The following is a 72089-nucleotide window of genomic DNA, read 5'->3' on the forward strand; positions in this document are numbered from 1 at the left end:
TGCATGCATATAACCTGTGTTGCAGACAACTTAAGTCTGAAACGTTCTAGCAAAACTTCAAACTTTTGTAGCTATTACACGTACTAAGATATTTAAATTTTCAATATTTAAGTCACAATTAAAATTAGCTTTATTAAAATGCATCTCAACTAAAGCTCATTTAGTACTAATAACATTTTTATTTAAGCAATGTTTACTTTGAAAATAAACTACAAGAAAAAAGAAAGCCGCATACAGATTTTTTATTATTATTGTTTTTGTTGTTTTTACATTTTTAAACTTGACTAAAATTCAATTTTACCATAAATTCATACTTAATATTAATATTATCTGTAAGTTAATTATTAAATTATTATTGTTTTGTCTTTAACTAAAAATTTGTTTTCAACTAAAAGTTTTTATAAAAAGGATCTAGCGGGATTTCAAATATTCCTTGCTACTAAAAATATAAGATTGTTTAACATTTTAATAGTTACGTCACGATTAAAATACGCTACGTTAAAATACACCTCAACTCTAAGCTTACTTAGTACTATTAGTTATATTTTTACTTAAGCGATGTTTACTTTGAAAATTAGCTATAAGAAAAAAAGAAAGCTACATACAGCTGTTATTATTATTATTGGTGTTATATTGATTTTAAAACTTAACTAAAATTAAAACTTTACCATAAATTCAATCTTGATATTTTAATTTAATCTGTTTAGATGTTAAGTAAAGATGTTGCGTAGAAATAAGTTTTTTTAATTGTTTAAATGATATTTTCTATGACTGTTACACATTTTTTAGATTTATTTAAGCACTGACGAGGTCTTTGACCGAAACTTAGTTTGTAAAATAAGTTTTTGAAATAAAAATCTCACAAATATACATAAAACAAAATTAGTATAGTTTAACTGATAAATTTTTATTGTGAAATGATATATAAAAGTAATAGGTGTTTTGTCTTAATAACATGACCCAGCAACAAAAATAAAAGTAAAATACTTAATAAAAAAAGTTATTATAGCTTAATATACTTTTCGTGGACATCAGACTAATTGTTATAATTGACAAATTGTTTTTTTCTACTTTTCATTCATTTGTTTAATTAGTTGAACAATGAAAGTAAAAAAGACCAAAAATATAACTGTTATTGTAATGTTTAAAACATACTAAAACATACAAAAAAAAATTTTATGCTTTACCCATGAAAACTTATTAGTTGATTTAACTGTTCAAAATATTTTAAGATTAAGAATTTAAAGGACTTGATACTTACAATGTCTTTAATCTGTAGCAGGGGCTTGCATAGATTTTTTCAACTAGTTTATTATTTATTCAAAATTTAACATTTTTAAGTAACTTTTATTTTTTAACACAAAATTATTTTATGGCATTATTTACTTTATACAATTATGTAGGTTCGTTTAAAAAAAAAGCTTTTAAAAGTTATTAATTTGTTAAGATACCACATATTTGTTTTTAGTCAGTTTTAGCCGATAATAGAATTCTGAAATTCCATCTCATAAAATAAATATTCAACATTTAACAATTTTTTTTAAAACACACAATCGTTTATATTAAAACGTATAAGTTTGTGTTGAATAAAGTTCTAGAGAAAAATCAAGGCTTTTTGTCTTTTTCCTTTCTATTTGTCAGGGTCGCACATGTTCTACAAATCCAGTTAGAGTACTTCTCTGATCTGTAGAAGTAGTGCTAGTTAAATAAAAACTTGAACCTATACTTAATATCAAAAATGGTCCTGATAAAGGATCAAAAGTAATTACAAAAGTCGTTTAAGTAACCCTATGTTTTTTGATTGGTTCTTTCCTTTTTTACTGGTATAATTTGAATTATTTTTTTTACTCTGTATAACAAACGATTATATAGATCATCCTGTGAGCATACTATTTATATTGATAAGAAAATCACCTCAGTTCCGATAGCTAGATCGTTAGGCAAACATGTTGTAATAATTAATATTTAGTAAGAAATACGATGAAATATTGAAATGTTATGAAAAAATTTAAAATTTGTTTATTCATTCAATTTTTTTTTATAAACATAGTTTTCGATTTTACTAACTAAAGTAAAATAAAATAAATTTTTAATCTAGTTTTTTTTTTATTCTCTTTTTAACATTATCATTTCCTTTACATTGATTTCATTCTTAATACTTTGAAGACTATTTATTTAACACCCCAACTTAGATGTAAAAAATTGTAAATAAGTATTAGTTAGTTTTATTTGTTTAAAATCGTAAAACACTTAAAAGTTCTTGGTTTTAAAACTCAAAACAACACTACTAAAACGTAACATGTATTTTTCTACAAAAATGAATTACATACATGTTTGCTACCAAAACTATTGATTTTAATGAAATTGTCCTTATGTGCTAACTAATTTAAAGTTTAATATAAACCTATCAGGTGGAAAAGTAAAAATTACCGAAGATGGTCATACAGGAGCAAAAGCAATCGTTGTTGTGAGTGCTAAACAAGGATACAGTTACCAGTATCTAATAGAAGATAAAAAGTGGGTTAGAATAAACAAATATCCACAGTTAGTTGGTAAAATTTTTGGGATTTATGAAATCAACGACAAAGTCTACGTAGTTGACAAAAAAGGAATTTCAACACTGGACAACGAGTTTTACAAACTACCATCTGTTGAAAAGTACTATTTTCGCACATCATGTCTAGCTGGAAACAACATTCTAGTTTATCGAGATGTTTATTTCAATCCGGTTTGTGATATGTTAGATACAAAAAACAAAAAAGTGATTGATTTTAGCTTTCAGATCATAAGACAACAGGAAACTTATCGTTTTGCTGTTGTTCAATACTTAAATCAGTTTTGGATTGTCGGGGGAATGAATCCTTATTGCCCTGAAAAATACCTAAAGGAAGTAAACACATTACAAGTATACGATCCAGTTTTGAAAACTACGTCTTTATCACCAGTAAAAATGCTTCAAGCAAGAAGAGGTCACAGAGTCATTGTTTATAAAGATAAGTTGTTTGTGTTTGGAGGAAATGATGAAGAAAGTGTTCTAAACACTGTAGAAATGTACTCACTAACTGCAAACAAGTTTATCATGATGGCGCCAATGAAACACGCTAGAAGCAATTTTGCTTGTTGCAGGGCTGGAAACCTCGTTTATGTTATTGGTGGATCATACGACTTCCCAAAATCTATGGAAATCTACAATCTAGACACTAATGTTTGGACAGATGGAGTTGACTCACCTGGATTTAAATCAAATTTTTATGCTTGTGCTGTTAACAAATTTATCTGCTGATAATTTTTTTAGTATGGATATTGAAAGCTTTTGATAAAATATGAAGTGTATATTAGTTAAGTATTAAATGTAGATGTTTTTTTTTCTTTCTTTAACAAACAGTTTTAAACTTCAAAAACTTCATGATATTTTATTCTAATACAATTTTGATCTAACTTACTTCACTTTATTACTACTTCTTATAAGTACTTCCTAGCCATACGCTTTTGTCAATAGGTATGGTATTTTACTTTCAGAATGTTAATTTTTTTTAAACTAAAAAATCGTTGGTTAAAATAAACGTTTGCTCTAAAATTGGTGTGATTCATGTTTAAGAAAAAATTATTTGTTAATCTATTTTGTTCATAAATAATCTTGACTTAAAATTTTATAAAACAAACATTGTATAAGTTTTTTCAAAAATATGTAACTAAAACATTAATTAAGCTATTTTTTTTAACATGTCTGTATAAGTTTTTTTACACAAGTTGTAAAAATCTAAGCAAATGTTTAAAAAATAAAATGTCTTCAAAAATAGCCACATCTAGTATTTGCCAACACTTAATAAGTATAGAAACTTTCTTCAGCGACTTCTTAAAATATGTACAAATTATTTTATCTTTAAAGAAAACATAAACGAAAGTCTAAAAAGCCTAAGTCTGGACTTTCATATGCCGTGACACAAACGTCAGTTAGCTTAAGGTTCGATCATCAGCCCACAAGCTTTTGCTTGACTAAAAACCGACTTACCAAAATCTTTTGGTATTATACATATTTTCTATACATACTATATTACGCTATGCGACCATCACAGAAATATGTAACAAGATATAACTTATCAATATTATTTACTATTTTTATTATAGTATTACTTACTATTATTAGAATCATATATAATTCTATTTTTTTCAGAGGTTGTTTTTAACTTCAACTACTCACAAGCTATAATATTTAGTAAACGACAATGAACAAAAGTACAATGTAAAAAAGTACAATGAGGAAAGACAATATAAAAATTAATCAAATTATAAAGTCAAGTTAAACAAAGCCAGGGTACAAGTAAGTACAAAATAAAAAAGATTTTATTAAAATTCAAATAAGTTTACAGAAAAAGTTATATAACAAACCGTGTGTCATAAGGTTAGTTTTACAATAGAGTTTCGCAACACGTTTGCATTTTCTAACGAATTAAGAACTTAACTTAGTATTGTTTTATTCTCCATATATGCAATTTACACTGTTCCTAAATTCTAGAAGAGCAAATATACCTGGTTTTCTTAGGTTATTTTTTACAATAACTCAAGAATTATTAGTCGTTTACAGCATATATTATAAGTTATGACTTTGTAAACATTTCTGCTTAATATTGTACATTATTTTTAAGATTTGATTCTGAAATACTGTTTGTGTTCAAAATACTTATCATATACTAGAAATCTAATTAGAGTCAGATAATTGCATTTTACAAAAACTCGTTGCTTTAAAAGTGAAAACAGAATTATCGTATTTAAACATCATAAAATTTATTAGAAACATAATTTTTAGAGACTACGTTTAAAAAATAAAACTTAAGCATTTTCTAAAAAAAAAACTATTAAATATTGTATTAACATTACTTACAAAATTATGAAAATTTTTAAGTAGTATGCAAAGTCTAAACAGGTCTATGTAAAACGTTGTTACTAAATTTAATTAAGAATGCAAAAGTTTTAAATACTATAAAGCACTTTACTGTGGATTTTAAGTCCACTGAAAAAAAAAACGATGTAACTAAACTATATTTAAAGATCTAAATTTTAAAAATTTTGAGAAGGTTCGATAACTGAATAATTAAAGTTTTGTTTTTTTACTTATGTTTTCAATTTAAAAAACTTCAATATATTAAACAAGATAGCTTCTTAAGATTAAGTTAAATAAATATCCACACAAACTGTTGCTCTAAAGTGCTGCCTAAAACATATAAATACAACTTATTTTCCAAACCATTAGTTTTTTCAATATCAATAAATTTACATGAAAATTAAAGGTTTATCAAACAAAGTAGAAAACTTACGGCGTCTAAACAATTTACTGCCAACAAAGGTAAAGTCAATACATTACATGTAAATATAATTATATATCAAGAAATTTGACAAAAAATCAAACTGTGTTTGTTGGTGTACGACTTGATAACCAAAAGACTTTTTGATACACCAAAATTCGAATTAAACTTTTTGAGCCACTTTTTAATGTCTTTCAAGCACTTTTAAAAAACCATAAATAACATAAGGAACTTATAAAAAATGTTCAACAATTTTAACTTTTCCTAAAAACACAAATTGTTTAACAGTTTGTATAAACCAATAAGTTTAAATTTAAAACAAGACTTTTAAAAGTAAACATTTCTCTTACTTATAAAGTTAAAAGAGAAACGCCAAGAAAAAGCTGAAAAGATGTTTAGCTGTTAAAAAGTAAGTTAATTCTTTCAATGTTAGAAACAAATTGCTAAACTATGACTTAGAGAATAACTGTAACGTGAGAAAAATGTAAAAAAAACGTACAAAACGTGAACAAATTATATTGTTACATCTCATAAATACCTTAACAAATGAGTAAAGTAATAGTATAAAGAGTTATAGTAAAAAAAAACGTTTTTTTGTTACAAAACTGTTTTTCTTTATTTGCGACTTACTTCTTATACAAGTTTCTTTAAAAGTATTTTTTGTAAAAAATAAACTTTTTTATAACATGACAACGAGTTTTATGAATATTAATGTTTTTCATAAAACTAAGTTTTTCCAAAATGACCGTTGTCGTAGTTGCTGATAATCAAAAATTTTTTCAAAAATGAAGTAGATTATTTGAAGTACAATATATGATTTTTGTCAAGAAAAACTGAAATAAATTGATAATAATAAAGTTGATCAAAATAAAATTTATGTTTTGCAGCAAAACAACATCTGTAATTGTAAGGTTTTGGAGAAATAAAATATTTTACGTTATAATTTTATTTTAAAGTTAAAAGAGGGTAAGTAATACTAAATACATATATCGAAACTTTTTGAAACAATAAAAAAACTTGGTTTAGCATTTAAATTAGATTTACTTAAAAAATGCTTAAAGAAAATTAAGCATTTGCTTGACACTTAAATAACTTTTTTCAAAAATGTACACAAGACTTAAATTTCGTAGCGATATATATTTCATGCTTATTTTATCACTTGTTTAGTAAGCAATAAAAATGAAGTTTCATATTTGGCTTTTATAGTGAAAATATAATCAACGTAAAAGTAATGATAATAAAGTATAAAGTAATTAATAATTAATAAGTACATCTAATTACAATGCAACTAAAAAATAAATGAAACATAGGTAACAAATTATAAAACAATTTAAGAAAACAACAAAACAGTGTAATCAAAGTCTTTGTGTTTACACAACTAAGTTTTTTTTAAACAAAATAAATATAGCCTCAAGTTTAATTAAAGCAAAAATGTTAAAAATTTTTTGAATAATTTAAAAGAATCAAACTTTAAAACAAGCAAACTAAATGAAGAAATGAGCAACTTAAAAACTTGCATGAAGACTTTTTCTGAAGAAAAGGAAATTGTTGAATTAAAACTCAAATTTTAAGTTAAGGAAAAATGTGTTTTTTATTAAATGTCAAGATAATTTTCTTCTTTTTTTGTCGTGAAAAATATTAAGTTTTATTTTAAAATAACATAAACCATTTAATATCGCGAAACTGACTTGTATAAATTACTATTTTTTTATTATAAGGAATACTTTTAATAGATGAAGTAAACCAAATAACTAAATTGTAGTGTCTAACAAAGAAAAAGAAAAATTAAAAGAGGAAAACAAAGTTGCAAAAGAAGAACAGGTTTTAGAAAAGGTTTGCAGAAAAATACTCTTTGATGAAACTATCATTGGAATATCACGAATATTAAACTAATAATAATCAGTTTCTTTTTAAGTTAAAATATAGTATTTTGGTTAAATAAAAAGAACACAGTAGATAGCTTGGTAAATACGTATGAAAAACCTCCATAACACAAATCATGAGGATTTATTATTAAAAATAACTTCACTAAACAAACTTATAAGAACGATTTTAAAATTAGTTTTTAGACAACTTTAATTAGTAAAAGTAAAATAAAAAAAATGTTTCTATTTATACACTCTGATGTAGTGTACTTTAGAACGGGTATTAAAAGTTTTGTAGAATTTTTTTGTTTCATTTAAAATAAAACTTAATCAGACAATTTTGTAAAAGATTCTACTGTTTTAAAATTAAACTGAAGTCCAAAAAAATAAAAACAAAAGTTTAAGTGGTACTTTATAAAAATATTTTCACCATAATAAATTAGTTCCTGCTTTTGAAAGTAAAATCTTATCAAAAGTTTATGAATAACTGTTTCCAAGAAAAAATAAAGACTAAAACTATTTCAAGCAAAAGTGTTTTGTATAGGACTACAAAGAAACTTATACTTCAACAATTTTGCCTTTTTTATAAAAATGATATCAAATAAAGTAATGATAAGTCAAATTAAGATCATTATGAACTTTTTGTAGCCTACAAAAAAATCCATATAAATTATTAAAAAAGTAGTAATTAAAGTATAATTAAGTAAACTCATTACTGCACAAGGAAAGCAATGAAAATGCCGAAAAAAAGTAAAAATATGTTCGGTTTGAAAAAAATAAAGACTTAATTTTCTTTTAGAGAACTAGAAGCTGCTAAAAACTAAATTCGCTGATGCTTGATAGAAATAAGCTAAAGAGTTGATGAAAAATTCAAATATGAATACTTTTGTTCAGATTTCAAAGAATGGAAAATTAAGTCCTATCTAACAAAATAGAAAATTTAGAGCGACTGAACAACTTGCTGCTTACATCGTATGAAGAAACATTCAGACAATTAAAATCAGTTGAAAGCTTATTTATAAAGTGCTCCTTTTAAGAACAATAAAATAAGTATTACAAAGTAATAATTTTTCTGTAAAAAGAAAAACACAATTCAACAGAAAAATGTTTGAAAGAATCAAATGTTTTTATAGAGTCAGAAAATTAAACAAAAAGCTAGAATTTGATATAGAAGTTGTTAAAAGCAGTATACAACTTTGCTTAGAACAGTAGAACTTGTCCATAGCTTTAACAATCAAATGCTTTTAAAGCAAGTAAATTAGAACATAAAGTTTTTCAAAGTGCGAACTAAACGAAGTTGTTTACTAAATGAACGATAACTGAAATGAACTTTAAACTTTGCTTTATTACGTCATTAGATAAAGGTAGAAATTTAAATTATTTTTGTAACTTCCTGCTAAAACATTAATTTCAAATAGCATTATAAAATTATTAATGCTTAACTTTATACAAAACGGTTGGCTAATTATAAGGTTGAGTGGCTTTTTTTAATACGGCTGTTTGATTTATCAGAAAGAGTTTTTCGCGGCCCAATTTCTTAAAACAATTTCGCCGGCAGCGTTTCTCAAAAAATTAATACAATCAAAACTAAATGTATAATAAAATAAATTAGTTCTAAGTACTAGTTGCAATAAAGCTCAGTATTACTTGTTTATACAAATTTAATTTTTTTCTTGCTAAAAGTACGTTGCTAATTAGCTCCGGTCTGATTACCGAAAGTTGCTAATTTCTAATTAGTTATAACTGAAAAAGTTGACTTATTTGAAAGTAAAACAGCATCGTACAACTATTTACACTTTAAACAGCTTTTTTCCGGTGCATAACTTACTAAAACTTCTCGGCGATTGGGCAACATTTGTTGGACAATCCTGAGTGTGTTAAAAATTATAAAAAGGACAATTTTTGTAGTCTTACTGAGAGCGAAGAACTCTTTTCAATTGCATATTCTGGAAGCCTTATGTATTCAATCTTTAAGGCCCAGTTTATGTAAGCAGAAAAAGTTCGTTTACCAAACTAGACTTTTTAAATCCTTATATTAGTAATTTTAAAGTAATTAGTTTCTTGTTAAACTTTATTTTTAAGCATAGTTTTAATTTAAAATTTTTATCGCTTCTTTATTTAGATTGTTTTAATTCTACCGAGTTTTATTAGTATACCAAATTTGTTTAGCATTAGCACTTATTTAATTTTAACATTTAATTATTACGTCATTTTATATCTTAAAACTTTAAACTGCAGTATAATTTTATTTCAACTTGTATTCATTACAATCCAGTAGGAAACAATTTCTGACGAGTCCTACTTGAAAGTACTTAAATAAATTTAAAGAAAATGAAATGCATTCTGTTATATATTTTTAGTATTTATACTTTGTTATAAAGTGTTTCTTTACATTTTTACTGAATTTTACTATTTTTTTTTACTTTTAAGTGTGTTAAGTCTAAATAATAAAAAATAAGATATCAATTATATAAAAGAAGGTATACGGAACTAATTAAGAGGCGCACGATATTTTTAGATTACAGAAATAAACTTTTTAGTCTTATTATTATATTTAGTTTAAGGGACATAGTTCAATGTTAAAGTTAAACATATTCTTGATGTTTACATTAGCTTTAAATTTATTGGCCATTTTACTCTCATGACCTAATTTGGTATTAGATCTCACATATCATTCTTTATATAAACTATTTCATTGAAGAAACAGCCTGCATCTGATATAATAGAGACAATGCACAAAGCTCTTGTGAAGTCCATTGACTGATTTGGAGGAAGCTGTCATCCAGCTACTATCATCATTAAAGGACAAATTTATAAAAGTCAATATTTTACCTTTTTAAAATTATTATAAGTCAATTAAAACATCTCAGCTAATAAAGAAATATCCCTTTTGTTTTACTAAAGCTATTAAAATTACCTACTTTTTAAACTAAAAAAATATTCCTTTAAGGATGTTCACATGATAATATTAGTTTAGTATAATTAAAATTTAAGGCTAATCTTTATATTTACAGGAAAGTTTAAGAATGTAAGTTCGATAAAAAATGCTTAAATTAAGGTATAATTGATTAAAGTATATTAATAATTGTCCTTAAATAGATACAAGTTAGTAGTAAAGAATAAATTTAAGTAACAATTATAATTTAGTAACAATGTTCTATGATTACTAGTATGTTAGATAAAATTTAGTGTTCAATGGTACAACTTTTTAAAGTTTTTACATTTTAGTAATATGTTTAGATATTAAAATAAATAATTAAATTACAAACTATATAAAACAAACTAATTATTTTTCTATATTCAAGTTATAAAAAATAGAACCAGAAGTAACAAAAACAATTTTATTATCAATATTTTATTACTTTACTAATTATTATTTTAACATTAAAGTTTTTAACCAGCTACTTTTTTCTCTAATTAGAGTGGTATATAAGATAATATTGTTTTGTGTTGACCATTTTTAGAATTTAAATTTTAGGTAAAAATGAGCTGACTTAAGCTTTTTTAGAGTTTCTTCAAACTTAAAATTATCTTAATTTTCTTTTTGAAATCTTAGGCTTTTTTTGTGAACAAAATGTTTTTGTTATTCCACATTTATGTTTTATATTATTTTTATAGTAAATTGTAATAACTATCAAAGCTTAAGTTAATCTAACAATAAGTTTCCTAAAGTGTTGAAAGTGACTCCTTTGAAACCCTGATAAAAATTTAGGGGGCTATGAGCAGTAAAGGGGCAACATGGGGTTATGAGGTCAAAACATAAAGCTTAAACTAGATATTCTGGAGTTGATGATGAAGGGCAAAAATGAAAAAAAAAGACCTTTAGTATTTTAACAGGAGTTTTTGAGTAAAGTTGTTGCAGAGGCATAGCCTTTTTTATTTCTTTAAAGAGTGCATTCTGAAAAAAAAAAGAGAAACCTTGATCTAACAAGACGCTTTGTCTCAACTCTTGTTACTACTTTCAGTTTTATCATAAATCTATTGAAATCAAACTTTAGCCTTCAATATTGTTCTTTTTTGTTAGTGCCTAACAAGAATTTAGTAGATTTGAAACACTTTTAATCTTATGTTTGCTTAAGTTAGAGCTAATGAAAAAGAGACTATTTTAGTTGGATAGTTTTTATCACATTTTCCTAGAACAAGCGACTAAGGTTATTTGGGGTGTTAATATTGAGTAGGCTATTAAAAAAAGGTAAATTGATAGTAAATAATGGCAAGAATGTTATTAAACTACAAAAAAAAAAAATTATACGTTGATGTTGCCTATTTAAATGTTTATTAATAGTATGTTTGTATACAAAAACTGTCATAAAATATTCAATTAAATATGACTTAATCGGTCATTATATGTTAATTTTTTTGTATCTCATATCTTTATTCTCTTTATAAAAAAAACTTTTCTTCTACATAAAACTTAACAAACTAAACATCATGGATTTAAGTTAAAGAAATAACAAAACATCATTTTGTTATAGAACTTTTTAAGATATTACCAAAAGGGTTGACCATGCCAATTCGATCCTCAGACCACAATTTTCGGTAGACTGAGATCGGTTTCGTCCTTATTAGGACTCATCAGTCAGTCACAACCGAAATACTTGCAGTCGTCAATCTACAAATGGTTTATCATGCTTTCACATGAAGCAACCATTTGCTGGCAATTATTAGTGACGTCAGCATTGTCGTTTGCCGTGCAACGTTTAAATATTGTCCACAAGGCAAGATAATTCGATCATCAGACCACAAGGCAAACGACAATGCTGACATCACTGATCATTGCCAGCAAATGGTTGCTTCATGTCAAAGCATGTTCAACCATTTGTAGATTGACGACTGCAAGTTTTTCGGTTGTGACTGATTGATGAGTCCTAATAAGGACGAAACCCTCCCAGTCTACCTAAACTTGTGGTCTGATGATCGAATTGGCTTGATCAACCCTTTTGTTAAACTTGAGCTTGTCTCACGGAAAACGAAAGTCCAGGCTTCTGCTTTGCAGACTTTCGCCGATGTTTTTTGTTGATTTTAAAATATTGTTTAGAACTTTTTATAATAGATATATTACTCATTTTTTTTATCTGGCTCATATAAAGTAGTCTCAAATAGAGTTTAGTATTTAAAAGATATTAAGTAAGGACTTACTTATGGTGAGTATTACCATTAATTTGAGTGTAACACAATCCATATCCTATAATGCATTTTTATGAGTTAAATCACGGAATATCATCGTTCATACTATATTTTTATTAGTCATAATTATTTAACGTACTACATAAAAAACTAAAACGTTATTTCTAAACAATACTTAATTATAAACACTTTATGGACTTTAATTTAAAAGGTAAACAAGTTGTAATTTTGTAACAGAATTTTTGAAAATGTCAGTAGCTTGTGTAATTTGTCAAGAAGATATAAATTTTTGTACTGAAGATATTTCAGTGTTGAACTGCGGAGATCTGTATTACAATAGGTGTCTTCAGCAATGGTTGGATACCAATTCAACTTGTCCTGAATGTAGGTCTGCAGTTACAAGAACAATTTTGTGCAAAAAGTTTACCCTTCTAAAAAAAAAGACGCAGGATCTGTGTACAGGGGACCATCTAATGAAACTAAACGCATCTTAAAATTTTACGAAGAATCCACAAAAAACCTGCAAAAAATGTTTACAGAAAGAATTGTAAACCTTGAAAATAATAATTTAGAGTTAGCTGATTATTTACAAAAAGCTTTAGATGAAAAAGAAAAACTGCACTCAAAACTGGAAAATGAAGAACTGAAAAATAAAGTTAATAAATCCAAAGTAAAGAAATTAGAGAAAAAATTGTCTTCACCGAATAGTATTGATGGTGATATCATAAGTTTAAGTTAGTCAATATTTATGTGTTATGATATTTTTTACTTTAGTTTTACACTGCTCTACAAAATAAGTTGAGGTTTATAAGGAAATTAATTTGTTTTTTAGTTTGCTTTACAAAACAAGTTAAAATACTCCTTTTTTATGTAGAAATGGTACTAGTTAAAAAGATTTAAACCTATACTTAATATCAAAAGTAGTGCTGATAAAGGATCAGCAGTAAAAATAAAAATCACTTAAGTCAACCAATTGTTACAATTTCTATTTTATTAATTATACTTTTGCTAAGATTCAAACTTTTTATTTTTACTCTGCTTTACAAACGATTAAATTGATCATCCTATAAGCATACGATTTTTATTGATAAGGAAATCAACTCAACTCCAAAAGCTAGCTTGTAAGGCAAACGTGTTGTAGTAAACGACATGGGCTAATAAACACGATGACATTTTAAAAATGATATAAAGAAATCAAGACTAAATTATTCATTAAATTGTTTTTTCATTTAAACACACATTTACTTTGTACCAACTGAAATTAGTTTTTATAAATATATAAATATTTACTTTTTTTTTTTCAAAATGTCATAACTGTACATTAAGGTGCTTTTTCTTTACAGTGACTGTTGAGTTGTTAGCTGGCAAATTTTAACTTTTCGAAAGTATCATAAAAACACCTTGTACAAAATTTTAGATGATTCGAACAAACTTTTACTTTGGCGATTATCTGAAAACCACCTGCATGCAAACTGATTGGGACTTAGAAAAAATCCACCTTTGAATTTTTTTTTGTTAGCCAATAATCACATATTATTAAAGATTAGACAAGATAAAAGGTACAATGTGTACATTTTGAATCGATTAAAAAAGTATAATGTTAAAACTTTCTATAAAAAAAAAAACCTAAAAATGGATAAAAAATAACATAAAATCAAAAAATGTCTCAAGAAAATGTTCTTTAAATTATCTGAAATTGTGTACAATGTACATTTGTGATATCTAGCAACATGTTAAAAAACAGTCAGATTACCATTCTAAAGAGGAATTTTTTGAATCCTATACACTTTGCATTGTGATGGCTTTTATAAAATTAGTTGGTGCCAAATAGAAAATATCTTCAAATCATTTAAAACTTTGTACAAAGTGTTTTTATGAAATTTTGAAGTATGAAACTTTTTCAAGCCGAAAACTCAAAAATTGGTATAAAATAAGTCTTTTGTTAACTGATTTCATTCTTAGAATTATTAAAAGAAAAATATTTATTTAGGGCCACAACTCAGATGTCAAACAATTTTTAAAATTAAATATTTGGTACTATAAAACTATTATTAGAAAATCATTTAACAACGTAAGGTTCTTTACAACTCAAAACAACTCTACTAAAACTTAATTATTATGTTTTTTAAAGAAAATTTAAATTATACTCTGTATTATTAGTGATTCTTGTTTTTAAGATAATTTCTTTTTGCGTTAAACGTAAAACAAATAAAAAAATATGTGAAAAAGTAAAAGATACCGAAGATGTTCGAACAGGAGCAAAAGCCATCGTGGTTGTGAATTCCGACAACGAATACAGTTACCAGTATCTGTTAAATGATAAAAAATGGGTTAAAATAAACAAATATCCACAGTTAGTAGGTGACATTTATGGTATTTATGAAATCAACAACAGAGTATACGTAGTTGACAAAAAAGGAATTTCAACACTGGACAACGAGTTTTACAAGCTGCCATCGGGTCGAGAGCATAGTTTGTGCTTTTCATGTCTAGCTGGAGACGACTTATTGGTTTTTCGAGAATGTTATGAAAAACCATTTTGTAAGTTGTTAAACACAAAAAACAAAAAGATTAGTGATTTTAGCTTTCATACAATAATGCAACAGGAAACCACATTTTTTGCTGTTGTTTATTACTTAAACCAGTTTTGGATTATTGGAGGAAAGGAACCCAATTACTATGATGAAGATGTATGTCGTGAACCAGTCAACACAATACAAATATACGATCCAATTTCAAATACTACGTCGTTATCACCATTAAGAATGGTGCAAGCAAAATCAAATCACCAAGTCATCGTTTACAAAGATAATTTGTTTGTGTTTGGTGGAGAAGAAAAACCACTAAGTTCACTGAACTCCGTAGAAATGTATTGTCCAAAAACAAACAAGTTTATCATGATGGCGCCAATGAAACACGCTAGAAGCAATTTTGCTTGTTGCAGGGTTGGAAACCTCGTTTATGTTATTGGTGGATCGTATGACTTCCCAGAATCTATGGAAATCTACAATCTAGACACTAATGTTTGGATAGATGGAGTCGACTCACCTGTATTTGAATCGAATTTATATGCTTGTGCTGTTAATAAGTATTTTATAGTTTCGTTACATAAAGCTTTTAATAAATATTAATTGAACATTAGTTGAGTATTAAATGTAGATGTTTTTTTCTTTCAATAAACAGTATTAAACTTCAAAACTTCATAAATTTTATCTTGTTTCTTAAACGACAAAAAAAGCGCTAGAAAAATTGGTCTAGAACCTGGTGTACAAAGTCATTTCGTACATCAAAATTTTCTCTGAATTTACTTATGCTCCTCATTATTTGATTTTATTAATTTTCTTTTAATTTTGCTTTTATTGTTACGTCTTGCGTGTTATTCTGAAAATACTTCTTTTTTTTTAAACTATAAGTTCTTTGTTAAAATAGACGTTTGATCTTATATATGGTAATATATGATAAACAAACTTTTTGTCAACGACTTCTTAAATTATTTCTATGTGCTTTGAATGAAAACATCGACAAAGGTCCACATTTCCTAAGCCTGGCCTTAGGTATGCCTTGAGACAAGCTTAACTTAGCAGAAGCTTTGATTATATTAATTCGATCATCAGACCATAAACCTTCAATAGACTGAAAACTTGGTATACCGAAACTTGTAGTAGTATAAAATTAACTATACATACTGTTCCACGCTATGCGGTGATTACAGAAATAAGTAATAAAAACCAAAATTACCATAAAAAATACAAATTAAAATCATCAAGTATAAAATTTAAAAAAAATTAAGTATGTTTCATAAAAGGATGTTTTAAATTTAAGTTTTCATAAATTATAATATTGAAATTAACAAAAAGGTACAATAAAAACGTACAAATAGGAAAATTTTAATAGTAAGGTTAAGTTAAACAAAGACAGAATACAGATACTTTTGCACGAAGGGTTACTTTTACACGGGGTACTTTTGCACAAAGACATTTTGCACGAATTAACTTTTAATTTACTATATTTTTTTTTATTCATTTTGTTGACTTTTTACTAGGACTTTTTTTCTATCATTGCTACCTATAACCCTTACCCTCGGCCAGTAAGTTGTTTTTTATTTTTAGTTTTATTTTTTGACTTTATTTTTTTTTGTTTTTAATTTTTTTTAATTTTCTAATTTATTTTTTTTACAATCACTGTCACCCCTTACCCTTAGTCGGTAGCTTTTTTTTGTAATTATTATTTTGTTTTATAATTGATTTTTAAGTTGTTTTATATTTATATTTTTACTATTACCGTTAACCCTAACCTTACCCTCGGTCAGTAACATTTATTGTATCTGACACAGGTTGACATCCTAAGACTAGAAGTATAATTTTTAAAACAATTAAACTAGATTAAAAATGACCACTTTAAAAATTTGCATGAATACCGTTACTGAAGAAAAAGAAATTATATAATCAAAATTATTTGCCATGGTATCCTTTGGAGAAAATGTTTGGCATTTTTGTTATAAGTTTAAACTCAAATATTTTAAGTAAAAAATACTAATAACTTCCTTTAGTTTTTTTTTTTCGATTGTCAAAAACTAAAGAAATTATACGCATAAAACTTAAAAAGGTTGAATATCCACATATTGATTTGATACAAAAATCTTCAAAGCGTCAACAGTGAAATAGCTGCTTTCAGCAATCAACTGGATAGTTCATATGAATTGTTACATAATGTTTTGTTCAAAGGTTAATTGTTTTCAACGACGAATAAAACAGTATGAAGAACAATATTATTGATACTAATAATCAAAAGCAAAAGACTCATTGAAAAAATAAAGGTTTCAAAAACAGAAATAGAAGGTTTTAACAAAAAATCATCTGCGATAGTGAAGGTTATAGCAAAATTAATTTATTTTAAGCAAAAGGAAAGCCAAAACAGGGCTAAAAAGAGTAAAAAAGACGTTAGACTATTAAAAAAAGAGAATAATGGCGTCTGTGAGAAAAACAAGTTGCTTGGAGTCGAATTAAAAAGCTTCACAAAAGTTAGAGGTATGTGACAGTAAACTGCTGGCTGCTGCAACAGAAAGCAAATCGTTGACGGGTTACTTTATTTTAATTTGAGAACTTTTAATGAATATGTCAAGATAATTTTATTTATTTTTTGTTATGTACAAGATTTAGCTTTATTTTAAAAGTATTTTTTAAATGATGCAAACCACCAAATATCGCGAAATTATTTAGATAATTTTAAGCAATGTTTTTGATATGAAGTAAAACAGTACAAAAAAAATGTTGTTTCCCGAAAAATAATAAACAATAATAAAAAAAAAATTAACCTGCAAAAATTGTAATAGAAGGTTTAAAGAAAAAATCATCAAAAAGAGCAGTTGTTTTAGAGGTGAAAAAAGGTTGGATATTATAACTAAAGTTCTACATAACTAAAACAAAAATCAAAACTTCTTAAAAAAAATTAAAAAAAGTTAGTCTAGCGTTTCAATTTGCTTTTTTTTTTATAAAACTGTGAAACATCGTCTTGACTTTTTGTTTTAGTCTATCTATTTTTGTTAATAAACATTATTATGTTTAAATTTTTATAAACAGTGTTTAAATTTTTATATTCTATTTAAAAGGAATATTTCTTTTAATCTATAAAATGTTATCCGACACAAGCTGAGATCCTCATACATAAGTTAAAATAATCAAATTTTAAAGCAAGCAAACTAATTGAAGAAATGGAAAACTTGAAAACTTTTATGAAGGTAGTTCCTGAAGAAAAGGGATCAATTGAATCAAACTTTAAAACAACTAAATTAGATGAAGAAATAACAACTTAAAAACTTGCAGGGAAACTTTTTTTGAAGAAAAGGAAATTGTTGAACTAAAAATCAAATTTTAAAGTAAGGAAAAACGAGTTTTTAATTAAAATTTCAAGATAATTTTCTTCATTTTTTGTTGTGAAGAGTAAATACTTAATTTTAAAAGTATTCATTAATAACATAAACCACCAAATATCGCGAAACTAACTTGTATAAATTACTAGTGTTTTTATTATAAGAAATACTTTTAGTAGATAAAGTAAACCAGCTTAAAAACTAAATTGTGGTGTCTTACAAAGAAAAAAAATATATAAAAGAGGAAAATAAAGTTGCAAAAGAAGAACAGGTTTGAGAAAAGGTCTGCAGAAAAATTATTCTTGGATGAATCTATCGTTGGATTATCACGAATATTAAACTAATAACAATCAGTTTCTTAGAAAAATGTATAATTAATATTCAGACAATTTCAATCAGTAAAGGTGCTATTGAAGAAAACTACTAACCCATCTAATAACATACACTGTAAATAATTTATTTAAACAGTTGTGAAAAAGTTTTGAGAATAAGTTTTTTGATTTCATTTTAAAAACAAACTAAATCAAACAAACTTTTTAAATAATTTAGTGTCTTAAAATGAAACTGCAGTCCAAAAAGATAAAAACAAAAGTAAAAGTGATGCTTTATAAAAATATTTGCACCATAACAAATTAGTTCCTGCTTTTGACAGTAAAACATGTCAAAAGTTTTTATGAACAAGTTCTTAGAAAAAAGAATAAATACAAAACTTATTTCAATTAAAATTATTATCTAACTAAGTTTTCAAAAATTATAGAGTAAAGACAAAAGAATTTCCGAGCAAAAGTGCATAGGACTACAAAAGAAACTTTTAGTTTACCAATTTTGACTTTTTTTAAAAAAGATGTCAAACAAAGTAATAATACTGATAAATGTGGTTAACTATGAACTTTGTGTAGTCTACAAAACTAGTACAGGCAAACATAAAAAGGTTAAGGATCTATAAAAATGACCAGAAACGTAGTAAATTAAGTATGATAAAGTAAACTCATTACTGCACAAGGAAAGCAACGAAAATGCCGAAAAAAGTAAAAATATGTTCAGTTTGAAAAAAAAAACTTTATTTTCTTTCAGATAACTAGAAGCTGCTAAAAACTGAATTCGCTGATGCTTGATAGAAAGAAGCTAAAGAGTTGATGAAAAATTCAACTCTGAATACTATTTTCAGAAATCAAAGAAGGAAAATAAAGTCCTGTTTAACAAAATAGAAAATTTAGAGCGACTGAACAGCTTGCTGCTTATATGATATGAATAAACTTTCAGACAATCAGAATCAGTTGAAAACTTATTTATAAAGTGTTCGTTTTAAGAATAATAAAATAAGTATTAGAAATAATAAACTTTCTGTAAACAAAACAAAAATCATTGAAAGATTCAAACGTTTTTATAGAGTCAGATAAAAAAACAAAAAGCTAGAAATTGAGATTAAAGTTGTTAAAAGCAGTACACAGTTTTGCTTAGAACAGTAAAACTTTTCCAAAGCTTTTATAATTAATTATTTTGAAAGCAAGTAAAATGAAAACGTAAAGTTTTTCAAACAAAAGTGCGAACTTTGAAAGTTTTAAAGCATAACTGAAATGAACTTTAAACTTTGCTATATTACGTCATAATACAGAGATAGAAACTTATATAATTTTTGTAACTTCCTGCTAAAACATTAATTTCAAATACCATTATAAACTTATTAGTGCTTAATGTTATAAAAATCGGTTGGTTAATTATAAGGTTGAGTACCTTTTTTAATTCTGCTGTTTGATTTATCAGAAAGAGTTTTTCTCAGGGCCAATTTCTTTAAAAAGTCCTCGCCGGCAGTGTAGCTTAAAAACTAATAAAATCAAAACTGAAGTTGTATTACAAAAAATTAAAAAAGTTGTTTTTACAAATTTAATTGCATTCCTACTAAAAATACGTTGCGGGCTAAAAATTTCTACTTTTCAGGCCAGATCCGGTCTGCTAACCGAAAGTTGCTAATCCCTAATTTATTAGAACTGAAAAAATTGATTTATTTCAAAGTAAAACAACATTGAAAAACTATTTATACTTTGTTATGAAGTGTTTTTTATACTCAGATAAAATGGTTTTTTAGTCTAAAGTATAAACTAAATAAAATAGAAAATTATTCAAAGGAATTATAAATTAAAAATGTACGCTATCTTAATTAAAATTGTCAGTAAAATTAATAAAACTTGTCAGAAAACAACGGTCCGCGGGTCAAAAATTCCATGGTAAAAATATGGTGTGGTACTATTTTAGTAAGCTTGAAAATAATTTTACAAAACGAGTAAGTTTTAAATATTTATTAATAGCAGTTTAATGTGTGCTGAAAACTTAATATTAAGTAAACAGTAGCTCATACTAAATGCAAGTAAAAATACGTGTCGCTAAGGGGATGTTCTACTTATTTATTGTTAGGGCCCTGGTTTATAACGCAATGAGCGCTTTTACTTATATAATAGATTTGCCCAAGCTAACTCTTAAACTATATTTGATAAAGAGATTATTATGACATACTTTCTATTTACTAAAAGTTTAATAAATAAAATACTTATACTACTGTTAAACGTAATTCGAGTCTGTGGTGATCAAATGTATTTACTTTAAAATTGCGAAACGATAGGTTGACAAAATACTATACAACATAAAATACCAATTAATCGAAATATCAATTATTTTAGAAGACTAAAATAGATGAATCAATAAAACTGAAAACTATGTGTATGTTTAAACTAAACTCATGAAAAAAAAGCGAACTAATCGTTCGCTTAAACGAGATCGAAACCATTCACAAACTAAATTTTTCAAAAAACCGCAATGGCTTAAAGCTAACTGCAACGCAGCAAAAACTCAAAAGCATATAAACAAAACATACTCTCTCAAAAAGGAGAAAGTGCAAATAGTATTACATTTTGTTACCTTATAAGTTTTAATTTGAATCAATGCTTAATTGTGAAAAATTATTCTATTTGCTTTGAAAATTTTATAAAATAAGTTGACAACATACAAATTTAATAAAAAGAATGACGCAATTTAAAAAAAGTGACAAAAAAGAAGTTCAGAAATAAATGGGTCGAATTTTTCCCCATTCTTAGTACTCGCCCCATCTTGCTCATGGACATTCTGTCCCCTCATATATTTTCCAACTCGATCTTCCGTATAGGCCATCTTTGTCATCTAAACGGGGTCGTGCGTTTATGTAACCGAAAAATAAACAATTCAATAAAAGTACAAAGTAAAATTACTCGAATTAAGTCAAGCACAAATATAACATACATTTGAGAAAATAAGCCGATAAAATAATTTACTTTTAGCTATCAACGACATTTTAACATTATACTTTTATTATTAGCTAAATTGTTTATGTAAACTTTTGAACCTGGTGTTATTTTATTAAATGAAGTTTAATACTATTTCTCTAAGCATAAACAAATAAAAAGTAATACTATACATAAAAATATGCATGCTAAAAAATTCAACATCTGCGTTATTTGTCAAAACAAGATAATTAACGTGTTTTTACAAGTACATACAACATAAAATACCCATTAATCTAAATATCAATTGTTTTAAACGACAAAAATACATGAACTACAGAAGCTAAAAAGTAGGTGTTCATTTAATCTGAGTTCATGAAAAAAAATAAAAGCGAACTAATCGTTTGCTTAAACGAGATCAAGACTATTCACGAACTAAATAAAGCAAAAAATCCGCCAATGTAAGCAAACAGTAAATCAGCAAAAACTAGAAACTTCATGGCTTAAAGCCAACTGCAAAGTAGCAAAACTCGAAAGCCAAGCTCAAGCGTACTGAGCTCATATACAATTATACTCTCTCAAAAAGGAGAAAGTGCAATTAGCATTACATAGTAATTACAATACACTTTTGCTTTTATAAAGTTTTGTATTTTAACTTTTGGTAATTTTTTTGTTTTTAAAAATTACGGTTCTGATTAAAGAATTTACTTTAACGATGTCTACTTGCAGAAGAATAACAGTACTAAATCTGACCCGTTAGTAAAAAAGGCTGTTGACTGCAGGTTATTGCTTTATGATACCTATCTAATAACAATTAAATATCAAAGTACAAAGGTTTTAGCACAGGGTTTCCCAAACGGGGCGATATCGCCCCCCTGGGGTCGATAATTAGTAAAGGGGCGAAAGGGGGACGTTTTTTAAATTTTGGCAGTCATACATTTTTTATTTCTATCTTGTTATTTTACTAATTTTAGCCTAATATTAAATATTTGACCCTATGGTAATACTTAAACAAAAAAAGTTAATTTTGTTTACGTCAAATAAATAAAAAAATTAAATGCTTATAACTCCTATTTTCAGTAAATTTCATTTTTTTATTCATACTTTTCTCATTTAACAACTACATAGGTCATAGACAATCGAAATCCCTCCTACCATTACATAACCTCACATATATGCTATTTGGGATCATAAATAGTTTGTAAAGATCTATGTTATCTATTATTAATTATCATTTCATGTCAATTCAAATTACTTTTGGAAAAGTCACTTAGTTAGACTTAAAAATTAAACTATACAGGGTTTCCACTTTACCTGAAAATATGGAAAAATTGGAATATTTGACTGATTTAGAACAAGATATAGAAAAACTTGCAAACAGTAATGAAGGTCATCCTTCGCATTAGATTAGATTTAAGTTGCAGATATTATCTTATGTAAGTTTTTTTTATTTTTATTTTTGAGTTTTTTAAATATTTTCTATTAAACATGGTTTGTATTGTATTTAAGTAGTCTTTTTATAATAACAATTTAATTAAGTTATTTATTCGACAACAGGTTTGCTTAATGCCTAATGAATATTAGTTACGGTAGACTTCCTCTTAAGTTTGCAATTTTTAACTAGAAAAACAGTGCAAATTTACATTTTCTTAAACTAAACTTAAATAAAGTCTCTTACCAGCTAAGTATTTATAAAACGAAACTTTTGTTTTATTTACTACCTTATATAGATTTAGGGTGGGCGACGTTTTTCAATCAACGGGCCGGATCCGGAAAAGTTAAGTCTTTTAATGGAGTATTTCAAATAAGCGATTTACCGGATCCAGTAACTGAATCCAGCCGAAATATGACTTTTTAGATCCGAATCCGACTGGATACTAATTTTAAGTCGAGATCCGGATCTGGTCGGATTTTAATTTTATTAAAGTTTTATATCCGGCCGAATTCTAATTTTTTTGATAAAGTTGATCTTATTTTTCAAATCCTTCAAATTCACAAAACTTTTTTAAGTCTGATAACTTAAGATGTAGATTGAGACGTGTCAGATGTTTAAATAATGTCTATAAATAGAATTGACATTGTAATTGACAAATATCGTACTTTAAAAAAACACTTTGCTTGGGGTAACTTAGCAAAAAGATATTCCAATTAAGTTAAAACAACACAAAATATTAGGAAAAAATGGTGTATTTATTAGTATACATTAATTTATAAAGTACATTAATTTTTAGCATATTTTTAAAGTCAAATTCTTACAGATTTGTTTTGTAAAAGTATTATAAAAAGTTTTATGAAAATTTTGTAACATTGGTTCTCGCGGGCCTGGCGCTTTGCTCGCAGGCCGGTCATTTCCAATCTGCGGGCCAGATTAGGCCCTCGGCCGTACGTTGCACACCCCTTATATAGATATATTTTTTAAATGAATGTTTATTTTATGTTTTAGTGGATTTTTTGTTTATTCATATCATTATTGCACTATAACATATTAAAGTTTGTTATTTAAAAAAACGATAATGATTAGTTTAGTTTGCACTTTTTGATTTTGTTCAAAGTGCGAACTCAAGTGGAACTCTACTGTATTTGTTGAATGGTTTATGTCTTAAAGCTATTAATAGTTTTGTTTTAACTTGGTTAATTTGGAGCTTACATTTGTCGTTTTACACTATACTAAGCGTTTTTATAGAATGATGATTAAAATACTTGTTTAAAAGATATTTATTTGACAGATTTTTAACATTACTTGTTAAATCTGTAAAAATAAAAAAAATCTTGAAAACCATTATTTCAAAAAAGTTTGTTTTTGGCCTTAAAAGAGTACAGATTTAAAGTCTCTACTTGAAATGACTTCGAATTTTCAACTTAAAATTTTCTTAAAGTCAATTTTATTTTCTAACTTGATCACTGTAAAAAATATATATATTAATACTTTTAAACTTTTAGTAAAACTGTTTTTTGTTTTATCTTAATTTAAAACATTTTGAAAATTAAAATGTATTGTTTATTTTAATAGTTCAACGCAAGCTTTTAATTTTTCACTATTTTCCTTTGTTATGTTATAATAGGCTGATAGCTAGAAAAAACATTTTTGAAAAGAATTAAATAAGCCATCAAAAAAGACTGCTTACAGTTAAAAAACAAAATTTCAACCTAACTAACTTTTTTTCAATTTTAATTTAATTTTTTTAGAACTTTCTGTTTATAGAAGTAAATGTAAAACCTTTAATTTTAGTTTTAAATAAAGAAAAAAAAATGTTAGAATTAAAGTTTATTTCTTTAAAGGTTATTCCAAGTCAAATACTATTTCATGGTATTTTACTACAAAACATATAGTTTAAAATTTTTAAAATTAAGTTTTTAAATTTGCAACTAATTTGCTCATAATATCTCTTAGAATTGAAACTTATAATTTTACTGCATTAACAGAAGTTATTGATGAGACCCCTTTCATGTGAGATAATCTACCTGTTTGTCAAACTCCCTCAAACTAGATCAGCAATGATTTTTTAATATTTACTTCATTATGTGTAAAATAAACTGATCATTCTTTTGTAGTATTTTAATCTCTGGTATAGTAATTTTAGAAAATGTCTATTTTTAAAAACATTTAAGTATATTGTGCGTCTTAAATAAGTTACTTAATATTAACTTTTAAATGTCCGAAATTCGTTATATGAGAGATTGTTATAATGTCAGATTTCAGTTAAGATTTTAGATGGGTAACGTACGGTCGAGATTCAGTCAAGTTTCGGCCCGCTAAGTAATTTTAAAACTACTTGCGCAAAACAAATAAAATTTAATTTTTTGATACTCATTATTTTGAAATACGCTTTCAATGTGGTTTTAAGTTCAAAGTAGTACTTCATAGATAATAATAATACTAAATTTATTATTACAATTATTCTCGAGTTTTTAAAATTTCTTATATGTCAGTTATTTGAATGACGCAGTCCGCAAGTACATTATTTTTACAAGTCGACACTAGAAAGGATTTTTTAGTAAATATGACTTGCTGACTACAAAAGTTGTCCACCACTAACCTAAAGGTTTCATTAGTTTCAAAACAATTCATGTTCAAACAGAATTAATTACAGGTTACACATGCTTTTTAATAGTTAAGTAGTTTAATACTCTTTACTTGGCTTACAAGAAAGTAACTGTAATTTATATTCTCTAGCCCTGTTAACTACTTTGAACAGAGCCCAAAAAAGCGTGCATAAGAAATACCAGACTATATAAATTTTGTACACACATTTTTGGCTCAAAAAAACATAATCAATCGAAAAAATACTTTTTAAAACCAAGTGGGGAGGGGTTGTTTTTTTTTTAACTTCTGAAAAGGGGCGATTTAGTAAGTGAGTTTGGGAAGCCTTGCTCTAAAAGTTAATTAACTCAGTGAAATGTTGTGATTATACAACTGTTATTTTTTAACAAACGTTATTACAAAAAATTTACTTAAACTTTGAAAATATGAATTTAGTTTTGATTTATTTATTTTTATTTTAGAGAGTATTATTAATAATCTTTTATGATTACGAAAAAACTATTAACAACTTTTCAGTAGTAAAATTAAAACTATAAGTCGGTGCTTTATTTTATCCTTACTAGACTATTAAGAATAATACTGCTTATATAACCCTGTTCTGGAATATTTAGTTTCATATAAAAAACTATTATAACATTTTTAGTATTTAAATAAATGCTTTAAAAAGCTCGTACTTCTTAAAAAACTAATACATTTTCCAAACGAAATTTTGTGCATTCTAACCTTCACAGGGGCACACTTTAAAAAAACCTGGTTTAGACTGAATATTTAAGTAATTGTACTGCTGTTATTAATAGTAGTGTTTAGAATAAAAAAGATATTTCTGAAGGTTAAGTAGATTATTAGTTAGTTGATAAATAATAAAAATACTATTTATGTCTAAAGTATAACTTTTTTTTGTCTTTTTTACACTTAAAGGCTTTATAAAGACATTCTTTAATTAAAAATTTAGAATGCAAAAGTTATATATCTTAAAACATTACACTTGGTGACAAGTTTTTAAACATTCATACTAATTAGTATAATTTGGAATAGTTTTTATGCATAAGAAGAATTAAGCTATCTAAATACATCTCAGCGAACTTAAAAAGATTCAAAAAGTTATAGCAGAATCAGTAGAAATTTTGTTTTTTAAAACATTTATAGCCAAAGTATGTTTATAAAATTCCATTTTAATAGTGAAAAACGTTCTACTAACGTTACATTAGTATGCTAATTCAAATAAAACTAGAAACTTTCTGTTTTTAGTAAACATTTATAAAAACGGTATACTATACTGAAGTAATACAAAATTTGAAATAATTTTAAATAAGAAATTTTATAACATTATGAATCTTCAATGTTTATAAACAGGTAAATACTTTATTAGTTAATACTTTACAACTAAACTGATAATGTCAAAGAACTAGAACAAAAACGAACTAATCATTTCCGCCTAGTCAACAAAACTACCATTGATAAGTCATAAAAAAAAGAATAAAGACTTTAATAACAAAAAATAATTTCATACTGAATTATATAAACAGTAAAATTAAATTTACTTGATTGATATTTAAGTAATTAATTTTTTAGTCAAAAATTAAAATATTAGAAGAAAATTATTTTTAAAAGTTTTTTTGATTCTACTTCTGCACAAGATAGTTTTAAGATAGGATAGAGATTTAAAAACATTAAGAATTATTATTTTAAAGATTTAAGTATTTATATCTTAAAATCTTATAATTATTGTGATTTTTCTTATACTTATAAAGTAAGGTTTAAAATTCACTGGCAGTATATCTCTTTGATATTTGTGCATAAGGACTGTTAAGTTATACTTAAAAATGTTTTTCGGGTAGCTGTTAAACTAACACGAGCTTACAAAAATTTTACTAGAAACAAATTTGCGCGACGGCACAAAATTGAACGAAGACATTTTTGCGCGAGCAGACAATTTTATACAGAGACATTTTTACACCGGTTTTTTTTTTGTAATATTTTTTTCATTACTAACACTGTTGTTAACTCTAACCTTCGCCTCGGTCGGTAACTTTTTTTTTCATTTTAATTAATATACTTATACTTTATTTTTTTCTATAATATTTTTTTAGCTATATTTTTAAATTATATTTTTACTAATACTCTTACCCCTAATCCTTACCCTCGGTCAGTAGTTTTTTAATTCTATTTGTTTTTTATCAATTTATCTTTCAGTTTTTTTCTGCTTTTATTTTCTATTTTTTTTTATAATTATATTTTTTTACTCTCGTGTAAAAGATACCCTTCGTGCAAAATTGTAACTTGTGCAAAAAAAACTCTTGATGCAAAATTATCTTCGTGCAATTTTGTCTTTTCGTGCAAGTTTGTCTTCGAGCAAAAGTATCTTCGTGCAATTTTGACCCTTTTCCTTGTTTTAAACATTTAATATTTTGTTTTTTATTTTTATTTTCCTATATTATCATTTAAACTTTAGTAAAGAATGCACATTATGGCTTTAATTTTAAGTTTTTATTTCAGTACTTGAGTTCTACGTGACACACTCCAACACAGAAATCAATATCTTACTTGACTCATCTTAAGTAAGCTAAAGATGTAATACAAAATTCAATTTAAATAGTAGTATTTTTGTTAAAATACCTATTACTTTTAATAATCTAGTTTTTGACTATGTGTAAGCAGAGCTCAAATGGTCTTAGTTGACGCTTGTATTTTCTTTGTTTAGTTTTTTTTTCTAGTAATTAGCTTTATAATCTAATAATTTAGATTCATCTGAAATAAAATCGAACTGCCTACTTTGTGAAAACTTGTGCTAGGTTCTACTTTATTATAACTTAATTTAACAATGCCATTTAGCTAGTAAGCGTAAAATGACTATTCTAAAAACTAAAAAATTAAACTAGTTTTAATTCATATTAAGAAGAACTGGGTTTATTTTTTTCAAAAACTGAATTGTTGATAGTGTGTATGTTTACATTCTACCAGTTCTTGTTAATTTCCTTTTTAATGGTTACACCAAGTAACGTTCATTTTATGTTAAAAATTAGTTCTATATATATATATATATATGCTTTCCTTTCAAAAACTTGGTTATGTTTTTAGTGCAATTAAAAAACTCAGCCTCACATTACTCGAAAACCTAAAAAAACCTAACTTATATTTTCTTAAACTAGAGCACACGTATTAAAGAATGTTTAAGTTTCTTCCAAAAGCTTTGAATTTAATTGAAAAAATATTTTAAAAGTTTTTTAGCATATTATAAATTAAAGAAAATTAACGTTTTCAACTCAAAAGTTTAAAATAAATCTTAATTTTTTAAGTTTTTAAAACTACAATTTTTAATTGATACTATAACATAGTTAATAAAACAGTTTGATTGGTCGATTATGAACTTGACCGAAAAACTGAAGCTTCTGTGCTTCGTACAGAAACCGGCTTGTTTAGATCTCAACAGCAGCTTCTTGCCTACCTGATGAGTCCTAGTAAGAACTAAACCGGTCGGATGTTGTCTCGGTTTGTATTGTTGATGGTAGTATTGGGAGTTTATTATTTTTTATTGATGTCAAAAAAGATCTCAACTTCATTGATAATCGGCGAAATAACTATTGGTTAAATGAAAAATGAACGTCTTGTAAACAACTGTTTTAAAATTGTAACCATATTGGCAGGTTTGTTCAAGTATATGTTTTTTATTGTAAACTAAAAAAACCATCAAATTTATGTGAAAAATTATCTATAATCTTACAAAAAGCTGACAATGTCTAAGTCGTAAGGCTGTGAACAATTTGGATGCGTCAGTTTTTCGGACTTTACCAACCGGTTGTTTCAAGGCGTTACGTAGGCAAACCTGAGCTGTTATTCCACCTAGTTAAAAATATAAAATACAAAATAATTTGTTCAACTATTTCAGACTTTTTACTTTTTTTCATTTAATCTTATAATAAATTCTAATCTTTTTAAGATTAACAATAGACTTATGTTAGAAATAGCTATCTTTAATTAATAGATTTTGTTATCTCTATTTTACTTATTATTAACCTGTTTGATATAATAATAAGCCATATTTAGCTATTTAGGTTGAAAACGTTTTGGCACGAATACTTTTAATTAAAATAAGTTTCTTATTTTCTTACTTATATCAGTAAAACGACCAATTTTTTTTACGGTTATTTGTTTATTATTTGTGAATTTGACGAAATTTACTCTATTAATTTAAAAAACTTACTATAAAATTCGTCAGTAAAAAAGAAAATTTCAAAGGTTAAGATTTAAAAAAATTAAATATTTGGTAGTTTTATGCATGAAAAATTATAATAAAGTTTCTTCACTTCACACGAAATGATACACCATTTTTCTTTTTGAACATCATATTCGTATACAACAGATGAACCTGAAAAATCACCTTTTCTAATTGCAAAAAACTTTTCACTAACTGCAATAGCAGTATAAGCGCCATAAGGAATTGAAGATTTTACAGCTATAAACTTGTTAGCAACATCGTCTTAAACTTCGCACGTATAATTACCATTACCTCCAACTGCAAAAAGCTTGTTGTTAACATCAACTAAACTGTGTTCTGCTTTTCTTGATAACATGTTTGGCATTTGCTTCCAAGCGTTTCCAAATGCATCGTAAGACTCTGTAGTTTTTTGACGTATTAATCCTGCGTCCACACCACCAGAGATTATAATATGTCCCTTAAAAGTTGTGCAAGCTGCATAACATCTTACCAGGTTCATTCCAGCAACTTCCTTCCATGTACAGGTTGTTGTGTCGTATTGAAAACAAGACCTTAATTTATTACTTACACTCCCCAATGGTTTTAAACCTCCAAGAATAAAAACTTTATCTATAAACGCACAAGCGCTGAAACCAAAACGTGCATCAAACATGTCAGTTACTTTGCTCCATGTGTTATTGTGAGGAGAATATTTGTCTACAGACATTATCCATTCACGGTGAGAATCATGGCCGCCAAAAAAATAAACTTCACCTTTTAAATAAACTGTTTTAGAAGAACTTCGAAAATTTTTTGTACAATGAAAGCTTCTTGCAGTTTTTAAGCTATTGACATTTAAATGTCTAATATTTTCATTTAACCTGTCTGAAAATGCTTCTCTACCCCCAAAAGTAAATACTACAAAATCATCCTGCTTACAATATCTGCTCGTTTGAATCATTTTGGTTTGCATGTTTTTATTTGTTAATGCTTCATATAATATATCAGTACATTCGTGTATTTTAGAAAAGGATGACCGTTGTTTTAAAAGATACTTCAAAGCATCATCAGATAGCAAATTAAGACGGACTTTCAATAACAAGTCTTTTGCAAATTTGCTGCGTTCTTTAAAACTGTGGCTCACCCATCTATCAGCAGCAAGATAGACTTCAACTTCGGATGTAATTACCAACTGTGAACTTGCAAGTACTTTTAAAACTTCGGTTATTTCTAACTGTAAAAAACTTTTAGTATCAACGACCATTGTAAAACAACGCTCTATGTAGCTCAAGGTTTTCTTACAAACACTTAACAGGTTAAAACTTTTTGTAAATTGTAGATAAGTTAGAACATATTGATAATTTAAGCTTTTATTAAGAAGCTTACACAATTTCCTCTGCACATTTTCTTTAAGATAAAGTTTATTCAATGATATAACGCCACATATTTCATCTTCGTTTAGCTTCATTTCAGCTGAAAATATAAACTATTTAAAACACTTTTTGTTTAACCACACGATAAAAGTTGTTTAATAAATTTTAGGATTGGGATTTATTTATAGAAGTCCTAAACAAAAAATGTACACAACAAGCTAAATATCTTAATTACTGAAAAGTGGGTAAATAGTTAGTATAAATAAAAATAAATGCAACATATAACTGGATAGAACTAAATCTCTTGTATTTAAAACTATTTCTTATTAATTTTTTGTTAATAGTTAAGAACTTATGTAAGTTCATATACGACAAGTATTTACCATAAAGAAATATAAGTAATTGCTCAAAAATAATTAAAATATTTATTTTTTTTTCAAAATGACTTAATATAAAATGATCTGATGATTTTTTTAAAACAAAAAAAAAACATTTAGTCACACAAAATAGAGAAAATTTATGGAATTCTTATATAAGTATTTTAAATACTTATGTGAGTTTTACGTTTTATATAAGTTTTGAAAATTATATGAAATTTTCTCATATAAACTTACATAACTTCTTTAATAAACATAAAAGAAAATAAATAACAGTTTTAAAAATATAAAACCTAATTTTAACCAATAATGTACAACTCTTAATGTAATATTCTGATTACCAATAAAGTAATTTAATTACCGGTTGTCAGTCAACAATGAGCTTTTATGAGAATAACCTAACTACTACCTACATATGTAGTATCAAAATATATAGAAAATTATTTAGTTTTAAAAAATATTTCATTGCTTAATACAGTTAATTAGTTTTAAAATAATTGTTTATCTTAAAAATACGTTATTAATACTTTTGCAAATCTGCTGAAAAAATTAGTAGCAGCTACATACCTTTTAGAGCAAAAGTATTGAACTTCGTTAATTTTTTATTTTCATACTTTTTTGAAAGGTTTTCAATACATTTATTAACATAGCTATTATCCATTGAAGTTTTATGAATCGCCTTGCAACTTAGACTATTTAAATAAGGACCTTCAAGTTTCATTGGGTTTTCCTCTTCTAACTTCTACTGAAATATCTTTGCTTTATCGTTTTATTAAGTTAATTTGAAAAACACTAACACCTAAAACTGTAGAGTAACTTATTATAACTATAATATCGATTATAAATAAATTAAAAGTAGTTTACTTTAAATAGTCAAAGTTTATACAACTATTAAAAATTTTTAAATTAGCAAATGCCGAAACAATTACTCAAGCATGACATTCTACATTAGAACAAGAAATTCTTGTTTACTATATATAAATTTTTATTTACGGATTTGTGGCACTAACTTTAAATACTTTTTAAAATTCAGCTTCAAAAGTATATTCTTCGAAAACAAAAATTGTATAACAAATACATTAAGGTTGTACAAATGTTAAACCTAGTTAAAGTTCAAAACATAAAAAGTATTAATAAAGAAGCGTGTTTGAAACTTTTAAAGTGGAAAAGCAGAAACCAAAACGATTTAAAGTTTTTAAACTAGAATAAGATAAAAATAATATAAGTAACTTTAAACAATGAAACTAACACTTTTGAAAATAAAATGAAAAATAAAACTCAAAAGTTTCAAAATAATTTTTTTAACTTGAGTTTAAACACAAAAATTTAAAATAGCAGTTGCATTATTTCAGTAACATCAAAGTTAAACTAACAAAAAATTTACAAGCTAAACATAAATTAGATAAAAGTATTGAAACTGTACTATATTCTATTCTAATAAAGAGATTCTATATGAATTAGGAGATAGTAAAAACAATAAAATAAGTTAATTACAATGACTCAGAAAGAACTGCTCAATATTAAAGAAGATGGTGGAAAAATTGACTGAAGTCCAAAAAAAATAAACTTATGCACTTCTAAATGAAATGCAGGAAATTAAGGGAAAATTGGAAAATTAGGCAGAGGTAATAGACTGCATAAAAAAGTAACTTATCCTTTTTAAACAATTAGTTTGAATAAAAAAAAATAAATGTAATTATCAAGAAGGAGGTAAAAACTGAAAATTTAGTTAATAAGAGAATAAATGTTCAATTGAAAGAAATGAAGAAGAAGATTAGTAATTTAAGCTAACAGCTTTACTACATTGAAAAAAATTAAAAAAGTAGGAATGTCGAAATCCGTAAGGTGCCTTTTATGAAGAATGAAAATAAAGTTGATGTTGCTGTGAAGGTCATGAAAAAAACTGATCTTCTGTTGTGTGAGGAAGATATTGAGTCAGCAAGACAACTAGTTAAAACAGATAATAGAAATAAAGTAATCAAAAGTTATATTATAGTTAGATTCAAAAATGTTAATAAAATAATTTATGCATATAATAATTAAAGAATATCGCTAAAGCTATAATTAATTCATTAGATGATAGTATTAAAAAGGTGTACATAAATAAAATTCTTCCTCCTAAAACAATTATTCTATAAGACAAACTGTTATAAATAAACTAACAACTGGGAGTTTGTATGAACTACAAATGGAACAGTTTATCTAAGAAAAAAGAGGGATAATATACAGTTATTATAAGAAATATTTCAGACTTAGATAACTTATCTTCTTAGTTGAGAAATTTATTATTTTGTTTGGAAGAATTTTAGTATTTTAATGTTTGTTAATAAAATTGTTTATGTTAGTGTGTAAAAAAAAAGGTAAAAAATGATTGTATATATTGTAAAACATGTGGCCAATGGTCTTATTTTTAGTGTTGCAAAGCCTTTAGTACCCAATTTGTTTATTTAAGTGAATCTAATAAATTTTTATTGTGTTTTAATTGTTTAGTACAGGAAATAAATTTTAGTTAAATAAGTATTAAAAAAAATTTAAAACCTTAGCTTAAATGATATTTGCAGTTATAATTGTAAGATTTGTAATAATAACAATTATTTTTGTAAACATATTATTCCATTTAGTAAAGTTAGTAACATGAACTTTTTATGATAAAATAAGTATTTCAAACAAAAAGTTAATATTAACATACAGACTGCGCCTATTGTTACGGGGTCTCCGTATTCCTTTTCAGATGTGTTTCAAAATTTATTAGATAAAGATTTTAGGGGCAGTTCAAGTTTTTTACAAATATATATATATATATATATAAGAACATTGAAAAAACATAAATTTAAGCTTTAGGAATTAATGTCCTTATATAAAATCACAACGGATATGATAGCCAGTAGTGAGATTTAAATTAATAAAAATATCTAAACAAATTTCCTATAATGAACTGATTTCAATTTTTTGTAAATAATAATTGTGTAAATTCTATGTCAAACTCTAAAGGGGTTGGTGTTTTTGTTGAGATTTAATAATGTATTCAATCAGAAAAGACTAAAATTTTATAGGTGTTAGTTGTGAATCTATATGATATTAGAAAAATCAGTTGGAGTTAATATTAAAATCAACAAAAATGATTTAGTAGGATTAATATACCATCACCCTAGTTCTTCGATTCCTGAATTCAGTAAAAAATTCAATTGAATCAGATTTCTTCTAAGAAAATATAAATAGTTATAAAGATAATTGTATATTTAAAGATATAATAATAAAATATTTAAATGATAAAGCTGCATTAGTAAAAAATTACTTAAATCATATAAATGGCTATGGTCTTATAAATATCATCAAAGTCTAAACTAGAATTAATAATTCTTAGGGGTACATTGATAGATAATTTCTATTGCTCAACACCAGAAAAAGTTATTCAGTGTCAAACTTATGTCAGATATATCAGACCACTTTCCCCTTTTTATAAAACTTAAAAATTGCAACTTAATGAAAAATTATTTTAAAAATAAAAACCAATACTTTCAAGCCTTCTCAAAGATCAATATTAAAAACTTTTAGCAGATGCTTCACTTATTTTTAGCAAACATGAAACTAAAAATCTAATTCAATCTGAAAGTTCTATTTTTACAATATTTAATAACTTAAGAGGAAAAATTAAAGTAATAACTTACAAAAGTGTTCCCAATAAAAAAAATACTTAAATCTAAACTAAAGTTGAAATATAAACCTTGGATAACTTGAGCAAGTTACTATACATATGAAAAAAAAAAGTTATACAAAAGTATCTGCAAAAAATAATTTTAATAATCTAATTAAAGTTAAAAAATGCAAAAAATACAGAAACAAACTTACAAAAATTAAAACAATATCATAAAAGGCATACTATGAAAACAAAACTTTGAAAAAAATACATCCTAAATTTGGAGAATAATTAATAATATATCCAATAGGAAAAAACAATAAAAATCAATTTCCACATTAGCTAGATATAAATGAAAATTCTTATACCAAACCAGTTAAAATAGTAACAACTTAAATACCCATTTTGCAAATATTAAATAAAAATTTATCAATCCTATATTCAAAGTTTTAAGTAAAATGAATAATTAAGCATACTATGAAAGTAACTATCCAAATATTAATAATTAGCAAAAGTTATTTAAATATTTAAATCAGTACCAAAAAGTTTACCAGGCAACTATAAACCAATCTCAATTTTATCTAACTTAAAAAAAAAATTGAAACAAAATACTGTGGGCTATGGATGTTGGTGGGCCAACATCTAAAGCTTCAGTTGGGTCAGGTTGACTTACTGTGGGCAGATAGTCTACCTGATCTTTTTGGTCATACTTTTCCTGCAAGCGGGGTTTACAGACCTGTACAAAAAAAGTTATACTCTGAAGTCTGAACTTAGCTAATAAAATAAAGAATTTTAGTAACAGTTTCTTTTGGTTAGATGTAACTAAATTAGATATATTTAACATCATAAAAACTTAGACTCAAACAAGGCATATATTATCATGGTCATAATAATATATCAGTTAAATTTCTTAAATAAAATTTATCAATCCTATATTCAAAGTTTTAAGTAAATTGAATAATAAAGCATACTATGAAAGTAACTATCCAAATATTAATAATTAGCAAAAGTTATTTAAATATTTAAATCAGTACCAAAAAGTTTACCAGGCAACTATAAACCAATCTCAATTTTATCTAACTTAAAAAAAAAAATTGAAAAAAAAATACTGTGGGCTATGGATGTTGGTGGGCCAACATCTAAAGCTTCAGTTGGGTCAGGTTGACTTACTGTGGGCAGATAGTCTACCTGATCTTTTTGGTCATACTTTTCCTGCAAGCGGGGTGACCTTCTAACAGGCTTATTTTCAGTACCCACTGCAGGCAATTTATCATTAATATTATCTAAGTTGGACATAGTACTATAAACTATTTAAAGCTACTCTAGACTACTTTATATAAATCAGACAGGCAGTTTGGAGTGAGGAATCTATTATATAAAGAACCATAAAACAATACAAACGAAATATTGAAAATATAAATTACTATGACAAACACTTTAAAAATGGAAGCTATTTAAATCTATTTCAAAAGACTTAAAACAATAAACTGGAAATTAAATAAAACTTTTAGTAAACAAGAAACTGTAAAATATAAACCTGGCTTAAATATTCAAACAGTTAGTCATCAGTTGAAATATTGACTTTGCAAACAAAACAATACTTAAAATAAACAATCATAAAACAGTACATGATATGTTGTTGCTTCCAGCTGCACACCAAACTAACTGCTTACATGAAACTGCCTATCACGCCTTACGCCCCGTTGCATCAGTATTTAGTTTGAAACATTGCATCAGTGATTCACATTGGTTCATGCAATGAAGCGTATCTAACTCTAAATACTCTCTAACACAATGACAATGCAAGGAATTTTCCACTGTCATTACACTTCCTCTTCATCCTCCCCCTTTTGGAAGAGGATCTTATCTCTACCTTCTTCTTCTCTCCTGTTAGCAGAAATCAAAGATGGTGTTCACCTAAACCTAACTGGTAAACAGCAAAAAACAAAATAAAAGGAACAGTGTAAACCATCAATAAATTCAAACTAGTCATTAACTAATTAAAAAATCAAATTGAATTAGAATTCTAATAAGAAAAAGTAAGGAAAATAAGTATTTGGCTTTCACATTATTAAAACAATTGTTTTACTTTTTATATAAGATCATAAGTTTTATCAGAATAATTAACTCAGTAAAAAATCTTAGACAACATGTTAAAAAAAATGGTATTAACATTATAGTATTTGTATAATTCATATCGCCTTGTCGACATATGAAAAAGCTCCTCTTAAAATACAACAAATTTTAAAGTATTTTATAGTCAATTAACTGTCGTTTTCGTTAATTTTTAGTTGTTTGATTAGTTAGATGGCAGATCGATTTTTGTATTGAATATTTGTAATATACAATGTTCAGTTCTTACTTCATATTGTTTTTTTTTTTTTTTTGTTAACTTTTGCATCTTTGTTTACCAAAGTGCTTTTTATTTTAAATTTGAACTAGCTGAAGATTAAAGACAATCTTTTTTGTCTTTATGAAACATATTTTTTGGTATTTTTATAATCGTCATTTAAATAAGTTATGTATATATATATATATATATATATATATATATATAGAAATAACATACACAAAATAAACTTTTGCTTGGTACAGCTGTTTCTGCGTTTAATACGCGTCCTCAGCCAAGTTTTATTCAATGAAAAGCAAACTTGTAAGTACAGCAATAAAATTATACAAAATTAGGTATTATGTAATAATAGATAGTTGATTTTAGTCAAAATTAACAACAGAGTTTTTAGATAAATTGCTTTCTATAATGTATGCATCCAGTTTGTAATTCGTTTGTAATTCGTTATATATATATATACATATAAAGGTCTATTTAAAGTTGTAAAACTTGGAGAACTCGAATTATGTGCTTAAGCACTCATTAACTTAAAAAAAAGTTCAAAATACTTATTTTTAGTTTTTCTTGAATTTGTTTTGAAGTTGATAAGTGCATAAGTACGAAACTCGAGTTCTTCAAGTGTTACATCATCTAATGGACCTTTTTATCAAAAAACTCTTTAAAGTTGGCTCCGTGTGAAGATTGAATTTATTAAGTTAATCAACTTATTTCTATATATATATATATTTATATATACAGATGTGTATATTTATATACATATATATATATTTTAGAGCGTAAGAATATATATGTTGAAACATTAAAACTTTATGAACAGTACATTTCCAAAAAATTATTTTCAATATATATACATATGTATATTTTTATTAATTTAATTACTTATAAAAAAACAATTGATTAGACAGCTGTTTCGTACATGAAATATAAAACTTCATGTACTCCTAAATGAGCTAAAGTTTATTGCAGTTGTAAACAGAAAAGTAGGTATTGAACTTTTTTTGTAATAATTATGACGTAGTGGTACAGTTTGTTCTACGTTTAGCTTAATTTGAAAATTACGCTGTGCTTATTAATTTATGCATTTTAAAAAGGTTTAAACTGTTTTAAAAATGTTTTAAACTACTTGTGTTTGCGGCATGAATTTTACTTTCTTGTAATATTTACATAGTTTTTAATTTTGCTTAAAAAGTAGTTTAGGTAATGGATGTATATGTTTTGTTTTTTGCTTTTCTTATTTAGTGTAATGTTCTTAGTTAGTGTAATCTGATTTATGGATTTCTATTTTTTTTTAGTTACAAAGTTTGCAGCCGAAATTAATATTGAATTTACTACTTCCGTTGTATGTCTTCTATTAACATTGTTGAATGATGATTTGTGGTTTCTGTGGATCCCAAGTACTTTTTTGTTGTTTTATTTGATTTTATTGTTGCTATGTGTATTATATTGGACACTAGGCATTGGTTGTTTAAAGGGCTTGGTTCTTTACGGCAATTATAAAGTATATCTTTTATGGTTCTTTTATCGTCTATATTGTTTTTGTATAATATTTTATTATTGTGTGTTATTGTTTTACTTCTGAAACTACTTGTACAAAGGTATGAAATTTTAATTGTGTTGCGGTTAAATATTTTATTGTATCGCTGGATTACGTAAAATGATATAGTAACCAGATTTAAAAATTGTTTGCCTATTTTAGAACTTACATTTAGACTAAATGGTTGGTTGGAAATTGTTACATCTCTTTTTCTTTGTCTTTTATCTCATTTTGGTAAAAAGGTTTATCGTATTTTCAGGTATCTTTGTAATTTGCTAAATCCAATGCTTTTTGCTACTCACTTTTTTACATTGTTAAACGATTCTTCGTTGTTAGATAGTTTTATAAGTCTTCTGTTTATTGTTTCAGGTAGTTGTTATAGTATTTTTAGGGGATATTGGAGTTGTAGTTTATGTATAAAGTCAGTGAGTTTGGTTTGTTGTTGGGTTGGTAACTTGAGTTTAATATGTTCAAGGACACATCTAAAAAATCAATTTGAAATAATCCGGATTCTATTGTTATTTTAAAGCCGTTTTGTTTAAATAATCTAATTAAATATTTAGTAGTCTCTCAGCTGATCTGTATATAACCCGAATTATTATTTATAAAAGTCTTACTTTTTTTTATTTCATTCAGTAAAAAACAACCTTATTAAATCGCAAAATTCTGCCTCGTTAAATGATCCTATACTTACAAATAAGAATTGGTTTGAACTTGTGTTTTCCCAGGTTTGGTTTTTATGTGTTAAAATTGCTTCACAAGTGTGTATTATTAGGTTTTTTTTGTTGTCTGTTATTAAGTAAATTTTTTAGCGAATTCATATGCTTTAATCGACCACTATCGACCAGAACATTTTATAAAATCTTTTATATATATATACATACATTTCGTTTAGAGCGTGAGAATATATACCTAAGTAAGAATATTTTACAAAATATGTGTAAGTAAAACCTCGAAAATTAAAATTATTAATTAATTTTTTTTAATAAAAAAAGAGCATTTAAAAAAAAAGTAAGTTTAGTTTAAAAACAAACACTATATTATTTATCAACTTTTATAACATTAAATAAATAAAAATAAATCGATTTTAGCCTTTTTCAAATTTTATATTTTTTCATTTGATTAAGTAGCTAATAAAATTTAATTTAATAAAAGTTTGTTTTATTAGTTGCACTTAATTGTTTCAAGTTTTACACTATGTATAAAATTTATATTTTTGTCTAGGTCCAACACAACAATTAAGTTTCGAATACTCGCTTGAAAAATCTCAAAAGTAAAACTGACAAAATTAAAATAAAAAGTTTTTTAAACTAAAGTCGAAAACTAATTTTTTGATCATTTTAGTATATAAAATTTTATCTTCAGTTTGAGTTATGGTTTATAGTTTAGAGAATGGCATGGGATGTGTACTTTAAAAACAATTGTTAATATTAATGAAAATTTTATATCTGTTTTGACCTTTTTCTTTGCTTTTCATCATCAACTCTAGAAAAACTAATATAAGTTTCAACTTATGACTTCATGACCCCGAAAGGAGCCACTTGGTTCACTTTGAGAAGCCCTAGTTTAGACTCAGAATTTAAATCGGTATTAAAATTTAGTTTAAAAACTTGTTTAGTAAATAAACTAAAAAAAGAAATTATAAAATTATCTAGTTTACTTAACATTATTTTGTTTAAGTTTGCATATTTCAGAAGTTCTAACAAACTAATACAATACGTAATAAGTAAAAATCAAATTATAATATTTTAATTAATAAAAAGTAAACAAATGCTTAATATTTAAAAAAAAAAAAGTTTGTTGTAAAATGTTGTTTCAAAAGCACCTGTTTAAAATAATTATTAGTTAATAAGAAAAAATTCACTGCCCTCGGTCTTGATTTAAATTATTTGTCATAGAATTGTAAATGCAAGTAAAAAAATTTATAATTAGTTTTTGTAACAAAAAGTTTATTAAAATTAAACGTAAAATAAAACTCGTTAATATTGGATGAGTACTGAACAGTAAGTAAATAAGATTAATTATTTAATCATATCATATCTCTGGTATATGATATAAATTACTTCAGTAACTACAAAATAGCTTAAATTCATCGAAGGAAACTGAAGTACTACATTGATATTTTAAATATTTTTGTAGGAATAACTGATTCACAATTTATTATAAATAAGTTTTAAACTGTATACATAGACGTAAGTCAAGAAAAATCTTTTTAACACTAATGTGAATACCTATTATATGCAAATAAAAATTTAAAACAAACATAAAAGTTTTGCGGTTTCTACGTTTGAATGCTGTTGTTCAAACTCTAGGCACCTTAAAGATAGAAAAAAGAGCACATTCAAGAATATATAAAAGATAATAATAGCAATCAGCCAATGACAATAAACATAGCAACTTAAAATGAAATGAATAGATCTTCAACATCAGAACAAAGAATTAAATGTCCCATTTGTCAAATTATAATATTCTAACAATAATTTTAAGATAATCAAAACTTAATCCATATCATTCATTTAGGTAAATTAAATTATGTAGGCAGAGAGAGTTTAATTAGTCGTTATCCTTGTTAAGTTAATTAGTGCTCTTATGTTAAGTTCGATTATGGCTATATAAGTTTAAAATTTTCTTTGTTTGTAACAATTGTAACACGGTGAAGAAAATTTGTTAAAATATATATGTGTTGGTCAAAGACTTTGCTTTTTTAATCAAATACAATAGCAGGATAGTGTTTAACTTTTTTTACAATAAACATTGTCTTTCAACCCTATATAAAATAATTTAATGTGTTAATAAATCATCTTGCCCAAAAATTGTGTGCATGGAAAAGAAAGAAGAATTCCTAATTATCGTCTACAACAGATGTAAACAAAACAAAAAATTAACGCATATTAAGTATAGCTATCCATAATTTTTCAGCTGACTTAACCAAGTACTATCTAATTTCGTAATATGCAAAATTTTCTTAAAAAAATAATTGCTTATAAATCAATTTTTTTTATATATTCAAAAACATTCACTACTTAACTTACATTGTTTAAAACAAAGTAAGATTAAGTTATACTATTAAAAATATGGTGATCAATTTATTTAATGTTAGACAACAAATGGTTTTTGTCAGCTCAAGGTTAACTTTCCTATAAAAAGAAACAATTTGAGTGCAAATTAGTTTAAAAACTTATTTAATTGTAAATTTTGTTATGCAATGATGTTTTAAATAAAATTTTAAGTAGTTTGCTTTATTAGTTAATGAAAACAGACAAAAATAAATAAACTAAAATACTAATCCTTTATAAAATAAAATAGTTTGACTTTAGATCTAACTGAAACATTTTCTTCATTAATTTTTTAACTACACATAGTTTAAAACAGCGGTTGTTAACCTTTTTTTTCATATTTTATCCTATTACTAAATTTATCTCAAGTATAAAAGAGATTTATTAATTTTAAGGAAAAGAAAACTAGTTTTTTTTTGAACTTTGTGCTTATTAAATAATTTTAAAAAGTTTATTTCATCAAAAAAAAAACTTTTAAAAACTCACTTAATAATTAACAAGAAAATTAATTAACAATATTATACTTAGCTTGTTATATAGAAGACTTATATTTGAAACAAAAGAATTTACCCCCAGGGGTAAATATATCCCAGGATTTTAAGTTTTGTAAAATATTCTAAGTTTTAATAATTTATTTTAATGTTTTTATGACGTAATTTATTTTAATATTTTATTTCATATACTTTTTAACTTTAATAAACTGATGTTAAATGTTAAAATTAATTAAAAAAACTTCTCTGGAAAATTAAGAAAGTTTTGTATGAAAAGTACAGTACAAAAATCAAAACACGAACATTAATTAGTAGGTTAGGAAGCGTTATATACAAATAGTAGGTAGAAGGTAATTTTAGAATTTGTAGTAGTTTCTTGAGATCTCTTTTGTATATGTTATTGAGTTAAGTTCCAATTTGGGGCTTTTATATATGAAATTTTAAAAATGTTTTGCTTAAAAAAAGAGTTTGTAGTTTTTTACAGTTCTAAATACAAAAAAACTATTCTTGAATTCTTTAAAACTTTAAAATTTCAAATCTTAAATTGCAGCAAAGAATAAGTAATGAAATAATGTTTTTAATAAAAAAAAAAAAAAGTTTAAACAGTCAGTTGTTAAGCAATGAACTGTTTATTACGTCTAGTCTTTTATAATTCTATACATAGTATAATTAATTGACTCTTAACTTAAGTATACTTTAACATACTTTAGTTTATATAGTTATATGATCAGTTATATGACATGAGCAGAAGATTATCTACTGATTAAAACAAAGTTTGTTAAAAAAGAATACTAAAGTAAAGTATTTCAATTTAAATACAGTAACAATTAGAAGCACATAAGTTATTAACAAGTGTGTATCTCATTTTATTAATTAAAACAAACAAAAACAAAATTATTTAAAGTCAAAATTATTTTTAATTGGGATTTTAAAACCCTTATAGTAGAACTTGGACAAAGCATTTATAATAAATGATTCTCAGGTAACTATACTATATCAATATTTATACTAATTTAAATAAAAAATATTTTACTTAGTCTTAAAATACGTGTTCATAAAAAAATAAGCAGAATATTTAGTTACAAAATTAAACATCGATGTTTTTAAAACTTAATTTATAATCTAAAACTATTTTCATTTAGAATTTGTGATTCTATTAATGCTAAAATATAAAACTTAATTATACTAAGGTTTTAAATTTATTAATAAATTGATACTTACAAAAAAAAAAAACTACAACTTTTTTCTTATTAGAATATAGAGTTAAAAAATATTAACTTATACATCTAAAACAATTATCCTTGCAAAATTTATTAAAATTGTTATAGCTTAAAATGAAGTTACCAGTTTCTAGTATCACATTTAAAAAGTTTAACATATATTTTCTACGAATTCTTTTATATTCAATGAAGGAAAAAACTAAAAAATATATAAATAAAGAAGTATCATATTCTTCCAATTGGCATGTCTAGGCTTTTTTAAATAGGTAACACAATTCTTCCTTCACTATATAAAAGTGTATGATTTTATGATGTCAGTGGGTACTATTGTATTATACCATCTTTCAATATGATTTAAAAAAAAATACTATTTTGTAAAATTTATTTTTAAATAAAAAGTGTCTTTCATCTTATTTCTCAAGTAGAATCGTGAAATACAATAGTTCTTTTTTTATAGCAAAAGCAATATGATAACTAACTAAATCTGAAAAAGTTAGCCATTTAAAAAAATCAAATTTAAATATGTAAATATTGTAAACTTTAATAATTCTAAAATATCATTGTCAGTATCACTATTTAAACTCTTTTTTAAACTTTTAATTTTATCTTAATCCCTTTCTTGATGTTATGTTGATTTAGTTATGTAGTTTAAAATGATTTAAAACATTTTTTTAAGTTTAATACCAATAAAAGAAAAATAGTTTAGTTTTATACTTAAGCATTAAAGTAATATAAAAAAGTAAAAGAATTTAACTGTCACTGTGTAAATTTTATGATCGCTACTTGATTAGTTAAAATTACAAGATTAAATTGTCATAAAATTTTACAATTAAACTATAAAAATAACAGAAAGTACATTATAACAAGAAAACGTTGATAAAAACCTTAAGAGAATGTAATTTAATTAGTCCTAACTTTCTTATCCCTCTATTTAACAATAGGCAAAAGTTTACTTCACTATTTTCTTTCGCTACAATTAGCAAATTGTAGTTAAGTTAAAGCTACTTCAAGTTCATAAAAATAACTAAAAAACCAAAAAACTTGATAATTAATGCTCGAAAACTTTAAAGCTGAGAAATTTTAAAAAAATTACTACGTGTTTTGGACAAAATTCACAAATTAACAATTTTTATATTTAAAGTCAGGTAGTTTTAATTTGACATAAAAATACGTCCGAAAAAATATCTCTTTTTTTTATGATTATAAAAAAAGTTTTTGCAAAAAAATATTTATAGTAAGTTTACACTACTTTTATACTGTATAAGATTTTTTTTTTACCTTTTACTTGAATATATACCAAAACTAGAACAAAAAACTTGTGCGTTCGAAAACCTGAAAGAAATTCGGAAAACTTTGATGAAATTTCTTAAAGCCTATAGCAACTTTGTTTTTAACACTCTAAAGTTTCAAAGTAAACTGACATTTTACTTTATAAAACAATGTATAATCATTATTCATATACGTATGCCAAAGTTTTAAATGAGTTTGTTATGCAAATAAGTAAAAGTTTTTTTTTTTGTTCCAAAAATTATCTCGTTAAACAGATTATAAATCACAATGAAATATTAGTTGATAATCTGTTACCGCTTTTTATAAGCTAAAAAATCTGCAAAATATGAAGTTTTAATTGTTTTCAACATTTGGTATATCAACAAATACTAATCATATATTTACTAAAAACGTTTTAGTAAAACATAGTGTCATCATTATTCAGTAATACGCGGATCTAAGGTCTTAAAAATACAATATGTGTATTTATAGATTAGACTTCATAACGACAAGTAGATAAATATTAAGGAAAATAATTTTCCAATAGTTGTCCTTAATTACCTCTTAAATAGAATAAATGACAAAAAGTAAAATACAATTAGCTAAACGTGGTAATGTAAGTTCTTTAAAATACTTTAATATATATATATGGTACTTTTGAGTTTTTCATTAAATATGCGTGTTTTGTTTTGCATTACAAACTAATTTAGTTCTGTTTACAGCTATTAACAATGAATTATGACATTTAAACTTTTTATTATTTTTCTAAACAAAAATTTTATTAATCTACACTAACTTCAACCAATTTTTATAGTATTGTTTATTGAATGCTTATAAAGTTTCTTACGAGCTGTTACACATAGTTTTTTTTTATTATTTAAATATTTAAATCTTTAATAAGCAAACAAGTTAAACGAATAGAAAATGAAAGAAATAAAGCTGAACAAAAATTTACTGAATTTTGTTTTTAATAATGTACTATGAATTTTGTTCAGTAAGTTAAGAACTAAAAAACATACATAACATTAAATCAACTTTTGAAAGAATATAACCAACACTAATAATAAACATGTAAATACTTGAATTGAAGGTTACAGTTTTTTTTAATGAAAGTAAAATGTAATACGCTGATACATTTTGACAAGAGTTTTCAATAAGTATTTTGTGCTAAAAAGGTAATTTAACTTGAATAGTAAAATTAATTTTACATTTGAATATTTAAACAAAATATTTTAGTTTATTTTTAAAATTTAAAAGAAGTGATTTTTACAATATCTGAACTTAACGTATATAAATGAAAGTATGAAGATTAGTACTGTGAAATTAATGCTTTTAATGAGATGAGAAAACAATAAAAATTTTAACAATAAAAATATAAACTACAAAAAATTTCCTTCTATTTTAAGATATACTCTTTTCCCTTTTTTTCAAACAATATTCCAAGTCTAAAGCTGTAATAAAAGAAAGCAAGCAACATTTGCAAACATAAAATCAAGATTTTTGTCTTTAATTTCCTCAAAAAAATTATCTTAAGTTTGCTTAAAACAGTTATCATAGCTTATTATTTAAATACTTTATTTTGTGCTGAAGTAAAATTATTTTTAACTATTTTCTACATTTGCATGCTAAAAAAAATAAAGTTTGTAATAATTCTGAACTTAATTCAAAATAGTAATCTTAAATAGTAACCTTAAAAAATAACTAGGTAGAAAATGCTAAAATCTAGACTAAACTAATGTTGATGCTACCAAACAAATCAACTTTCGAACAAAAAAATATATAAAAAATTAATACAAATTTGGATATTAAATGACAAATACTATTAACTACTTAAACGAAATTAAAAAGACGTGCAAGAATGATCATTAATGACTTTGAGAATAACTATTTAAAAGATAAATTTTAAGTTTATCCTAGAACTTTCCAAAATGACTTATATACGTTTTAAATTGGTTTTTTCAACATATATCTTGTTCATATAACTAAAATATTTACTAGTTTAAAATAAAGTAACTTAGACCTGCTTAAAGCTTGTCCAATGTTGATATTCATTAACAGTAACTCATATCAATTTTCATTGATAGTTTATTTTATTCAATGATCATTATTATTTTTTGAATGAATTGTGTGATATTGTATATGCTATATACTCGGTATTGAATGTTTGTTTACTAATATTTATACATTTGATTATGAGTTTTATTAAGTTTTTTTCATTCCTCTTTTCAGTTTTGTTTAAGTTTGATCTAGCCATGTATTATGATGAAGAAAAACTAGATGATTTAATTAAAAGTTTTACTAGACCTAAAGTTTTTTTGCAACATTTCTGTACTAAGGAAAGAGATAACATTGCCAAAGAGATTGAAGAAGCAAATAAAGACGTTAAACTAGCAAAAAACTGTTTGAAGAACGCAGTGAATGAACTTATAAAGTACGACACTTCAAAACTAAAAGAACCGATATCAGGATCAAAGTACAGGTTAAAGCTTTTGAATAACGAAAATATAAATTACCAGCTATTAAACAAATCGTTAGGATTTGAAAATGAGAAAAATCAGGAAGCAAAAATAGTATTTTACGAAGTACAGGTATCACCAGACGTGGCAAAAAAATCAAAAGAGACAGAAATTCCTTGTTTACTTTTATTTCATGGAACTAATGGTTTAAGTGTTGAAGGAATTCTAAAGGAGGGTTTCAGATCTTCTAAAGCTGGTAAGTTTGGTCCAGGCTTTTATTTAACTGATTGTTATAGTGTAGCCAAAAACTATGGATCATGTTATGCAATTAATGATGGTATTCCTAAACGCATGAAGTTCATTTTCGTAAGTAAAGTAAAGAATTTCATAAAAGAAAATCTTACTATAAATAATAATGAAAGCACTTTTGAAAAAGAGGCAATGCAAAACAGTCTCTCAATTTCAAAACTTAAACCTGACAATCGAAGTCCTTTATCAACAAATGTGCGTAACGATGACACTATTACTAAAAATGTTGGACTCAAGGTGTTTTATGGAAACTCTAGTTCTTCAACACAAACTAGTTTTAAAAGCTCTCCAAAAGATTTGTATGACCTTGACCAAAACATAATATCAAATGGTACATTTCAAGTTAAAGAAACTTCTGAAGATATGAAAATAGCTGTAGCTGATCAAGATATAGTGACTCCGGGGTATCTAATAACGACTGTATATAGTGAAAGTTTTGGTTTACTCGTTGATACTATAAAAACAAAACTTCGTACAATGTTAGCTGAGTCTGAGGAAATACCTGACTATTTAAAACAATATCTCAAAAACGGTGTACGACCTAGTACAAATACTTATTTAATAGATGCTAATAGCTATTCTTTAAATACAGTCCTATTAAAATTTGAAAGTGAAATTGATACATTTCACAAATCCAATATAAATTTTCTAAAATCAAAATTTGATTACAAAGTAACCTCTTTGATACAACAGTTTTCGTTCAAAATAACCTCTCTTTCTGAAGAATTTACAAGTGATTCTATAAAGTACAAAACAAAGGAACTGAAAAGTTCAGAAAAAGATTACCAGTTAGTTATAGGTTCATTAAAAAAGGAGATTGTGATGAAATCCCGAACATTCTTCATATTTTCCGATTGAATCATGTTGATCAAAAAGAAAACAGAAAAATGAATGACAGAGCTCTATATTTAAGCGGTGTCGCAGCAAACAAAACTACATATGTTCTGGAATCTGGTTATCCTAAAAACTACCCTTCATGTTTTGAGCAATGCAAAAAATACTGTTATGCCAAATTTAAAGAACATTTTTTCCTATCTCCACGCAATTGTTTTTGTTGCGCTTCAACTTCGTTAGCTCGGGAACTTATAAATGGTACCAGTTACTGTTATATTGATAATGAAGTTAAGAAATTGTGTTTTGTCTTCGTAGCAAGCTTTAAACTAGCCAAAATGAGCAAATCACTATCTAGAAGTGATGCAGACAGTAAGGGTTGTTATTTTGTGAAACCATTAGAGGGTTCAGATAAGATTAGCTTAATATCTACGGTAGGATTAATTCCTGCATTTTTAATTGTGTTTAAGATGTGATGTTTTTTACCATGTGCAGTTTTGTGTTCAATAATTGGCTGACATCAATTTGAAACGAAAGTTATTTGTTCACAGATAAGTTTTATTTTCGTTAAAATTTTACAAACCTTTTTTATTTAAATCGATATATTTATTTTCAAAGTAAAATAATCTTTTACAAACTACTCTGCACCAGTGAACATTTTGATAAAGAAGTGTTCTAAAGTTGTTAAACATAAGTAATATTTAATTATTTTTAGTATTATAAACAGTATAAATTATCTATTTTTGTGTACTCTGTTTATAGTAAGTGTTTCTGTTAGTTCAATAAACTTATTTGTAGCAATTTATGCAAAGCTTTATTTTATTAGAACTTAAGGTATTTACTACTTAAAATTGCTCTAGATCGGATTTATTGTTTATTCTCACAACTAATCTATAAGTCGGTTTAAGTGTAAAGTATGAATTTGTAAGTGGGACAAAACCTTTCTACTAGGCAATAAAATCGAAATAAATACGGTTTTTGCACTAAATATTTAACGAAGATCCTGCAAAAAAAAAGTTAGATCAAACTTTATGATATAGTTAGCGTTGAATTGATGATAGTATTAAAACTTTATTTTTAAAACAATTTTCAATCGTAAGTTTAAGAAGTATTGAAAGTAAACATAGATTAAAATGTTTTGCACGTAACACATTAAATATAAAATATACAGATCATTTAGTTTATAATTTTATCTTAGACTTCAACAAATTAAAAGGACCTGTTATGAGAATCGTCTAACTGAAATTAATTTCAATGTATATTAGTGCGATTGAGCACACCTAATCTTATTGATTTATTAAAGATTAAAGAATACTCGAAAAGGTTGTTAATAGAAAAACCAATCAGTAAGATATTAAATTTGTTATAAAGTTTTATAATATTAATTATTTTTAAGTTTTATTAGTGTGGTAGTTTGCTGAAAGTGACGCATAAACTTATAGTAAAAACATAATTTTATTACAGCCGAAAAATTAACATAAAAACTTATAAAAGTTTATATTGTTTCAAACTTCATTGAAGATTAATATTTTTTACTCTTAGGTTTAAACTTTAAGTTGTTTAGTATAAACTTTTATTTTAAGACACCATCATTTAGTTTTAATCTATTTTATTTAAACTTTTCAATTTAACCAATTTTGCTTCATTTCTCATATGCAATTAACTGTAAGGGGAACGAGTTAAAATTGCACAAAGACAAAATTACTCGGAGAGAAAATTTTGCACGAAGATACTTTTGCACTAAGACGAAATTGCACAAATAAAAAAAAATTGCACGGAAACGATATTGCACCAAAGGTCAATTATCCACGAGTTACAATTTTGCTGGGAAGGTCATTTTTTCATGAAAGTAAAATAAAACATTAAAAAAAAAAAACAGAAAAATAATAGAAGATAAACTAATAAAAAACAAAAAGTAAAATAAAAGTTACTGACCGAGGGTAGGGGTTAAGGGTAACAGTGATAATAGAAATAAGCATGAAAAATTTACGAATATGTTGATATTATAAAAAATTAAAAGACAAAAATAAATTATTTAAAGAGAAAAAAAATTACTTACCGAGGGTAAGGGTTAGGGGTAACAATGATAGTAAAAAAATAATAATTTATAGTATAAAAATAATAATTAGTAAAAAAATGTTACTGAAAGAGGGTTAGCGTTAGGGGTAACACGGATAATACAAAAAAAATTAAACTCGTGCAAAACTGTCTTAGTGCAAAAGTATCTACGTGAAAAGTAGTCCCCTTGTGCAATTTTGTCCGTTCTGGCAAATTTGACAACTACCCAACTGTAAAACCTATGTAGATTTAGGAAAAAACACGGTTTAACAAATTAGAGTCAAAGGCTTCTTTAAATAAAGAAATATAAAGTTATATAACCAACAAACTAACTTATATAGTTTATGAGTTTTTAGAACTATATGATACAAAAATAGGAATTCATATTACTTGACACAAAATTTGCTGTTTGTTTACATCCGAAAACGATGCCTTAATATGCTTTTATGCGTTTTTTGTACATGTTTCTATTATATTCAACTTATATTGAAGTATTTGAAGATTAGTAATTGTAAATTTCGTTGAATTCTTTATTTTATTTTTTTTAAACTTACATCTTATATCATTGGAATTTTCAAAGATGATTATGTTTTAAAGCATAATAATATTAACCAGACTTTGAAATATTTATAAAACGTGATTTGATACTAGAAAAAACAAAGTAACAATAAGAAACAGAATTATTATTAAATGCAAACAGAGAATTAAATAATTATGTAAGCTTATTATAAAAATAAATTCAATACTTTTTATCCAGCACTATAACTTTCAAAAACTTTAAAAATTTCGCTTTTAGTCTTTTTCAAATATTTTAATTTTTTTTATTAGATAGCTAACTAATTACAAAAAATATATTTCATAAAATGCACTTATCTATTTAAATTTTTTTATAAAAGTAAATCTATAAAAAATATTCATTACCTAGGCAAAACACACCAAAATTAACTTTGACAACTAGCTTTTAAAAACTCAAAAGTTGAAATTAAGAACATTAATATATACATATTTAACATATACAGTCTAAAACTGATTTTTTTGATATTTTCAGTACATTGAACTATAATTTTTATAAAGTACTTTAGTTTAAAGTTAAAAATTTGTTTTGAAAAAGATTGTGTCAATTTTAAACAATAAGTTAATTTTTTGAAAAATTTTTATCTGTCCACCAGTTATTTTGATTATAATTTTGACGTTTTTTTTTTCATTGTGTTACTTCAGCTTATTACTTTCTTTTGCAAGTTGAATGTCTAATCAAATAATTATTTTAAAACTATTAATAAAAAAAAGTATGAAGTAGACATTCAATTGTACTAAAATATTTTTAAATTAATTTTTCACTCTAAACTACGAAATTATTTTAATCATGTTCCAAAACCTACTTAAACACAATTCTAGACTTACATTCTTACGTTATTAAATTCTAGACTACACTTAAAAAAATTAATTATTTTTTCAACGCAAAGTTTAGCTATATGTATTTATAAAAAAACTAAAACAAAATACTTAAATTTTTGTTAGTAATAAAGTTCATAGAATGTTTTTGCATTTTCAAGTAGAACAAGAAATAAGTAGTAATTTATCAGATCTGCAAAAAATAAATTATTTAACAACTTTCAATGAGCTATATGTTAAATCTTAAATTTATGTTTTTACGTTGTTCAAACAACTTATAATTTCTCATTTGTCATTAAAGTTATTGAAATTTATTTATATTCAGAATAAAGTATAACATATGAATTGTATAGGTCAAGTTCGAAACAGTTTGAATACAAGTCGTAACATAGCAGAATCAAAGGGTATAGGCGCGCTCATTAATGTTCATTAATGTTTTTGCTAAAAATCACAGAAAGTTAAATTTCAAACATTGTACTTTCTATGTGTTTGTCTATCATGCTGCATTATCGCAATAGTTTTGCACATGATTTCTGTAAAAAAGGTATTTTATAAACTATAGTATAGTAATTTTTGTTCTATGCGATAAGCTTATTGCTTCCGATGTATATTTTTGATGAGTTTTCTGTTCTTTTTTGTTTGTTTATTGTTTAAAAGTTAAACTACTTTCAATTAAAAATATTCAAGCTTACAGTATTTTTTAACTTTATGATTATTTGAGTTTTTGTGCTCTGAGTTAAATAATTACCTGTTTTATCAACATATTTTAATCAGAGTTAAGAAAATCAGCTACATAGTTATATAACTGATGTTAATAGCAGAAGTTTTGGTCGAATAAAAATGCAACATCTCAATAAATACAATGTAATGTAGATCTTAAATCAATAAAACTAAGTTTATTTCACACTGTTGTTTAAATAAATATATAAAATTAAAAATTTAACTGTACTAAACTACCATTATTAAACTAAGTAAGGCTATTAAAATTATCTAAAAATTATTACGAGCTTATTTATTTTACTTGTGTAAAATAATAAATTGTTCTATAACTAAAATAAATAAATGTAATTAGTTTGAGTAATATTTACATGTTTGTTAAAAGTTTGATCTTTTTATTAGTTTTATCATTAAGCTAGATAGTTTTCCTATATACATAGCAGTGGCGTCGCGTAGTATTTTTTTAGATGGTGCAAAAAAAATATATCCGAGTTGAAGGTGGTCGATTTGCCCCTACTTGAGTTGTTCCTGCTCGAGTTGCCTCGGCTCGAGTTGCTTCATCTCGAGTCTCTCTTCTCGAGATGCTTTTACTTGACTCGCCTCTTCTCGAGTTGCTTCTGTTCGTGTTGCCTCTGCTTGAATCGCCTGTGCTCTGCTTAGCTTTGTTTTAATTTTTTGTTTACAATAACTTGTGGAATGATACTTAAACCTGTACTGTTTCAGGAAATTTTCAACTCAGGTTACTTACCGCAAGAAATTTATTTTGCGGTGATTCTTGAAGAAATTTTGCTGTTTTAAATTTGCGGCAGTGAAGTGAGCAAAATGGTCGTTTTCTAAATTGGAGTTTTATAAGAGATATTGTTCTAAAAAATGTTTGTCTACCATGCTGCATTATTGTTATAGTTTTGCACATGACTTCTGTAAAAAAAGTTTTTTATAAACTATAGTATAGTAATTTTTGTTCTATGTGATAAGCTTATTGCTTCCGATATTTTTGACGAGTTTTTTGTTTTTTTATTTTATTTATTGTTTAAAAGTTAAACTACTACCTAACAAATATATTCAAGCTTACAGTATTTTTTAGCTTTATGATTATTTGAGTTTTTGTGCTCTTTGTTGAATAATTACCTGTTTTATTAACATATTTTAATCAGAATTAAGAAAATCAGCAACGTAGTTATATAACTGATGTTAATAGCAGTAGTTTTGGTAGAATTAAAATGCAATACATCAATAAATACAATGTAATGTAGATCTTAAATCAATAAAACTAAGTTTATTTCACACTGTTATTTAAATGAATGTATAAAATAAAAAGTTTAATTGTACTAAACTACCATTATTAAGCTACGTAAGACTATTAAAATTATCCAAAAATTAATCGAGTTTGTTTATTTTACTTGTGTAAAATAATAAATTGTTCTATAACTAAAATAAATAAATCTAATTAGTTTGAGTTATATTTACATGTTTGTTAAAGTCGTATTAGTCGTAAAGTTTTATTAGTTTTAATATTATATTAGATAGTTTTCCTATATACATTGTACATTTTTTTAACTCAATTAAAACTTAAAATTTGAAGTCGTTTTCTTAATAGAACATTTATTTTTATTAAACGATAAAGTAATAGATAAGGTTTACTCTTTGAACTCCAGATGATAGCGTACCAACTTGTAGGATCTTCCCTCCGAAACAATGTCATGTTCTCTCCGTTAGTACCTACCGAATTCCGCGAGCCTTACGTCGCTGTAATCTTCGATGACGTAGTCTTCTTCGGGCAGCGTTGCGGGCTAATTTACCGTCACGCGTCATCAAGTTTGCCTTAAGATTCGCAAGAGCGATGTTCATTTCCTCGTAGTTGTACGTTAACTAATAGTTTTTGTATAAAGTATATTTATGTAGTGAATGTGTTATCAAAACTGAACGTAATTTCTTATTAGCTAATTCGTTATTTTATTTTACAATCTTCAAAGTAAGTTAAATTTCTAACTTTTTCAGGTCATAGCCCACCTTGTTGTTTCATCAATAGAGACTTTTGTTTACGTGATTACTGTGATGATTTCAACAGTTTGCATTGCTTAACCAAAAATTGTGTATAATTTTTTATCTGAACTACCTGATAATGTTAAAGTCTTAGAAGTAGGTGATTTTATTTTTAATGACCACTTAAAAAATTATATAAAATTTAAAGCTTTTAATAAATTAAGTACATAATACCTACTGTTGTGTAAATACAAATTTAAATTATTAATCTTTAGAAAATATTTTATAGTTAGTTTGTTAAAATTTGGTGATGTAAATTAATTACTCATCAAAATCAGCTGATTAAAACCGTCAATTTAGCTTATATTTTCAACATTTTAATTTTTTTTTCTCTATTAAATGTATAACTTATTATTGACAGCTCTAACAGTACTTAAAAACTTTAAGAAAAATTTGAATTTATTTTTAAAGACTAATATAAAATATTTTTAGATTAAAAGTAATACACAAAATTTGTATTTTTGTTTTTAGCAAAACTTATATAGAAAGCGCTGTTTTTATTTGTCATTCAGTCTCAATTAGTTTTTTTTTGGTATTTTAAAGGAAATGTTACTAACAATTTTATGAACAATGTTTTTTTTTTTCTTTTTTGCTCCAATTTTTTATATGTTTATTTAGCTCCATTATATCTTCGCAATATTATGCTGTGGCGTCCAAATAAGTTTAAGCTTATATTTATTTATTGTTAATAGTTTTTCAGTTGTGCATAATTTTATTCAAATGTTTATTTATTTAAACTATTAATAACAAGAAAATGTAAAATGATACTTAAAAAAAACAATTGTAAAACAACAATAAACTTCAATATAAATTCTTTATTTACATTTAATTTTACAATTATTTAAGTGTGCTTAATTAAACATAATAGACCTAAAACTTAATTTTAAGGAAATGTTATCAATTTTAGTACTAAATTATTTTACTAAGGTTCCTTTGCAATTCGTAAACAATACATATTACTTAACTTAGTTAGTAACATGTTGAAAATTTCTTTTTCATAACTAAAATGTACTTTTTTTATTCATACTATTCAAAAAAAACGAGTAAAACTTAAAAAGTATTATATATAGTATCAAGTTTGATCTACATAATAAGGTACCAGTTTAGTTTAAAGTAACGACATCAAATAACTTTAATCAACTCGAAGTGAACTTTCCTAAAGAAAGAGGAATTTTAAGTGAAAACCAGTTTAAAAACTTCCATAGATGCAAGTTGTGTAAATTTTAGTTTCAAAATATATCGTATTTCTTAACTTAAAACCAAGATAAGGTATATTATTATAAACTAGACTACGTTCAAAATAGCAAACAACTGTCATTGTGTTAAAATTTTTATGCTTTAAAAGCTTTTTCTAGTATTAGGTTTTGCTTTTATCTTTATTGAAAATTTTTAAATCTAATAACCTAATTACTGTATAATACTACAACTCTATGTTTGATATACTCAACTGAAAAGTACCAGTTTAACAGATATAAATTTACGATTTTTTCTTTTCAAAACAGTAAATTTTGTTTATTGGATTAGTTATTTGAAAATAATAAATTAAAAAGTTGTTTGAAAACAAAATTCGTGTAATATATTAATTTTTTTATAGCCTGTACTTAACAAGTGAAGTAGAACAAATGCCAAGCTACACCTTATACACCAATACTTTTGGTTTTTCATACAACGAATGAAAAGCAACTTTTCATGTGATTAAAACAATTAGCAAAATTTTATTATTTTTTGTAATAATCAATTATTTAAATTCAATTTTTATAAAATTTATTATATCATTGTTCGAAAGGTGTATATTGTTTTAATTAAAATGTGATTCGTAAACTTTTCTGATAAGTAAATGTATTTAATCAATATTTTAAACTTTAATTACTTAGTTTCATGTAGTCTGTTTTCTTAAAATTAAAAAGTTATTATTATCAATAGGCTTTAATTTTCACACTTGATTTGCAAAAACTATAGCGTTCAAGTTCAAAAAATCAAAAGATGGATTAAAAAAGTTCTACATTTTGTTGGTTTTTAATTTTAACACACTAAACTCTCATGTTAAAGTGTGTTTTTTTGAAAACCTTTTCCTATTTATTTGATTTTAAATGTTTGTTTAATGAAAACCTGCATTTTTAAAGTATCTATAGCAATGTACAAATTAAATTAGATAAAATGCAAATTATAATTTGTATAGGTTTTTATAACTAGGTAATAATATATTATTTTAACTGTATTTAGTGAGAAAAGTCGCAAAAGTATATAAGTAATATATATTTTAGTTCACTATATTTTATTCGTAAAATATATATAACAATACTACTACTGTACAAATAACTAATTTTTAAATACTTTAATATGTATTGTTGAATGTAAAAATAAAACTTAAAATATAGTTTTGACAAAAATTAAGTTTCACAACAGTTTTTTTTAATAAGTATAGAGTTATATATGGTTTTGACTTAGTTTCTAAAAATATTAAAAAACACAGTTTAAAATTGTAAAGCTTTTTGGCTAATATTTTATATATAAATGCTAATTTAATATTTTGTAAAATCGTTATATTAAATAATTTTCATTTCTGCTTTGTGTTTGATGTTATAATTGTTTGCAAACTAACCAAAACTTACCAAGTTCATTTAAATACAGGTTTCGTACAAATCTCACTAAATTATTATGAACTCAGTAAAGTAGTTATACTTTAAAACTAATTACTAAACAAGACGCTTTTTTTACGAATTAAATAAGAATTAGTAGATAATTTATTATAAACTTATAATGCTCGTATTTAATTACTTAAACTTGTACTATTAGATTTTGTATGTACTTATAAAGGTAGTATGTAGATAATAAAAAGTATGCAAATATCTTACAAAAAGTACAAAAAATAAATAAAATTAACATGTAGACAAGCTTATTTGTCAATATGAAAAAATGAAAATATCAAAAATTTGTTTAACACCTTTTTTCAAGTCTTTTGATATATTTTTTAGTTATTTTCATAAAAAAACTTTCAAATATTTCGTTAAGAAAACAACAAAACATTATTCAAATAATCGGTTTGCAATTTATAAGTGGTTTATAAAAAAATAGTTTGTTGATCATTAGCGTTTTTCTTTTCTTTCTTCTTTTTCTTTGGAGAATCTGACATTTTAAAAGCATGCATTTTCAAACACAAGTCGTTAATATTTGTGAATTTTTCACAAGTAGATCTTTCGTGCTGCTTTTTGTCTCCACGCTTTCCATACCTTGGTCTGCCTAATGATCTCTTAATGTTTAAAGCATGTAAAAAAAAACTATACTTTTCATAAATTTTTTCAGTTTTTGTAAACTTTTTAAGTATCTTTGTTACAAGAATTATAACCTTTAATCGCAAAAAATTCTTAACTTTGAACTAACAACAATATTTTGTTCTATTAATGCGAAATTTTAAAAAGTGTTATTTACAATTTCTTATTCGTATTAAAAAAAAAACTAAAAACAATTTTAAAAACGTACATATGTAAATTTATGTGCATATGACTATAAAAAGACGTCATTTATGAGGGTAAATTTTATTACTTCATGAAAGACAAGCTTGCCATTTATTAAACAAACTATTTCCTCTTGACCAGTTTTTCTTACAGTTTTTACACTTGTAATAACTAAAACTGTTTAGTTTTCTTTCAAAGCAAGCATACTGTTTGTCATTCGTTTAAAATACATTATTTTAATTAAGACTATGCCTTAACATTAACATTTTAGTGATTAAATTATTTGACTAACATCATCAGCATTCAATGGATTGCATAAAATCTTACAACGATTGCATTTTTTTCCTCAACTTTAAAACCTTTACGAGTTATCCAAATATATTTTGGTCACTGGTCATTTTAATTTTTGCAAATGAATACAAAATTGAAACATTCAGTATTTTTTTCTACTTCTGGTATTATTTTTATAATTTTTACTGAAGTGTGAAAATACCTTTTTGATAATTTAGAAAATGTAAGTAGTGTACTGTTACATATTGAGTTAAAAATTATGATTAACATTTTATATAGCAAAATAAAGAGTGAAAAAATACTTCATAATAAATATGAAACTAAACAATAACAAAAAAACTGAAAATTTATCGTTTTAAAATTGTTGAATATCAAAAACTGAAGCAATAAAATGTATCAACTTCCTCAACATAGTCAACCTTTATTTTCTAACTTTGACATTTAATAATAAGTTACTGCAAATCAATGTATTATCATAAAAATTAATAATAGATATTGAGTATAAATTAACTTTAACAAAAGAAATATATTTTTGATAAATTAGGAAATGTAAGTAGTGAACTGTTACATACTGAGTTTAACTAACTTTTGAACAATAAAAAAATAATTCTATTGTTTACTTAGAAAAAAGTTACTTAAACTTTTTTTTTCGATTACAAATTGGTTCTCAGTATGCGATCTATTGATATTAAGCCGTGTCCGGGGTCAAAATCAAAAACTAGTTATCTATTATTTGAGACAGTTGTACTTAAACATATATAAATTTAAAATTGCTACTAGAGCTAAAAACAAAAAAGTCTAATAAAATAGTAGGCTAAACTAGTTTTCCAAGTTTTGAACATTTAATCTATTTATAAATTCAACTATTAAAACTGTTTGAATCATTGGTAATGTCAAAGCTTTAAACACTACTTTAATTTATCATTTTATTGAACAATTTTTTTTTGAGATATAGTAGCAATTTAAAATTGATTAACGTTTTAACTTTTAGCTTTAATTCTTGTGTTTATGACTAATATGTTTCTATTTTCAGTTGATTTCCAATTATTCAAACATATAACTTTTAAACTACCTTTTAGCTGAAAAACGTTTTACTTTTAGCTTTATATGTGTTAGTTGACTTGTAGCTAAACAGCTATCAACAGTTTAAATGAAAAAAATCTAAATCATGTTTAAGGCCCCTAAATCAAAAAATTCTAATAAATTTATAATAAAAAAAATAAAACAAATATCCCTAAATTAAAACACAATTTTACATTTAATATTTATACAGAATAAAAACTTTAACTGTTCTAAATCTAATTATAATTGAATTCTTTAAAATGTTTGAGTATAAATAGTTCTTAGCTAGTTTTTTATGATTAATAAAATAGAAAACAAGTTTTACATAAGTATCTCAACTGTTTTAAAAATATCAACTTTTAATAAAAGAATTAAAATGACTTATAGTACAAACTGTGATTCAAAAACCTTTGTTATTTTATAAAGTTTTATTTATACTATTTTTAGTTTTAAATTTGTGTAGTATAACTAGCAAACTATAATATTTTTTACTTAAGAAAGACTTAAGTTATTATATCAAAGATAAAAAGTATACAACTGATTATCTAATTCTGGTCGAAAACTTGTCTAAAGACTTTTAAAATTTTTATATTTAAACTAAATTGTATTTTTATATTATAAATAACTTTGATTTTTTAAGTGCTTTATTACACTTTAATTTAAAAAGTTGTATCAAATACTTTTACTTTTTAATACACAGCTTTATAGTAATATTTTTATAGTATTGAATGTTATGCTAATTTTATACAATTGATGAAAAACTACGTAAAGTTAACAAATTACTAAAAAGGTTGATTAGCTATTAAGATATTGCTCTCTTGTTCAACCTAAGATTATGTACGTCTGCAAACTATGTTACTAAGTTAGGACTTTCCCCGTTACAAAAGTTTCTTAAAGCTACTCGTATGATGTTTTATGAATCTTGTGGGACGGATTCTAACTCTCGGTTTGAAAACTCACTTTTAAAATTATGCTAATTCATTTGTAAAAATGCAAGCTAGAAGTAGCTGCTTATCGATAAAACATGAAAATCAAAAATAATTACACTTAGTATAGGAAAAAGTGTTGGTATGCTTATATAAAAGCATTTGTATTAAATTTTTACTCATGCTTGTAGTAAATATGGTGATTTTGTGGTGAATGTCACTTTAACTAAACTGCAATAAGTATTGTACTATTGTAAAATTTTCAGTTTGTTTTTGTTTGAATGTAAAATTGCAAATATGTTCTTAATTTATTTTATATTTTGTATATTTGTTGACCACTGGGTTTTGATCTTGCAATGTTCAACTCAGAGTAAACAAGACCCCTTCACCATCAGGCCACAAATTTAGAAAATGATTTTAAGAAAAAATGGAATTTTGAAATATGTTTATTATTTAATTCTTATATAATTAGTAAAGTATTCTGGTTAGTTTTTAGTAAGGAAAAACAGGTATTCAAATTGTTGTACATCTATCAACCACTGGTATTCAATGTTGGAATGCTCAAATCAAAGAGTTCATTAAGTTTATTGATAGGACCCCTGTTTTAATAGCTGAAAATTAGTATTGAAATGGTTATATGTTGTTTTGTTGTCAGATAATAACAGTTTATATATTTTTGTTACTCTTTTGTATGTACATTATAAAAGAGTTCCTTTTGAATTTTAAGTTTGTCAGTAATCCTTTAATTATGAAAGAGGTTTATTTTCCAATATTACTTTTTTTTATTCACAAATGTTTTTATTCAATAATTTAAGTTTAAGAGTTATTTGTTTATAAATTTTTACTAATTTTAATATCCAGCCTGATAGAATAGTATAACTTTTATTTTCAAAAATGATTTTAATTTTAATTGAGCTTTGTTCAACAAATTTACTATGTAGTATTTTTATATATTTTTTTACATAATATTTTTTAAATTTTGTTAAAGTTGAGATAACAGGTATGTTAATTATTAGTATTAAGAAAAGGTTACTATATTATTAAACAGTTTATAAGGTAATTAGTTTAAGTATTGTGAGAATAATTTCTAAATTTTAGTATCAGTGTTTATTTCAAAAAAGTTAGAGAGATTTTTGTTATTAATATTTAATTTATTTATTTAGTTTTTCTGAAAACTTAATATGGAAAACTCCTTGCAAAATTTACAAAAGCTTCAAAGTGCATCAACTGCGCAGCAAGTGAAAGACCTTTACCATTCTTTAAAGATGGGTGGTCATTTACTGCCAGTTGATTTGCCGGAGGAGTACGTCAAACAAATAGAATGCGAAAATTGGGATCTTGATTTAAATGGTAATATCTTTCTTAACCACTTTGGTGGTGAACGCATGAAGCTTGTTGCGTTTGAAAGCTCTCCTGATGGAAACTGTTTTTATAACAGTTTATCTTTTTTAATGTTTGGCAATGAAAACCATGCATATAACATAAGATATTTGTTGTAAAAATTCATTATTGAAAACTTCAACTATCTTAGGTTAAACAACCCATTGCTTAATATACCAAATTTGAATTTATTCTTAGGTTTATCATTATCTAATACTCTTCTAGCCTGCTCTAAAATTCCAACGCGGCTCTAAAGATGCTTGGTCAACCAGCATGACTGGTTTTTGTGCATCTAAAGCCTTTGATATTAACCTTAATATAATTTATCCCCCATTCTCTGGTTTTGAAGACCTTTACTATTTATTTCCCCAGAGGTTTGAAGTTTCAGCTCCTAGGTTAAGTTTGAGCGTATTGTGGAGTTCCTCAAGTTTAGTACAAACTGGTACTCCGCAATACCTCCTTAACCATTTTTTACCATGTTGTAGTAGTGTGGTTAAGCGCTACAAGTTTCCCAACTCTTATTTAGCTTTAATTAACAAGATTAAAGAAAGTTTATTTTCTCCTTTGTCTTTTGTAGGATTTCCTACCAATTTTTTTGACTTAAATAGTTTTATCAGTCCTAAAGTTGTAAATAGCCAAGTAATTCCTGTTGGTAATGTCACTTCAGGTAATGTATCACCGATTTCATTTAATGAAGATGAAATAAATATTGAAGATGTAGATATTAAAAGCGGTAAGATAGAACTAATGCCTGAATATAATGATGATATCATTGTACATAATGATGAAAAGTCTGATCCAAGTATTTTATACTTAAACTACAATTCTCAATTATCATTTAAAGAAAACCTTAAAATAAGTAAATTTACTCCACCACAAGCTTTAAAATTTATTGTTTCAGAAAATTACAAAATTATTGATAGCTTTAATTTTGAAAAAAAATAATTGTTGTTTTAAGGTAGATTCTTCTATTATAAAATCAGTTGTAGATGAAACTTGTAAATTTGTACATAAATACAATAGTAAAAAACTTTTTTATTTTTTAAATGACAAAATGGAGCTTATAAAAACTAAAAAAAATGAGAAACCTCAAGATAAGGGTAAGGTTTTTGAAATAGTTGAACACATTTTAATCCCAAAATGCCAAACTAAACAATTAGCTACATACCAAAAAAATTTGTATATTCTTAATGGTATTACATTTATTCAATACACTGGTGAAAGCCCATTGAACTGTTCCTGTCCTAAGCCAAAGTTTATTGAAAAAGTAACTCAGGTATTATTAGATAATATTAATAGACCAAATCATGAAGTTTACCTGGAGTATAATGATCTCTTCAAAACCAGGAAATACTTCAACTACCTTATGTTGAAGCTTAGAAAATCTAAAGAAATAATAGTTAATTCAAATAAATATAATGCTGTTGACCCAATTTGCCAACTGACTAAGTTAGTTGGCAAAGATAACTTTTTAAGGTATAAGTTCTCTAACTCAGGTATTCCATCTGAGGATAAAAGTAATTTGATGTCCCTTGTAATGTACTACAACGAAACTATTTTAGATATATATAGTTTAGCTGTAAATAGTTCTTGTACTTTATTTATCGACAAAACATTCGACCGCAGTGAATATTTTATAACTCCTGTTACATATATTAATACCAAATTGTACAGAAAAAGTAGTAAAAAAAACCCTATTTTTCATGGGTTGTTTTTACTACACACTTCTAGTAAAAAAGAAGTGTTTTTAAAATTTTTTGACCATTTAAAAAATATTTTGTCATCTGTTGCTTATGTTAAAGGTGATTCTGATGTCTGGAAAAAAAATTTATTTTTCGTTTCTGATCAAGAAAAATCTATAACATCAGCAATAGATGATGTTTTTCCTGATTGTCAAAGGATGCTGTGTTCTAGACACATTAATGAAAATATAAAGTTTAAATTAGAATCAAAAGTTTTAAAAAATATATTTAAAAAATTAATGGAAAGTAAAACTTATGAAAGTTTCCTAGAAATAAGAAGTTCAATTGTATCTAATTCTAACTATCTAAATAGTAAAAATAAAGTTAAAGGTTATGTTTTAAATCACATTCAATTAATATTAACATATGTTTGTGGACCCAGATGGAATTTAAACTTAAAAAGGTCAATGACAAATAATATTGCAGAATCCGCAAATTCTGCTATAAAAAGGTGGATTACGACTAGAACTAGCCCTAAAATACTTTACAAACAACTTAAAAATATAGTTAAATTACAATTTATAGAGCTAAAAAAATCTTTTTATAAAGGTGAAGGAGCTTTTGTCATACCTGAACATGTTTTTAGTCGGAATTCATTAAATGAAAGTGATTTGAATAAATTGTATTTAAAATTTTTAAATGCTGAATTAGAATATCATCCTGTAATTAATTTACAAGTAAAAAAGTATGAAAAAAAAAAAAAACTTAACTGATACATTTGTTGTAAATGGAATTGAATGTCAGGTATGTACTAATGGTCCTTCATGTTGTTGTATAGATGTTAAAAATTTAAAACTGAAGCGTAAGCCTGGCACTAGTTCTGGTCGTCCTAAACCAACCCTATCAATTGACCGTAAACGTAAAGCTGAAACTTCTTCTTGTGAAGAAGTTCCAAATAAAGTTACAATTTTTGAAAATTTATAATAATTATGGTAATTGTTTTTAACTCCTTTAGTTTTTAGTTCTATTTAATCTATTTATATAATTATTATTTGTTAAACTTATTGTTTAAATATTAATTGTTTTGCAAAAAAGCAGCTGATTATAATAATAATTTGGTGGGAGTTATTATAATGATCAGATTGCTTGTAATTGTTAATTTTCTGTGTCAGTAAAAAATTGCTTGGGGATTTGGGCTTAATTATTTTCCCACACTTTGTGGTTTTTAATTTTGAAATTTTAACCAAGCAATTATTTACGGAATGACGTTCCCACCATGGGTTTCTTAGCTACTTTTTTTTTGGATAAGTTTATTAAGGGAGAATTATTGAAAAAAATATGATGAAGTCTTATTCTTGAATTAATTTATATTAATATGAAAGAAACCATGACAGCTGATATTTTTCAAAAAATAAAAAAATCTTTTATTATATAAATGCACAATATTTTATACTTATATGTTTTACAGATTTATACAAATTAGTTGTAGTATAATACAAATGGACATGACAAATGGAACACCGAGTACAGAAAGCATTTGCCATCTCAATTGGGCAGGGAGCCTATAGAAGCAGATCCTTGATCATCTCTACTGGTCGCTCCTCCTTGTAGCAACGAAACAGCTATAATACAACAGACTGAAAAAGGATAATGAACTTTGGAGCATGTCCAATGAGTACCTGCTAACTGCAGATCGTTGACACATACAGAGGATCAAAAGTTATTATCTTATTTACAAATAATATAAAAAGTAATTTTCTAAAAAAGTGTATTATAGTTATGAATGATAGATTAGTTTTTATTTTCATTTTGTTTAGCATCAAAAAGTTTAAGATTCATAATTAAGTTTTTTTATGTTTTTTTTTGAAATATATACTGAATTGCTTATAAGTCTTATTTTTAAATGATCATATCTACTTTGTTATTTTTATCTTTAGCAATGAGTCAATTTAAAAATTTTGATTTAAGTGTTCTTTTTTAAAAGTCAAGTTGATGTTAAGTACAATTTCATTAATTTTTTTTTGTTTGAAATATGTACATTAAATTGTTTAAAAAAAAAAAAACAGTTTATGAACATTGGATATTACATATCAAAAATATTTTTTTTATTTTGTGAATATAACTTAAATTTAAAATAATTCATTTTTAAACTTGAAATTTAAGCTTTTTTTATGGTCATACAGGAGTCTAACACTTTTTTTTATATAAAATTGTTATAATATGCAAACTACTGTAAACTACAACACATATTTATTTAAGAAAAAGATTTTCTTTATTTTATTAATATAAGTTACTTTTATTTTTTCAAGTTGTTATGTTTGTGGATTTTATTATGTTGTGGTTGATTTGACCGCTCATATTTCAAAAGTTATTTTGAATTTTCTCAAGCTGTTAAAAATCTTTTGGTACTTAATTTAAACTCTTAAGATATAATAAACCATAAGTGGATCCCCCACCCCTATATTTTAAATTTATAAAATATAATTCATTTTTTTTAAGGTCAAAATTCTATCTTGTTACATTTTTATGTTAAACAAAACCGAATTGTATAATAGACTCTTAAAATTAAGAAAAATTATTAAATATTTCATAAATCCTACAAAACATTAATTTAAGGACATAGGGGAATTAAAACAGTTTTTTAAAATTTTGTCTTAATTTTTACTTAATGAGATAAGCTACATTTTACCGCTTGTAAAATTCAAAGTAACTTTAGAGATATAAGCATTCAGAGCATTCTACTGTTTTCTAATGTAATGCACAAACTAAAAAAGCAAAAATAGACTTTTTCACTAAAAATCTATCTCATTTAGTTTTTGACCAGTTGTTTTAAAAAAAATTCAGAATAATTGTTAAAATTAAAAAAAAAAATGTATGTAACAGATTTTCAAACCTTTTAAACAACTGTTTTTTTTTTTCTAGATAAACTTTTGTTTTAAATTTTGGCTATAAATTATTTTTTCACTTTTTTTTTAATCCGCTTCCTACAAGTTGTTTGTAATATTAAAAAGAATATTTTCTAAAGTTTTGAATGAAAACGTTTTAAAAATTAAGAAGATAAATTTTCAGTATATTCTTTAATTTACAAGAAAATTTACCTTAAAACTTAAATAATAAAAAATAAAAATTTTAAACGTAGAAGGAGATAGATTTATAGTGATTTCTAGTTATTTGCTGTTTTAGTTTGCGCCTCCAATAAGGATCCTATTGTTGCCTCCGACTTTGACCGGCTATATTTAAAAAATTATTTTGAATTTTTAAAATCTGTAAAAAGCATCTTGAAGCTTAGTAAAAAAAATTATATAAAATAAGATCAAAAACCGAACAAGGGTGTTCACCCCCTTATTTATATTCCAGTGAACTTGTTTCACTACGATGTTTTATTAGCAAACGACTGAATATATATTTCGAACAGTTAAGATCTACATATGTACTTTTAATTTTTTTCAAATTTATTTTAATTATTGAGAAATAGTCTTTTATAAATTTTTTAAGAATTTGAATTGTCGGAAATTGAGTTGTCCGAATTTGAATTGTCATGTAACCAAGAATAGCCACTTTTATTAAATTCTTCAAATGTCAGATCTTTCCTTTGCCCTTAACCTTAACATTTTAAATATTAACCTGTAAAGAACAAAGTAATGGAAAATAGTAGGTACTGAGGTAGACATAACACTTCATTCATACGAATAGTATGATGTGAAGAAAGGCTGACCTTAGATTAATGTATTTATAGTTATTCATACCATAATTATAAGTTGTTTAAGTAAAAATTATAAAATTAAATGTAAAAAGTGTAATTGTTAACAGTAATTCAAATATTTTTATGTTTATACTCATACTAAGAATAAGTTTATACAAAATCTTTGAAAACAAACTAGAAATTTGTAGGTTTTCAAGTTAAATGTCATTATAATGAATTAGCCTAGCTTGTATCTTATATGCTTAGTGTTTTAGGCTGGTTAATAAATAACCTATATAGTTTCAGTTATAGTAAACGTGCTAAGATAGACAAAAAATATTATTAAAAGTTTTTTCTAGTAAATTTTAGACCGTAAATGAAATTTTCACGGTTTTTCTTTATTACATACCAGTTTTATTTTACTAACTTTATAACTTAAAAGAAATTTGTAAACTTTTTTCAGTTGAAACTATTAATAAAAAGCAATTTTATTAATTTATCTTATTATTCAAGGTAAATACCGATGTTTATAATTAAAATTTTGTGCTATAACCGACATTAAAATTTTTTAACGTGAATTTCTTTTTTTAATAAAAAAGTTATTTTTAAGTGAAAAATTTTGCTTTAGAACAATTATCGTTGATTTAAATTTAGTTAGACTATTTTAATTTCAAATTTAAACTTAGAATTATTTTATAAAAGTTCGTAATTAGTGATTATACAATTAATATTACAATTTATTTGTTTATTATCAAATTAAGTTTAATCAAAAAAATTAGCAAAAAACTTATAAAATAGTTAAAAGTTAATACTTTATTACATTTTTGTAACTACTAATTTATTGATCGAGTTTGTTAACGTCAAATACTTTTTTGGTAAAAAATTTACTTTAAACTATAAAGTTTGCTTAAGAACAATTATCGTTGATTTAAAATTATTAAGACGATTACAAATTTACTTTCTATATCAAAAATATTACTTAAGATTATATTTCTATTTAGTTTGTATTAAATTGAACTAGTTCTAAAGAATTAACAAAAAAGTTAAAAAATTGTTAAGAGTTAAAATTTTATTATAATTATATAATTATCAATGATTTGATCAATTGCTTAACGATTTATAACACATACCTTGATCAGATAGAAAATACAGTTATTTTATTTTTTGTGGTACTTCTTTTAGTCTATTAATGGTTTGTTTGAAGTTTATTAAAACCTTTACTGCTTGTTTCTGTTTTAAGCCCTGTTTTTACTGTTTACAACTATCGTTGTGAACAGTGAGTTTTGGTATATGTGAAATATACAAACCGAGGGTTAGAATCCTTCCCAATCTTGTTAACCCTTTAACTATGTTAGCCCTTTACAAGATGTCTATCAAAAAACCGAAACAAAGCTTCTGTTATTGTAAAGCGAATGTAATTTTTTTTTTTAAATTATATTAAATTTTTTAAAAGCTTCGTTTCGCTTAATGTAAGTTATAAAACTATAAAACATAATTCAAAATAAGATTAATTTAAAAAAAAAAATTTCTACTTTAAAACGCTTATTTTATCATTGACGAGCTTTTTAATTTATATTAAATTGTTAGGTAAACATTTTTCTAGACTTATATCTTCACACTTTATAAATAAGATACCTCTAATTGATTTTAAACAAACAAACTTCAATATTAATGACAATGAGTTAGAAAATAAGCGGTAAAACACTGAAATGTAAAAAGAGTTAGAAAAAAACTTTAAAAACAAATAAAAGATAAACATAAAACTGACTTGTACAACTTCTAATTTTTTTTGTACACAATGCAAATAATATTCCTACACATTCAGCATTTTTATTTTTGTGATATACTGTTCATACTTTAACTTTACTGAAGTACTTAGTATTACGTATCCTAGGTTCATACTATAAATAATTAATTTAAACTTTCAAATTAAGACTTATTATAAAATACATGCTTTACTTTTTATTTTTTATTTTTCTAAAAAACCTCTATTTGTCTATAAACCAACTTGTTTTGTAAAAATTATTAAAATTTAGCCATTAGTAGGTTTCAGAAACTATTTATTTATAACTTTGTTTTAACATTTATTGTTTGTCACTGGTTTGTACTTTTAATTTCTTTCAATCAATAATTAATTGAATAAAGAGAGAATTGCCACAAAAACTTAAAACTTGACAATAAAAGCAAAGAAAAATAAAAAACATAGAATTTTTCAAAATTTTTAAATGTTAGTTATAATTTTTTAAACTCATAGAAAAAATATACAGTGTAAAATTTTGTTTTTTGTGTAAATTACAATTTATTTAATTATGAAACCCTTTTAAAGCAGCTTTTAAGTATTTTTTGAATACTTTTATATTATTAAAGAAATTTATTTAACTAAATAAAATTTTTGTGCTAAAAATGAACAAAAAATTTTAATTTTATAAAACTTTAAAGAAATTAAGAAAAGCTAGAAATACTAATAAAAAAATTTATTTAAATAGTATTATTTTAACTTAAAAGAGAAGAAAAATGTCAACTTTAAATATATTGAGATTTTTTGCTTTATATTAACAAAATTGCAATTTAATGAAGTATTATGTTATTTTTTAGACAGAAATTGAATATTTTTAAAGTTTATGTCGTAAAAATACTTTAAAAGCAATTGGAATTTATATAAATGTATCATTGTAAGTATAAGATTTTAAATAAGATGAAGATTGTTTGTTTAAGACATTTATAAATACTTTTCATTAACTTATAAATAATAAAAAATATGAATCTTTTGAGGGATCAAATTTGTTTTTTTTAGCAAAATTGTGTTTGCATCTGCTAATTTTTTTTATAATCTTTTTTTAATCCTCTAATCGGTATTTTCTTTAACTAATTTATGTAAAATTCAATTTAAAAACTTTCTAGTATAATTTTTTGTACTTTATAAAGTTTAGATTTGGTTGTTTTCATAAAACTAAACATAGCCTGTAAGTTTATATATCTAAATCGTCCTAAATTTCCCAAAATAACTTGATAAATAACTTAGATGATATTTGTCAATGTAAAACATTTTAAGGTAAAACTTAAAAGTAACAAGGTAAAACTTAAAGGTGACTGAACAGTAACGTTAGTAGTAGTTTTTTTTACGTGAAGTAATACAAGACTACAACACCTTCAACAATTTTTTATTCAATACTAAACTAATAATTTAACTGTTGTATTATTCAAATAAAAACTAAAATTTGTTTGTATAAACTCTCAAAAGTAAATTTACTATTTTTCGTCCTTTTAGTCCCCTTTATTATAAAAGTTAAATAACATTTTAATTATCAAGAGAATAAATATTTTTCAATCGCCTCATTAGTTTTTATTTTTAAGTAGCTCTTAACTATCATTGTAAAGTTGAAAAGAATTAATTATGACTTTAAATATTCATTTTCTTTACTAAATAACTGACATAAGTAATGTAAATTTACAATTGTACAACACTTATAAAGTTTCTGTTAGTTTGAAAAGGTTAAAGGTATTATGTTAATATTATTTTCTGGTTTAGTTTTTTGCATATAAAAACATTGTCTAAAGTTCTCATACAAAACATTTTTAACTTGTTTAGTTCAACGATCATCAATTTTAATTATTTTTTTCGGCAGTTTTTAATTAAGTTTTGAACTTTTAGTTTTAAATTTTAATTTAATATAATATATTTTTGTTTAGATTTCTGTAGACCAATTAAAAGAAAAACTTTACAAAATTCTATCAGAACTGTATAATAAATCTACAAAACCTCAGAGATTTAAAACTATGCATGTTCTTGTTTTAAATTTAGTTCTCTTAAGACTAATGATAGTATGTTTAATGTTAGCTAGTTTTTGCAACTAAAAAATTGTAAAACTGCTACAATCTATTTTTAATAATGTAAACTAACTATAGCATAATAGTTATAAATAGTTTTTCAAAATTATTCATTTTGTATTAGAACATCATTTTCACTGCTGTAAATTTAGTTAAAAAACAAGTATTATAAAACAAATCAACCAGAACGTAAATTGGGCTTAAGCAAATTTAAATTATTATGATATAGATTGTATTTAATGAAAACCAGTTTAAAACGTTTCAATTATCTCATTTAAAACAACTGTAACTAAATTTTTGTTAACCAAATCATATACAACAACTAATTTAAATAGTTTATAATTTTACTTAGATATATTATAAAATAATTGAAATATTCAATGGATAGTTCATTATCAAACACAGCTGGTTCAGTTTTTAGTTAAAATGGAGAACGTGAGGTTAGTAAATCTGAAAAAAAAAAATTTGTTCTTTAGTATATTTCAATGTATAAAACATATTGTAACTAAACTTTGATAATTATTTACATTTTGTTATGTTGAAAAATATTTATAAACATTCAAATAGTTATGTTTAAATATCATCATAAAAAATCACGTTAAATTATATTTAAACAGATTTATAAAAAGTGAGGTAAATATGTGCTAAGTTAGCTTCAAATATAACAATAAAAAACACTTGGGCAACCGTGCACTTTATTGAGTTAATTCCTCAAAATGAGATTATTGATTTTTGTTTTAATATTTGTCTATACTGTTAGTTAATATGAGTTAACTATTTCGATTTAATTATTTTATAGTGCTGATTACAACATCTACAAATATGATTTGTTTCTATAATTTTTACTTTTAACCAACATTTTATGTGATCATCAAAGTATATAATAAGTATAACAAGTTTGATGGTTTTGAATTTTATAGCATCCTTAACTAAACATATACTGCACAAAATAAACTTTTATAAGGGTTCTATGATGTTAAAGTTAATTTTTTGTAAGTTTTAGGGTATTGGCTATATG

At 24.8% G+C, this 72089-nt stretch overlaps 1 protein-coding gene across 1 annotated transcript; it reads right to left on the reverse strand.

Annotated features, from left to right (window-relative positions):
• Positions 1-29935: 29935 nt before the first annotated feature.
• Positions 29936-30379, reverse strand: LOC145841130 (kelch-like protein 40). Its single transcript, XM_082948500.1, has one exon. The coding sequence runs from the start codon at positions 30377-30379 to the stop codon at positions 29936-29938; it is 444 nt and encodes a 147-aa protein (XP_082804626.1).
• Positions 30380-72089: the final 41710 nt, after the last annotated feature.

This window comes from Thalia democratica, chromosome 7 (assembly GCF_965202585.1).
Source record: "Thalia democratica chromosome 7, ktThaDemo2.hap1.1, whole genome shotgun sequence".
NCBI classification, from domain to species: Eukaryota; Metazoa; Chordata; class Thaliacea; order Salpida; family Salpidae; genus Thalia; species Thalia democratica.

What these genes read in the sequence shown, in the direction of transcription:
- LOC145841130 (XM_082948500.1), bottom strand. Translation starts at nt 30,379, where the DNA reads ATGTCTGTAGACAAATATTCTCCTCACAATAACACATGGAGCAAAGTA.